This window comes from Schistosoma haematobium, chromosome 3 (genome assembly GCF_000699445.3).
Source record: "Schistosoma haematobium chromosome 3, whole genome shotgun sequence".
In the NCBI taxonomy this organism is placed as follows: Eukaryota; Metazoa; Platyhelminthes; class Trematoda; order Strigeidida; family Schistosomatidae; genus Schistosoma; species Schistosoma haematobium.
The window spans coordinates 22,488,269-22,560,357 of NC_067198.1; the positions used below are offsets into that span (position 1 = coordinate 22,488,269).

Genomic DNA, 72,089 nt, shown 5'->3' on the forward strand with positions numbered 1-72,089 from the left:
TAGCCTTTCCGTCTACTAACCTCCGTTTTCACGCGTCAACGAGTACATTATGATGTTTTATCAGGTTTATACCAATTATTGGCATAGAAACATCTGTGACAACAAAGATCCAGTGGATGCGCTTATATAAACCCACGTTAAGATAAACGTATCACTTACCATATGTGGTGATCGGTTTTCCGTTTGCCGCCTGTAAGTTAAAAACCGGTTTGTGCTGTCGGTCGTTAGAATTCACAGGAAGAACACTAAGTGCTGTGCCACTTTTGACGAGGCAGCGAACTTTTGTAATCATATCAGTGGTATATAACAGACAGCTATGTTCGCCGGTTACTGTTGCCGTTGACGCGTGCCGGTTTGGAAGTTTCCCGAATTGTTTTTCGCGTCGGTAGATTTTGAGTTGGGCAAATTGCAGGGTTTTCTGCAATTTCGAGACTTTATATGTTGATTATGATACCAGCACCAAAGAGGGTTATCTATCTCTCGTAATCTAGAGACAGATCGTTTACGTGAAGTACTACGGGGGTTGGGAATCTACGGCCGTGACGAACACTAAGGTAACATGTCTGACTATGGCAGAGTTCTGTAACGTCATTTTGTGTCGTTTGAAGATTTTTTTGACTGAATAGGCATCGACGTCATAAGTTTTGGTGATCTCTAGAATTCGGTTGGCAGGTACGACTAGTTCGCCTACAATGTTGTTCTGAAACAAGACAAGCACTGTTTGGGAAGCTTAGACAAGAAAAGTTATCTAAACACGCCATTGTCGAAAGTTCCTTGACCAACGACCTCTGTTACCTGTAATAACATGTTCGTTGCTTAGCTATATTCTAGATCGATGTCACTGAAGAGTTGATCTAAACTCTGTTGACAAGTTCGATCCACGCATTTAAGAATAGACCTTTTTGGAATTTCATAAGGTTCCGAGACATCACTAGTAAACATACTAGGTGTGACATACCTGTTGAAACCTCACGGTAGTGCCTTCACTACTTTAAGGTACCGTGCACGTGGAGCCGTCACGCCGTGCTTGCGGTAACCAGCCTCCGCGTGGCAAAACCGGGCTTTGATGTTATCGGGCCAAAATGGCATTAGTTGAAATGAGAGTGGCGGAAGAGTCTGACCTTAAGTAACCTATGAGTCTTTAGTCATGACGAATACAAAATATAGGACTGGACGACGGGCAGAAAAATATACGAAAAAACGAAAAGATATCACAAATAAAAATTAAACAAAGAAATGATATATAAAGTTCCAGAAAGAAACAGACTCACTTTACAAATAGGTGTACCAGATCACATCGGGCTCGCCACTGAAGATACTACAATCATTTGGAGTTTGACAACACGTCAACCAGTAACAAATTCTATAATCGAAATGTGCTAACCCAGTGCAATCAGATACCAGAAGCGAAGAGATTCAACGATACATTTGATAGGTCATGGCCTGCTACCCACCTTGTGCTGGCATGATCACTTCATTGACCAATCAGTTATTTTATTGTAAAAAGGTTTGATACATAGAGTAACCACTTTCGATAGCTCATATGGATGTAAATCAATACTTTTAATCCTATATGACACATTTATACAACAATCTTCACCATTGTTTTACTTCGCTATTTAGTCACGCTTCGCGCTCCTTCTAGATCACACGACTTATTGACATCTTGGAGATGTCTCGGTATTTGTTGTCAAGACAAATGTTTAATAAGGTATCTCGGTCCCGGTTTCTTAAAGTCCCTGTTTAGTTTTTAAATTTGAAGCCATTGTGCTCTTTCTACTCATCTAGTCCTAAGGGACATGTTGTTGGCATAGATCTTGGAACAACAAACTCATGTGTTGCAGTTATGGAGGGAAAGCAGCCTAAAGTTTTGGAAAATTCAGAAGGCTGTCGCACTACTCCGTCAGTAGTGGCATTTACAAGTGACGGAGAGAGACTTGTGGGTGCGCCTGCCAAAAGACAAGCTGTTACTAACTCAGCAAACACGTTTTCTGCAACCAAACGTCTTATAGGAAGGCGCTATGACGACCCAGAAGTACAAAAGGACATGAAGAACTCTGCGTTCAAAATCATAAAGGCTTCCAATGGAGATGCCTGGCTTGAAGCTCATGGAAAAGCCTATTCACCCAGCCAGATAGGTGCATTTGTGTTAATCAAAATGAAAGAAACTGCAGGTTCGTTTCTTAGTGCATATCATCAAGCAGCTTTTCAGAAAGTTATCTGGGGTCGAAAGTGAAAAATGTAGTGATCACTGTCCCTGCTTATTTTAACGATTCACAACGACAGGTATATGTCTTTTTTTCCATCTAAAAGTATATCTAGGCAACAAAGGATGCTGGGAAAATCGCGGGCATGGAAGTCTTGCGTGTCATAAACGAACCTACTGCTGCGGCTTTGGCTTATGGTCTGGATCGAACAGATGACAAAACGTAATTCCACTACTATACTTATGTTTTGTTTAGGATAGCGGTTTATGATCTTGGGGGTGGTACATTCGATATATCAGTATTAGAAATTCAAAAGGGGGTGTTCGAAGTGAAATCCACCAATGGCGACACATTTTTAGGAGGTGAAGATTTTGACAATGAATTGCTACGCTTTCTGATTAAGGAATTTCAACGAGAGGTAATAGTCGTTTTCTTAAACTAGTTTTTTTAGCATGGTATCGACGTCACTAAAGATCCAATGGCGCTCCAGCGTGTGAAAGAAGCTGCAGAAAAAGCTAAAATTGAATTGTCATCTTCCTTGCAAACCGATATTAACCTACCTTATTTAACTATGGACAAAGCAGGCCCCAAACATATGCATTTCAAATTAACTAGAGCAAAATTAGAACATCTGGTGGAGCCTCTAATCAAGCGTACAATCGAACCATGTAACAAAGCCTTAAAGGATGCCGAAGTAAAAGCTTCAGATATCAGTGAAATTATACTAGTCGGTGGTATGACCCGAATGCCCAAGGTGAGATGTATACATTACAAAAACTAAGTTATCATTAGGTTCAAGAGACAGTTGAGAAGATATTTGGAAAGACACCTAGTAAAAGTGTTAATCCAGACGAGGCTGTAGCTATGGGTGCAGCAATCCAAGGGGGAGTTCTTGCTGGTGATGTCACAGACGTGCTACTGCTCGACGTTACTCCTTTGTCACTTGGAATAGAAACTCTAGGCGGTGTTATGACTAAGCTTATAAATCGAAATACAACTATTCCCACAAAAAAATCTCAAGTGTTTTCTACGGCTGCCGATGGCCAGACACAGGTTGAAATCAAAGTATATCAGGGTGAGCGTGAAATGGCAAATGACAATAAATTACTGGGGCAGTTCTCCCTGGTGAGTTCTTAATAACTTGCTGTTATTGTACTTTTTTATATATAATCACGTTTTTCGTATGATATTACTTCGTTTATTGTTTCTAATAGGTGGGAATACCTCCTGCCCCACGTGGTGTTCCTCAGATTGAGGTCACATTTGATATCGATGCCAACGGAATTGTCAATGTAGCTGCACGTGACAAAGGCACTGGTAAAGAACAACAGATTGTCATACGTTCCGGTGGAGGTTTAAGCAAGGATGAGATTGAGAATATGGTGCGCAATGCTGAACAATATGCAGAAGTTGACAAAAAGCGTAGAGACCTGGTGGAATCAGTAAACCAAGCAGAAGGTATTGTTCATGATACAGAATCAAAAATCAATGAATACAAAGATCAGTTGCCTTCAGATGAGGTACGTTAATTCACCACCTTCAATTGTAACCTATAACCATAAATTCGCGTACACTAAAATACGTGTTTCCCAGATTCCACGTAGGATGAAATAAAGTTGTTTAGGTGGACATATGTCATGTAGTCAGAAGTATCTATTTATTTTCAAAACAACTCATGCCTCTCTAGATTGCGAATAGCTGTAGATGATCATCACTACTTCCTCACTTTTCTTAGAACAGCAGACAAAAAGGCTAAAAATGTAAAATTCATGCTAAGTCTTTGTTTTGGCTTTGGCATCTCATCTGATCCTTATTGTGTTGTCATTCTTATGAATTTAGTTACACGTTACAATAAATGAAGTAGTCCAAAACGACGTCACTTTGGACCGATGCGTATATGTGCTTGGTCCTACGTTGTAGCTAACTGATCAAAAACGACACTAAATTCTGTACAATCTAACCATCCAAGTCGAAGAATTCAATGTGGTGAAGTACTTTGAAATGAAATTTTTTAACCTGTTCAGCTGATATTTATCCGAGGCTTAAAGTGTCCACTGTCCTGACTATCAATAACTCGCTCATCTATGTTATAAACATTCAGTATAAACGAAGTAGATGTAATACCAATACTCATGTCAGGTTAGGATGAAGGCAGTAACAGTTAATAAAAGTTATTTTTCTGTGTAAAAGCGTGAACTTATTTTTTCGAGTTTCACCTACCAACTTAGCTCATTTACATATTATTTATTTGAACACATAAATGTCGGTGCAAAAGTGTACCGAATACATATGCACCACACAAGCCACTTGAATTGTATGTGGGCTGTAATACTACTCAGCTGCCCAGACCGGAGCAGGTGGTTTTCTTAAGGGGTCACACCTGGAGCCTTTGACCTAAAGGTCTGATCCACAAGACAGTGGAGCAACGTTGAGAGATGCTGTCCCGTGGTAGCCAGTCACCAGCAATAGATTCATACACCATTTGTTCCTTCAGGATACTGGAGCCCATGTGCACCATTGGTTTGAAATCAGGGTTTTCCAACTTCCCTAGGTGAACTCTCTGTGTCCACTAACCCAGTTAAGGCGCCGGACATCCGCTTTTCGTCCTCTGAATTTCGTAAACAACACCCCCGCTACGAGAAGGCAGTGAGTAGGACTTCCTTGAGAGAGGTTGTATACGCGTGGTCATGTGAGAGTATTTCGAGAGGGAGAGCTGACTCTCCCCATCTTCGGCCGAACCAGGGCATTTGGGGCTACCCAAACAGTTTCAAGTCACACATGTGAGTCAAAACAGAGCATGACACAGTTGCCTGTCAGCCTAAATTAATGAAGCATATAAAATGATTTATACCAGGGTTTAATCAATTACTCAGTATTATTTCCGTCACCTTATTTTTCCTTTTGCTTTGATACTGTAGTTTGGCAACTAGGTATAGTACACAGCCGTTGTCATGTTTTTACAGCGTACAAAAGTAGTCTTGAATCCAGCTCTTGGGAATACTTCTGTGATCTTTGTTTAAATATGGAATATAAAATAGATAGATTTCATGAGTAGAAGGTAGTATATAGTCGGTTGACTTTGATATTTAAACATAAAAGTTTGTTCAGACCTGACATGTAGTTAAATCTCCAAGTCCACTGAATTAGTGTTTATGTCTAGAGAGAATATCCTGTATTACAGGTCGTTTTTATATACAGCAGCAGTAGTCATGTTTTGCCAATTTGGTGTGTCTAAGTAATGCATTTTTTTGAACTTCAGAGGGAGAAACTGAGTGTACTTATCGAAAAGTTGAAAAGTCGGTTGAGTAACAAAGATAATGAAACTGCTGAAAGCATTAGAGAAGCTACTAATGAACTTCAGCAAGCATCGCTGAAGTTGTTCGAAGTTGCCTATAGAAAGGTTAGTTTGTTATAAGTTAATAATTTGATTATGTAAAATAGATGGCAGGTGAGCAGGGAACAAAGACTGACTCTCAAAATGAGGAATCAGCCAAACAAGAAAAACAATAATCAACGGTTCGTTTTCAGGATTCCTTCGTCACAAATGTATTTGCTTCAACCTTTTAATTCTCAGAGTCGAGTGTGCTTTATCGAAAATCAATTAACATTTGTTCTGGTGACAATAACGGTTGTTTGATTGTATCTTTTTAATTATTAGCTCCTTTAGGACTCGTCACTTGCAGTATTAAAATTGTGTACATATTTTGAAATGTCATCAATAAAATTTATTTCGGTTCATCACCAATTATTCTGAATAATTTTAATGAGTACCTTCTGAATCTCCGTGTTGGAATTTTAAAATTGATCGAATAAACTAAAACATTTCCTAAGTTCGCGATTTAAATTGTCCAAATTGCGACCGGTTTAGCATTTCTACTGGAGTGTGAAGTTCCAAGCCTTTGTATATCTGTTGCTACTCGAAAAAACTGGTTTAGCGAGACTGCTATTTATCCCTTATCATTTTTGCTTCCGAAAAGTACATAGAGTCAGTCGGTTTGTTAAGGCGTTTTTGGATGTTGATTCATGCAAGTTCCAAATTCTCATGATGTATCGATTTCCTCTTTTAAGTGATATTTTGAAACAGGATACTATAAATTATTTTTCCAATTGTAGTGTCATTAGACTAAGGATGACGAAAATATTGATGTAACTACATAACCAATAAGTAATCTGTGTACTCGGATTCAGACTACATTCTTTGCTACCAACTTGCTGAGACCAAGTGGAGTGGTGGCATTCACTTTGGGATTTGCTGGTGGTATTCACATTACCGAAGTCTGGTACCTCTTAGGGCATGTAACGTTCACCAGCGGCCTCCAGACAACTCTGTACCAGTCTCCTCCCCCTTTATGAAGGGTGTTCATGATTTGCCTCGAATTCCCTGAACCATATTTTGTTTGTCCTCTCCCTAACTATTCTTTAACCTTCAGGGTGCAGTTTTCTTTGGTTGACGCTTTCGTAGTGGGGTTCGTTTTGGCGAAGTACTGTTGCTAACCCTGATCCCAACCCTCTCTGTGCATGGGATCGTCAGTAACCTTAGAGGAAGGAGGAGGAGGAAGGTTAGTGACCTTAAATGTCATGGCTCAAAATCGTTTGCGATGGTTCAGGTCCATCTACTCTTTGTGTTCTCCCAAATTCTAATCTGAGTTCTTGTCTCTTTTCTGTTTCCAAACTTATTTCACTGGATTATACTCCTTGAATAACATCTCCAAACCCTAATCTTTCCGATTACTGCTTATACTTTTACTACCTCTACCACTACTGAGTTTGAATTGACAACTGCATCTCTGTGCTAATGTGGTATGGCAACTCGAACTGATGTACGTACGTACGAAGTTCTACGTTGTTACTGACTGACTGGGAGGAAGTTCAGTATTTGTTACGTTATGTTGCGCAACAGTTTTCTCCGTCCTATTCTATGAGTGTGGACATTAGGGATAATGTGTATTCATGGGTTACTGTCATTCAATCACTGGTGTCTTTGGACAATCACCCGTGTATTTTGGGATCATCGAGTAAGGAGTTCTGAGGTGCTGTATACCCAACTTCGATTTGCGATGGCTGTCTGGTGTAGGAGTAGGCCAGGAGGAAGCTAGGAGCCCCAAAACCTATATATATCATTAGTCCGTGAAGTTATTTACAGTTGGTCTGAGTCATGTTGATAGATATCAAATATGTGGTTGAAGTCCGCGTGGTTATCGTAATTAATGGGTAGACTGATTGACAGCTCGAAATCGTACTCCGTGGCTCAGACGCACTGACCTTTTTGTCTTGCTTCAAAACATGCAGCATGAAATTTCACTTTCGAATTACTTCTGATAGTGTTGCTACTTCTACTACTGGTAAGTAGTTAGTAGTCTTGTGGTTTTGCCCTACATCCTGATTTTCACCGTTGGGTTATTTTCATACCAATCTTTTTGTTCCATAAACTCTATGGGCTACGATTATCGAAGGGTTTTGTTAGAAATTGGGAATGTTTGTCGGATCGAGCCTCGGTGTATCACTCAGTTCAATTGAATAAGGTGTATGTATACCTTATTGATAGAGACGAGTCGAATCTACCGTGCAAATTTATTCTGATTATGGTTATCTAAATAAACCAAATACTAGCAACTTTCTTGTATGTAGTAATTGGTAATCTCCTAATTATGTACAGATTACCAGCTTGTAGCGTGCCTAACAAATCTTTCTATCGATTTTATGTAGTAAAGGATCAGCTGGTCAGAATGCTAAAAACACAGGTACTAATTTCGACCGTCGTAGTTTCTGAGAAGTATAAAGGATTATCAATTATACAGACTATTTAAATGGACGAGGAGAAAACAATCACTTCATTTCTTGTCTATATTTCCTATCATTTATTTCTACTGAACATAATTCATTAAAATGATTACCGGATTTCATCATCTAGATAGTGATTGGTTAAAAAATTTCATTTCTGGATTTCGATTGTTGGGATTGATTACATACTTATTGGCCTAGCTACTTATTATTTCGTCCCGTTTAATGCCAGTTTACTCTGATTTTCAAAAGAAAACTAATTCCGTACTTGTTTATTCGTGATACCATTTCTAAGTCTGAGCGGCTTGTTTGTTTGCTCATAATATATTTTATTTTTCTGGACTCCGTAAATTTTTTGGCGATCTGAAGGTTCAAAACTGAATCAGGTTGTTTGACGCTCTGAATTTTTCGACTTTCATTCTGTCGAACATTCCAGTCGTCTGAATCTATAAATACATCGTTTTCTGTCTACATAGTCTTTAAAATAAGTAGTCTTCCTATGCTTACCAGGAAATCAGTGCTTTTTAACTAAATATAAATGATATCATTAATGTGAACCACTGGTCTAACTATTCATCACTTGAGATTGATTGATTGTACTTCGAATTCTTGTCTGTTTGCTAGTGGAAAAAAGTGAAAGGTAGTGATAATTAGATGCCTCGACATATCTCGGTAGCTAGGTGGGTAGGGAGTGATTCATTAGTGAATGGAAATTTTATGATTTTCATATAAATATGTTAGAAGAGGAAGATTGATGTGAGCCTCTTATCCAATGAATTTGTTCTAAGTCATCATCAAACGGAATAGTTGGATAGACCGGAGAATGAAATGTGTTAAAATCAGCCACCTAGAAAATTGTAAGTTACAGGTCTTCCAGTATTACGAAAATGGGTTATACGGTCAATCACGCTTAGTTAAATTTTATAGTGCAAGTCAAAAGAGACTTAAACTGAAAATAAATCACCGGCTCTTAATTCCATAGTGCTACAAATTTGTTTTAACTTGAATTATTCTTTTAAACAGTTTAAAGACGTTTGAAATTTGAAGATTGAATGATCACTTTCAGTAGACATTGTATGGTCTTCTGATTCATAATTTTTTGAGTTATATGGAGTTAAGTAACGTCCCGTTTCCTGTCATTGCAGTGTACGTCATCTGGTAGGTTCATGTAGGTCGGTAAATATAGATCCAGATGAAAAAAGTCGAATTTTTGTTGATACCCTTCTCTTAAAATGAACACTATTTTTTCATACGACAAACAGCTGGTACATCATGTGTTTCGTTGTGAATTTTTAAAGCTTATCATTTAGCCACGATTAAATTTGGTTTGTTTTAAGATTAGCTTCGGTTAGTTCGACTGTTTTTCATAGAATTCTTTCATAAAGGCCCGAGAATGTCCATTTTGTACTATAAAGTCTCTGTGTGGAATAAAATTCTTCTAGTCTGTCAAAGTAAATAATAAATCAAAATCTGATTATCAATTTAGTTGTTTCTGTCTTAAATACATACCAACAACTGACAGATGTATAAATCAGTTTCTGTAAACATTCTTCGTAAAATATGTAACTCAGTTCAGTAAGAATATAAATCTACCAATAAGGAAATCAAGTTATTAATCTCAGATGAAAATTTTCAATAAGTTAGATACATCACATTGTAAAGTTAAAGCTTAATTACCATTTGTTCAATTGTATCCATGCCTGCAATGACAGTGATAATAGATACGCTTCTTTATTCTTCGATTTATATTCTTAAAGCCCATTGATTGAATTTTGTTATTGTAGGATGGTCAGCTTTTAAAATAGATGAAATTTATTTGAGTTCGTTAATTTCTGAAAAGGTTAATTGAGTTTATTAATTAGTGTAAGTTTAAGAATAGAGAACAAATGATAAAGTAAATGTTATTTGAAGATCAAATTTTATTAGTTCTAGATGATTACTATATCTTGAAGGGAGCAAACACAAAGATTTAACCAGAATAACACGAATTCCATTTGTTAGGTTTTTATCAGTTACTTATAACTCATAATTGTTATACAATTTAACATACTTATACAAGCGAACTTGATTATAAGTGAGTTAGTATCGTTATGATGAAGCGGGTATCTCACTAAAGTTAATAAGACAGAAAAATTACTTAAGATAAGTACAATGTGAGAGAGAGAATTCTAGAAAATCAAAATTGTAACCAAAGATCACAGGCAAAAATTCTAGTTGATTATGCAATTTAGCAACGAAACACAGGTTAGTGGTAGAGGAGAATAACATGAATTGAGATCAGTCAGTTTGAAATAGAATTATAAGTTTGAAAGAATTGAAAATGATGTAGTCAAGGTACAAGAAAGTGTTATAAAAATGGTGAGGCAATAAAGTGAATGTAAAGAAAGATTTATCACCTGATTTTTTAAAAACAAAAATCAGGTTTCAGAAAATCTCAGAGGACTTTATTGGGAGCTTCACTCCATCATGATGATGCTCATTCACTTCTAATCAATTTCGCTTGTATATGTATGTTAACTTGTATGATAATTTTAGTGCTAAAATATTATAAGTTGTAAGCAGCTGATGAGGACCTAACGAAATAAAATGAATTCGTGTTATTCTGCTCAAATCTTTGTGTTTATTCTCTTCAAGATAATAAACGTTATTATGAGTACGAAATTATTGGATTTATGAATAGACCTGGGAAAGACAGTGAACTGAGCATCAATTCTGAATTGACATACGTTGACACATGTTTCTAGATTTTTCTTCTATGGAGTTCCGATATATAATCTAAATGACATTTAGTGGCCTGGGGTCTGACTCCAATTAGGTCATATGAGTGTTCGTTATTGAGTGATTGCTGTCGAAATATATATGTCGCCTATCTTCGTATATTTCATTGACTTAAATCGTGTTAGTCAATAACGGAATTTAATAGGTCAAATACGAGAATGAATTTCGAATGCATATATTTCATACAGTCTTTGATGTCATCTAGGCGTTGACCCTCAAGAAATGATTATTTTTTGAAAAAAAATCAGACAAGGGAATATAGTAGCTTGGAAACGATGATATGGTTGAAATCTTGACACAATCTCCGAGGCGTTTTTTATAGCTTAGTACATAAGTATGAAGAGGTTATCCTGTCGTCACTCTGGAAAGAATGGAAGCACTTTCATTCGTTGTCTTAAGACTGCTGCTATGTACAATATTATTTGGCCTGATTTAACAGCAATATTTGGACCAGGTAGATGAGACAATATGTAAAACAGTGTTTGGATAAACATTTACTGTCATAAGATAACTCACATAAATTTTTACAAATAGTAGTCGGTATCGAGGACGATGATACATTGATAAATTTCCACACTCTTTGTGAATCTAACTACCGAAAAGCGTATAGCTCTTGAATTCATCTGAAGTATGTTAACAATTACACAGTGACTACAATTGTTAATTGCATCACACATGTTTCTAGTTCAGATAATTCCTTTTATAAAAATAAGGCTAGTAACCAAAAACCTACCGAATCGCATCAAATTGGTTTCTATTCATAAGTGTGAAAATGTTACTTACGCCTGTTACTTCTCGTGAAGGAGCATAGGCCGCTCATCAGCATTCGCCATCCAACCCTGTCCTGGGCAGTCCTTTCCAGTTGTTATTCATCCTTTCCATATCTGCTCTTAGTTCCCGACGTAATGTGTTCTTTGGCCTTCCTCTTTCCCGCCTTCCTTCAGGATTCCAAGTTTAGGGCTTGTCTCGTGATGCAGCTTGACGATTTGCATAGTGTATGTCCTATCCATTTCCATCGTCTTTTCCTAATCTCCTATTCAGTTGGAATCTGGTTTGTTCTCTCCCACAAAAGGCTGTTGCTGATGGTATCCGGCCAATGGATGTTGAGTATCTTACGTAGACAACTATTTATAAATAATTGCACCTTCTTGATGATGGTTGTTGTAGTTCTCCAAGTTTCAGCACCATACAGTAGAACTGCCTTGACATTCGTATTGAAGATTCTCACTTTGATATTGGTTGAAAGTTGTTTTGAGTTCCATATGTTCTTCAATTGTAGGAATGCTGTCCTTGCTTTGCCAATCCTTGCCTTTACGTCTGCATCTGATCCTCCTTGTTCATCGATGATGCTTCCCAGATATGTGAAGGATTCTACATCTTCCAGAGTCCCTCCATCAAGTGTGATTGGATTGCTGTTCTCCGCTTTGAATTTGCGGACCTTGGATTTGCCCTTGTGTATGCTGAGGCCTACTGATGCAGAGACTGCTGCTACATTGGCTGTCTTTATCTGAATCTGTTCACGTGTACGTGATAGGAGGGCTAGGTCATCTGCGAAGTCCAGATCGTCTAATTGGTTCTGAGCTGTCCATTGTATTCCGTGTTTTCCTTCAGATGTCGAGGTCTTCATAATCCAGTCGACCACCAGAAGAAAGAGGAAGGGAGAGAGTAGACAGCCTTGTCTGACTCCGGTCCATACTTGGAATGCGTCTGTCAGTTGTCCTCCATGCACTACTTTGCACTGTAGTCCGTCGTATGAGTTCCGGATAATATTGACAATCTTCTCAGGAACTCCGTAGTGTCGAAGAAGTTTCCATAATGTCCTCATATCTACACTGTCAAATGCCTTTTCATAATCAATGAAGTTGATGTACAGTGACGAGTTCCACTCAATTGATTGTTCGAGGATGATCCGTAGTGTCGTAATTTGGTCTGTGCACGATCGATCCTTACGGAATCTAGGTTGTTGATCTCGAAGTTGGGCGTCTACTGCATCTTTCATCCGGTTCAGCAAAACTCTCTTAAAGACTTTCCCTGGTATTGACAGTAGTGTAATGCCTCTGTAGTTTTCACATTTGCTCAGATCTCTTTTCTTTGGAATCTTGATGAGGTGTCCTTCTTTCCAGTCCATCGGCACTTGTTCCTCCTCACAAATCTTTTTGAATAGAAGGTGAAGCATGTTTGTAGTTAATTCGATGTCTGACTTCAGTGCTTCAGCTGGTATATTGTCGGGTCCTGCTGCTTTCCCGCTCTTGATTTGTTTGATGGTCATTCTGATTTCTTCCGTCGTTGGTGGATTGACATATATAGGAAGATCTATGAGTGCTGCTTCGATGTCCGGTGGATTCATTGGAGCCGGCCTATTCAGGAGTTCCTCGAAGTATTCTACCCATCTGTTCCGCTGTTCTTGAATTTCAGTGATTAGTCTGTCTTCTTTGTCTTTGACCTGTCTCTCTGGTTTACTGTATTTCCCTGCTAGTTTCTTCGTTGTATCGTAAAGCTGTTTCATATTTCCTTCTCTAGCAGCTTTTTCCGCCGTCGTTGCTAGTTCTTCCATGTACTTCTTCTTGTCGGCTCTAATGCTCCTCTTCACTTGCTTGTTTGCTTCTATGTATTCGGCTTGTGCTTGGACTTTCTCTGCTCGTGTTCGGCTGTTGTAACTTGCTGCCTTCTTGTTCTTCCTTTCTTTGATCTTGTCCAGAGTTTCTATAGAAATCCACTCCTTATGATTGTTCTTCTTTAGACCCAGAACCTCTTGACACGTTGAAGTTAATGCTTCTTTGATACTTTTCCAGTTGTCCTCCATAGTAGATCCTGTAAGGCTTGGAACCTGTTGTTGAGAGCTATCTTGAATTCGTTGATTTTGTTAGTATCTCGAAGGAAGGCTGTATTGAACCTTTGTATTGCTGTTTGTCCAGTTGTCCAGTTCTTTTTTAGCTTCAGTTTTAAATTGGCTACAACTAGGTGGTGATCTGAAGCTATGTCAACACCTCTCCTGGTTCTCACATCTTCCATTGTCCTTCGGAATTTTTTGTTGATGCAAATATGATCTATTTGGTTCTCTGTGGTGTGGTCCGGTGAGATCCATGTAGCCTTGTGTATACGTTTGTGTGGAAATATTGTACCTCCTATGACCAATTTGTTGAATGCACATAGATTTGCAAATCTTTCTCCATTTTCGTTCCTCTCACTCAGTCCATGTCGTCTCATGATATCTTCATATCCGGTGTTGTCTATTCCGACTTTGGCATTTAGATTTCCCATTAGAATGGTGAGGTCCTTTCTTGGGCACTTCTCTATGATTGATTGCAGTCGTTCGTAGAATTGATCTTTGATGTCGTCGTTGCTATCATTGGTGGGTGCATAACATTGGATAATATTCATTAAAATCCCCTCCTTCTTTGTTTTGAATGATGCTTTGATGATTCTGGATCCGTGGGATTCCCATCCTACAAGTGCATTTCGTGCTACCTTGGACAGCATTATTGCAACTCCCTGAGTGTGTGGAGCATTTTCCTCTTCATGACCGAAGTATAGCAGCATCTCTCCCGTATTTAGCCTTTGTTGTCCAGCTTGGGTCCAATGAGTTTCGCTGATTCCCAGTACTGCCAAATTGTATCTTTTCATTTCCGTTGCTATTTGACTGGTGTTCCTGGTCTCCCACATTGTTCTAACGTTCCATGTACCTATAAAAATTGTTGCTCTGGTTGTTAGAACGGGCATCGGCCTCGTGGCTTCCGAAGGAACTCGGCTTTCACCATGAGGCGTCATAATTCTTCTAAATGAAGACCTTCTAACTTCCAGGGCAGAGTTAAAATGGTTTGAATTATTTTTTCTGGTAAGCGTTTTTTAGCGAGTTAGTTTTCTACGGGATGGGGACGCTAACCCCATGCCCAACCCTCCTCCTTTACACGAGCTTGGGACGGGCAGTAACTCTGGAATAGCTACAGGCGGAGTTATGAAAATGTTAGTGATATGCATTTCTATCGACAGATAGTAGGTTTGAAAAGGCTTTGAGATTAATTCTGTTTTGAAGGACTATCCTTTGTGTATTTACTAACAGTCAATCAAAAACCAGATACTGCGTTTTTCTGATTGTATTTATCATTGTTAACATTGAAATGACCCATAATTTATAATGACGAATTAAACTGTTAATCTTACGGGAATTGCTTTGGATATCGCACATATAGCCAAGTCACTGAAATGTAATTACAATTCACTTAAACTAGGATTCACACTTCATCATCATAATACGAAATGTGGTTTAGTCTAGCACAAAGATTCAGGAGTCTATGCTGTTTCATGACCAACGTTGTAAACACTTAGGTCATTCTGAAATGAACAGTCATGTTTGTTGATTTGTATATGATTTGGTCACTTGTAATAAAAAGACTTCAATATCTCTTCTATAATCTTGATCTAGATGTTAAAATGGCTGAAAATATTTCCAAAGTAAGCATCAAGGGGCAACGTTCTTGGTACTGACAGGATTTGTTGTTTCGAGGGCCAAATACTGCAAATAATAATTTACATTTCTGGTGAAGTCATACACTGACAAATTTTTCTATCCCATAAATTTGAAAAGATACGTAAACTACTTCTAGTTTATTAGTAGCTTGTGAATGCAAGCACAAGAGTTTGTGGCAAGCCCATTTGGCCACTGTATCATTTGTCTACTCATTGTAACTCAGACACTTAATTCATCATGTTAATTTCTGTGTGCATTTCAGACTGTTAATTCACTACGTTAATTTCGGTGTGTATGATCGAATGCATGTCTGTACATTAACCCTTAAGCTATCCTCCTATTGGTTGCAATGTGCAGATAATCGATAATTTATCCACACTCGATTAACTCTCAAAAATATATATGGATTTTTAACACACACACACACATTCACTCTGTTTCATCGTGTGCTTGCTCGCTGTACGCTTGCGGATTTTTATTAATCATTAAAAATAAATTATCTCTACAACTGGTGTTCAGGCTTTTGAATAATCTCGCGTAAAATCCATAATTCTACCAGGAGATTTAACCTACATTAAATACTCAGTTAACGGGATATTATTTATTGGAATCAGATATAGAGGACATTAGCCTCAACAAGTTAGATGACGGTTGAGAATTATTAGGTTTACCGTCATCATACAAGCGAGTTTTCATTCACAATCGACTTAAGAAATGAATATAAATTTGACGGTGATAGTTCAACCATTCAACACGAAAGTCATATATACGAAATAAGAAAAATATCAACCAATAATTCATCAGTTCCTTGAACCAAAACGATAAATAACAATAAAGTAAGAATTAATAGTTAATAAATAAAGAGAAGTGAATACAAAACAATCTGAAATAGCCACTGTGAATGAGCAAGAATGTCAGGAGTTATACATGAATGACAAGATTTTACATTTAAAATAATTTTAAATAAACCTAAAATAGCTGACAAAATGGTTACTAGAATGGACTTAAGAATTCATACAAAGAGCTGAGTGATTGATAAATACTCCATCAACTAACTCTAAGTATTTGTGCTGAGATAAAGTACAATTGATGCAGACGAAGCAACAAAATTAAAAAAATTAGGGGCCAGAAAGTAGCTTATTGATTTAATTATTTTAGTCTCTGTAGGAACTCCGTCCATTGAGTGCTATTTGAAGCCTTCGTAACTTTCTTGAATGAGAGTGTGGAAATCGCCAAAATAACATCCGTAGCACATGTCCTAGCCATCGAAGTCGATGTGTTAAGACACTGACTCTAACCATCGCGCTATCGATCTTTAGCGTGGTGTTAACAGAGACAATGGTTATCAACACAAAGAGTTGCCAAACACCCTCACTTCAGAGAGTCCGAGTTTCACAAACATACAACAGAGGTGCTCTCACCGACATGTTGTAAACTTGACTTTTTATAGCCAGATTAGCAACAAGACGGCTCTAAAGATGGTACAAACAGAAATCAACCATTCTGGCTCTCAATATATCCGAATTGATCTCATCACTCAAGCCACCACCAAGACCTGCACAGTCACCCAGAAACATGAATTATTCACTTTCAAGAGTGAGTGCCGGCACGGATTTATGCCGGTCTCATGAAAGTACTTTATACCTAGCAGGTTCAAAGTTTATGTCATACTTACGGACACTGGTTGCTGACTGACCACCCCACCACTTGATTCTGTATATGTTTAATTTTATCAAGCCTTCAAATCAATTTATTTAACCGTCGATACATTTCGGCTAGTAACAGTCTGTCTATACCATTGTATTTTTATTGTAATACTTCTATGATCATGTATATTTGATCACGTGCTACAGCATATCCTTTTACCAGCATAAATGTCAGTTGCTTAAATCGCTCGATGACTCATTCGCTTGCTGATATATATTTGATTTTTAAATTCATTTATTAATTCGTATTCGCACTAGAATTTGCACTTGTTTGCATCCATTCACATTCTCATTTCTGTTTGTGTCCGCTTCCTGTGTTGTACAATATCAAACTTTAGTTAACACTTCGTTGAGTTTTATCTAATGACGGTTCTTTTGACGAGAGATGGACGACGCATAGGCATTGTCTCAAAAAACCCTACTACAAAGCGTGGATCGCATAGATTCAGTACCATCACATAGTAAGACAATTTCACCCTCATACTCAATGTTAAAGTCTAGGATGATGTAAACCCTTTTTAAACATAATGACAACAGTCACTTCACTCGAGGGTATTGGGACACTAATTCACGAACTTTTTCATGCAACATAGTCAGTTTATCGACCAAAAAGTCACCATCATCCTTAAAAACGGCTGGAGGCAAGTCAACCGGGCCTGGTGATTTATGGTGCTTCAAATTTGGAGTTGCTTGCCGACCTGTGCCTCGTTAGGTGCATTAGTTGTTATCGTCTGTGGAGCACAGGAAGTTTTGATTGATGTCTCCGGGGAAGTAGATCAGCTGGACTGTTTCTCGAAAAACTCTTCCCATAGTCCAACACATCGGTGGATATTATTGACTGGCATCCCATCAACTTCAAGGGTTATTTCACTCACCGGACTTCTTGCGCCCGGTGTCTCAGACGATCTAAAAGAGCTTATGGCAGTTACCAGACACAGCTGTTGCTTCCAACTTGTTAGTATACTCCGATCACCAGGATTTTCGGTCCTCATGCAAACTTTGAACAATTTCATTGCTTCCATTGTTAAACTCTCGGTTAGCCGAACTTAACTGACATGACTTAAATAGTTGTAAGGATCCTATAGAAAACCGATTCTTTTAAGCCGAATGTTTCGTGAGGCTGAAGGAGACTTTACCGATCATTTTCATGACGTCATGCAAATGCAGCTGGTGCTTATCAATATTTTTCGGCGAGTTAATCGTTAGCCTTGGGCGTAGTTCGTTTTGATATTTGGTTGTGGCGGAATTTTTAGTCGACTTGGGTATGTCAGTCTGTCTAGGAGGATGATTTTGGTGGTCACTGAAACGTAAGATAAAATTGTTTCAAATGAGGGCGTGACCAGAGTCCAGATAATAATCCAAAAAGAGCGGCAGTCTTGTACGCAAGTAAGCTACCAGTAGCCAACCACGACAAGAGAGATCTGAGTCCAAACTTTATTTGGATAGTGGGGGGGGGTGCAAGATAGCGAATTGAAGACGAATTTTGAAATTTGGTGCTGTCTAGAAATAGCTTGAGGTGTGCAAATAGCTACAGGAGACGATTACTGTTACCTAGCCTGGAAGCAAGCAGTTCCCATTGGCCACCCAAGTGACTCCTTTTTGCCTATACCCTCCATCTACGTATTAAAACCCTCGGCTGGCACTACAATGTTTATTAAACTCGCTTTCTCGAGATCATTTAATTGATGACAGAACTCACCCTTCACTGCTTCCGGGCTGCAGCCTGTCAGAGTGTAGACGGAAATGACGAAAAGGCTACGAGTTTTTCTATTTATAGTGAAGCTTTCTTATCTAACAGCACGTAGTCGAATGTTAATCAAGGTCCAATCGACTGGTGTTGTCTCTTATCCAGAGCTTAGTGTGACAAATATGTCAGCAAAAACCAGACGAAGATGCCTCATGGTCTTCGGATAAACGCACACAAGACAAGCCTTTCAAAGCGATATATGGAGAGCAAATATGTAATGTGTTACTAGGGTCTTGAATAGGCCACTCGGCTAGATAATAGACATCGGTATCAAGAATTTCTAAATGCAAAGACAAACCTATTTGTTGTTAGATTTCCATCGGTGTGCATACGTTGAAGGAGGCCAGTTTCAACCCCATGTGTGGTTTCAAAAGGTTAATTCTGAATCCCTATTCGGTGGTATCATTAAAATTTTCGACAAATGAGTGACTTGATTTCCTTTAGACAGGACGATTTCGCACCATAGGTGAGCTGCTGGTTGAATTGAAAGATAAAAGCAAGCACAAGATGCAAGTAAAAAGGAATGGAAGGGTAAAGGACCATAAAATTAATTTGTACTTAATTGAGTAACGATAGTCATAATATGTCTAATTGGCGAGAACGAAAAAGCCATTTCTCCATAGATAATCATCCTCATAGTTGGATACTACCCGGGCACCCGGAACAAAACGGGTGGATTTTTAAGAAGGCCACTCCATGAGCCTTTGACCAAGAGGTCCAATCCACAAGTTAGTGGAGCAACGTTAGGAGATATGATCCTATGGTAGAAGATAACCGAATATAGATTTATACACCGTTTTATCTCAGAATCCTGGAATCCATGTGCGTCACTGGTTTAAAATAAGGGTTTTCCAACTCCTAGGTGGATTCTCTTCATCCACCAGTCATATTTAACTGATGGACGCTCACTTTTCTTCCTCTTACTTTCGTAAACAACAATTTAGCAGCGAAAAGAGTGAGTGGGACTTCCCTGGTAATGACTACATACTCATGGCCAACTGAGAGAATTTAGAGAAGGAGAGGGGACTTTCCTTACCCTCAACCATACCATAGCATTGTTATTCGTTAAGAATAACTCAGTCAATTGCCCCATACATATCTGAATATTGAATAAATGTATGAAACGAGTTTTGGAAGAATGAAATTTACCTCTTAAGTGATTATTTTAAATAGTTGCAGTATGAGATTCATCAACTCATATGGTGAGTGAATTCGTTTTTAGTATTTCATCATGCGTCTTCTAAATCTTAGGTATAAATGTCCCACTCAATTATAATTTACACTCATTAGTGTCTATAAAACTTCTTACTTAATAATATTTTATTATAAATTTTTTTTATCTCTTTGTCAAGGATAAAACAGTGACGCACACTTTTCTTTCATATCATATGGGATAATGAATAAAAATCTGTGTTCATATGAATCTGTGCAGTTAAGCAAAACATACTATTTGACAGGTGGGTAATCATTCAGTATGTTAATAAACAGAATAATGAAAAATATCTTGAAATTTAAAAAAAACCAAACAAATAAACAAAGATGGGTAGTGGAATCCAGAACGCGCGTTTCGTCCTATTTGGGACTCGTCAGCTGGATGTACCTGCATCGCAGAGTTGATGTTCACTCTGGGGCTGGAATCTAGTATCATTCGCTCCAAGAGCTATTTACCTATTGAGTCGTGATAGCCACTTGCTTGTTCAATGGGATGAAGTTTAAATTCACTTCGTGTCTTTTTTTAATCTTCCCATTGGTATTCAGGATTGCAATTGATCAGTCTCTTATTGGCATATGTGCATATTTTATTATAAAAACAAACAAACAAACGTTATTTCACTAACATATTAGTTCAGTTGAGTATTAACCAGGAAACACTATGACCTAAATCTTAACACCTATTGTATTTCGGTAGATCATGAAATTGTGTTTTTTGTCACTTATTGTACATTTTGCATTTTGCTTGATTATTACTTTACCTAAACATTGGCTTTACATTTATAAACACCTTCGGATATTTAGTCTATCAAAGTGAACGCAATAAATAAGAAATTTACTATCTGGATTACTAATGAATTTATTAAAAATGGTGGACAGTGTCAATAATACAAGAGGCCAGTAGAGTTTCAAGATAAATAAAAAAATAACAAGAACACATAGAACTGCGGGAATTATTATCTGCTGATTCTCCTTGGATGATTTTTCATATACCCACAAGTGGATCACCACCTTCTAAACTGCTAACAATGCAACAGCAAATTTTCGACAAAATAAACTGTCTTTCACACCATTGTACTTCTACTCATGTTAATTTGGTCAGCCTTTGATCTCCTTTCGATTCTTATATCGATTAGGGTGATTTTCGTCGAGTCAACTTTCAATGCATTTTCGCTGTATTAGATTATTCAGATTGGATTCCATTCAATGATTTTCAATGTAATTTTAGCTGTAAATAGTTTTTGACTTTCGGTGCATTTTTGCGTGCACTAACTAACTAACACTAACTAACTAACTAACTAACTAACTAACTAACTAACTAACTAACTACTTACTTACTTACTTACTTACTTACTTACTTACTTACTTACTTACTTACTTACTTACTTACTTACTTACTTACTTACTTACTTACTTACTTACTTCTTACGGACTTACTTACATCTATTACTCCACGTAGAGGAGCATTAGCTTCCCATCAGCATTATTCAAGTAACTCTGTCCTGAGTTCCGCTTTCCAATTGTTTTTCAATTGCTATTCATTCCTTTGATATCTGGCTCCAATTCCCACAGCAATCTCTTTCTTGGTCTCCTTCGTTTCCTTCTCTTCTTCTTCTTCTTCTTCTTCTTCTTCTTCTTCAGAAGTTCATATGTTGGGGCTTGCCTTGTGATGCAGTTTGGTGATTTCTGCAATGTACATCCTACCAGTCTCTAGCGTCTTCTCCTAATTTCCCCTTCGAAAGTAAGTTGATTTGTTCTCTGTCATCGTAGGTTGTTACTGATTGTATCCGATCAATGGTTCGCGAGTATCTTGCGTAGACATCTCTTTACAAATAAATGTACCTTTATGATGATGGTTGCAGTAGTTCTCCAAGTTGCATTTGCGTACAATAGAACTGTCTTGACGTTTGTATTGAAGATTCTTTGATTCTGGCTGATAGTTGTTTTGAGTCCCGTATTTTCCTTAAACGTGAGAATGTTGTGTTTGCTTCATTAATGCGTGCCTTAACATCTGTATCAGATTGTCCCAGTTTATCGATGGTGCTGCCGAGGTAAGTGAAAGTTTCCACCTTTTCCAGAGCTTCTTTATCAAGTGTTATTTGGTTAGTGCCCGTTGTGTTGTATTTTAGGATCACGCTTTTTCTCAGATACACCATAACGTTGAGGAAGGTTCCTCAAGGTCCCCTTATCCACTTTGTCAAGTGCCTTCTCATAGTTGATGTGTAGTCATAAATTCCATCCAATTGGTTGTTCAACAATGGTCCGTAGTATTAATAAAAATAATATATTTGTAATATCCCAATGAGTAGATGAATTAAATTTTTGGGTTTTTTTAGGATTCGTGGCTCAGTATAAACCACTTCACTAGAGAATAAATAATTAACCAACAGTAGTGTTACAATTTGGTCTGTACACGCCCTATCCTTACGGGATCCAGCCTGTTTATCTCAGAGTTTGACGTCTACCAAATCTTTCATTCGGTCCAACAATACTCTGTTGGGAAATTTTCATGGTACCAATAGTAGTGCGATGCCCCTGTAGTTCTCATGCTAGTTGAGATCTCCTGTCTTTCGTATCTTGATGTGGCATTCTTCTTTCTGGTATGTAAGCACTTTTCGTGAATAGAATGTGGAGCATGTTTGCAGTTACTTCTATGTCTGACTTCAGTGCTTTGGTTGGTATGTTGTCTGGTCCAACTGCTGCTTTCCCACTGTTGATTTGTTTGATTACCATGCCGATTTATTCGATCGTTGGTGAGTTGACATCTATAGGAAGGTCTGTGTGTGCTTCTTCGATGTCTCGTGGGTTCAGTGAGTCTGATCTATCCAAGAGTTCTTCAGTGTTCCACCCACCTGTTCCTCTGTTTCTGAATGTCAGTGACTGAGTTGACTTATCTATTATTGACTGGTCTCTCTGGTTTACAATATTTCCCTGTCAGTTTCTTCTTTGTGTCATATAGTTGTTTTATATTTCCTTCTTTTGGATATTTTTCTGCTGTCTCCCACGTATTTCCACCTATGTGTCTATTACACCTCCTCATTCTCTTGTTTACTTCCGTGTATCTGACCTGTGCTTTAGGTTTCCCTGCTCTTGCTTGGCTGTTGTTAATTGGCGTCTTGTTTTTCATTTATTGAGTCCTACCCGGGGTATCAATAGAAATTCACTCGTTGTACTGGTGCTTCTTGCAATCCAGCGCCTTCTGGCACGTTGAAGCCATAGCTTGTTTATTACCTTTCCAGTTGTTCTCCATAGTGATTTCCTCTTCCTTCTGTAGATCTTGTAAGACTTGGAACCTGTTACTGAGAGCTGTCTTGAGTTTTCTGAGTTTGTCAGTATGTCGCAAAAGGCTGTACTAAACCTTCGTAAGGCTGTTTCTCCAATTGCTCAATGCTTCGTTAGCTTTAGTTTCATCTTGGCCAAAAACAGGTGGTGGTCCGAAGCTATATCAGTTCCTCTCTTTGTTCTAACATCCTCCATATATGTGCTGAGATTTTTTATCGATATAACTATGATCGATCTGGTTCTTTGTAGTGTGGTCCGTTGAGACTCATATAGCTTCACTTACGCGTTTTTGTGGGAATATAGTACCACCTATTGCCATTTTGTTAGAGACACATGAATGTGAAAATCTGGCTCCTTTCTCTCAGTCAGTCCATATCATCACATGATATCTTCATATCCGGTGTTGTTTATTCCAACTTTGGCGGTTAGGTCTCCCATCAGGGTGGTCAGGTCCTTTCCTGGACACTTCTCTACGATCGGCTGCAGCCTGCCATAAAACTGATCTTGACCGTCGTCATTGATATTATCGGTAGGCGCATAACAGTAGAAAACATTCATTGTGATTCCCTCCTTCTTCGTTCCGACGATTCTGGATCAATGAAATTCTCATCCTATGAGTGCTTTTGGTGCTTTTTCGAACAGCAGCAGTGAAACTCCTTGTGTGCGAGGTACTTTCTTCTCCGTGACCAGAGTACAACATCATAACTCCCAAATCTAGTCTTTTCTGTCTGACTTGGGATCAATGAGTTTCACTTATTTCAAGCACCACCGAGTTGTAACTCGTCATTTTCGCAGTAATTTTACTGATCTTGTCGGTCTCCCACATTGTCCAAACATCCCATGTATCTTTGTTGATTGTTACTACAGTTATTAGAAGGGACATCAGGTTCGTGGCTTCCTAGGAATCTCGTCCTTCACTATGAGGTGTCATAACTGTTCTAAATGAAGATCCTTCAACTTCCAGTACAGGGCCTGAATTGTTTGAGTGATTTTATCTAGTTGGCGTTTTGTTGGCAAAGTTGTTTTCAACGGGATGGGGTTTCTGACCTCATGTCCAGCTCTCCTAGTTTATTCTGGCTTGGGATCGGCAGTAACCCTATAGGGGTTATAGGCGGAGTTACTCAGTTTAAATAATTTTGTAATTAGTAATCATTGAATCAATAAATGATAGAATCATCGTAAATGTAAACCAATTTCTTTTGTGGTTTAGATGAACAAAGTTTTATACAAACTAGTTAGTGAGAGTGAGAACGAGTATAACTGTATTCTCGTCTAACTTACTGAAGTTGGAGTTACCAGATAAGTTACTAGTGCACAAACACATCAAACGAATAAATTGATCTTTATGTAAAAATTATTTTCATTAATAAAATTAAATTGATCTCCATCAAATTAACGACAGATTCATTACTCTGATAACCTACTACGAAGGAAATCGACTGAAACATACACTAAATGGAGAACACGGAATATTTAGAACTAACCAGTGTGGGAAAAAGTACCGTATATAAATTAACTGTGAGCCCATCGCAACTTTTTATTGAGGCAATTTATTTTTCATTACTTAAATTTATTTAGGACCATTACCTTTTGTTTGATACGTAGTAAATATAACAAACTATGTTTCTATCACTTGTTATCACTTTTTTATTTTCTCTTAAATATATTCCACAGATATCAGGGCATTCGCCTTCTCTCCTCGATATTAATGTCATTATTATCTTACGTAGAAGAATTAACTATAGTGTCATTCTGCACTCAACTACTTGTCTACATTGTGTTGTGCATCAATAATATTACTCAAATTCTAGTATGCAATTAGTTTTTCATGGTTGAATTAAATAATTGAATTTATGAATCGATTTAAGCTAAACCACCATGGAAAATCTGGAAGCAGTAAAAAGGCGTTTCGTCCTAGCATGGGACTCCTTAGTAGGGTGCACCCATAACACTCCAAGCGGGAATCGAACTCAAGAGCTTAGGTCTCACTCGGACCCTTAACCTCGAGACCACTGAGCCGCCATTCAATGCTGTTAACATTTGATTTTAACCAATCCAAGGAAGTGCGCGACCATCGTTCATCGTCTTCGGTGGGCAACTAGATTACACCCAGTGCGGTTGAACTCCACCTGTAACGGCTTCTCATGAGAACTCTGAGAATTGTTTCTTGTAGCCAGTCGCTAGTGAGCACATGATATTATCAGTATAGGGTTGTGAAAACTGTTGAATGCTTGTTGAGATAGGTTTTTACTGTTCTTTCATCAAAACCAATAGAGTTAGTAAAAACTGAATTAGTTAAGAAATGAATAGAGATTGGAATTCTTGTGTTCAATAGCTTAAAATAAATATGCATACTTTTTGTTCAATAAAAAATTTTATTAACCGATGTACAACACAAATGTTTAATTATTACACCCTCCATTACTAGCAGTTTATTTAATCAATATTGTGGGATGGAGTATGGGAGAAGAGTACCGGGTGTTCATAATTTTATTGTTACATCATGAACTATACTAACTTAGCAGTTAAAGAGTATCTTCAAATTGAATGATTCATCTCATTGATTGAACAATTTAAAAGACACATTCTCATGAATTTTTACTGTACTTCCCTATCACCCATTTTCATCTTCCTGTTCGATCTGAGATCTGAACTGTTTTTTTGTCTGGTCTTCAAGTGTTCTGTGTATGTCATACTTTTGTTATAGTGAAACTCTTCTCTCCTGAGAACTGTAACCGTTTCGACGCCACGTCCCTCTACATACCATTTACAAGCAATCTTGTAAGTGGCATTTACCACAATATGACTTCTCCGTCAGTTCATCTAAGAGAGATAACTGATGACCATTTTAAGAAATACTCTACAAGTTACCTCACTTTTGTCAAAATAACAATTTGGTAATTTTATTTAGTTTTTCTGTCAGTCAAGGCTATAATTCACTTGAAAAGTAATGTGTTTTTACATGTTACTTTGGCACACAAGAGAACATCACACAACTCATATTAACAATGTGTTTTCAGATAAGATTTAAATTAGTCATCGTTATTTTTATCTCTTCACACTATTAGTCTACTTGATTATATTGTTTTCATGAGTATTTAAAAGGTGAAATATGTTGAAAAACTAAAGACAACTTATACCAGAATAAATAAATTAGAAAAATCATGTAAAGAACTAATCATCAAAAAGTGCAAGTGAATAACACATAGTTTTGTCAACAATAGAAAACATTATTTTATATAAGTTGGTCGTGTTGACAGTTCAAGAATTACAGTCAAAATCAATATACATTCAAAAAGAACAAGGTGTATATGACGTTCAATAATAAGAAATAATCTCAAAAGAAATTAATGAATTAAAGTATGTACAGAGATGATTTAAAATATATGTGTTTGATTAGTCAATTTGGTCTACCGTAGATTAAAATACAGACTTATTCTTCTAAGAAGTATACTCGGTATGTGTTACTCGTTGTCAACAAAAGTGATAGTTTACATCAAACGTAAGAATATACTTTTACAAAAAATTAATCTACTTGAAAAAGGTATAGCTCAAGCGTCTTCTTTAAAAAAATTTTCTGGTATAACTGGAGGAGATTACTCGTCAATTTAAGAGAGCATAATCATGAGTCATTTATCAGAAAACTTACTTATTTACTTACACCTTTACCCCTGATGAATGGACATAGACCACCCCCAAGCATTCTCTATTCAACTCTTCCGAGCAATCCCTTCCTTTTCATGTTTGATTCCAATTTCCGACGCAACGTGCTCCTTGGTCTTCCTCTTTTCTGTTTCCCCTAAGGATTCCAGGTTAGCGCTTGTTTCGTGATGGAGTTTGAAATCCTCTTAATTTCCAGCATCTTTTTCTCATTTCCTCTTCATTTGGAATCTGATTTGTTCTCTCCCGCAGTAGGTTGTTGCTGACATTGAGTGTCTTACGTAGACAGTTCTTTATATATATTTGTACTTTTTGATGATAGTTGTGGTAGTTTATCAAGTATCAGTTCAGAAAACTAGTAAATACTTAATGATCAAACGAGAGTCACATAATAAATTAGTGAAGTCACACTTCTGCCCAGTGAATCATTGAGTAATAAACTAGATGTTTTCATATAAAGTGTCAAACAACACCAAACATTCTGTATAGTGATTGATTATTCAAGTTGAACGAAAATTCAATTATACACAAGTCAACTTTATATTCGCATAATTTTTCAAGGTTGATTAAACAATACTTTATACTCTTATTTTATTCACAAAATTCTAGGTACCTATGTACATCATAAATGTAAAATTGTTATGAAAGTAAAAAGTTAAAAAGTAAATTTTAAACACATGCAGTTACTATTCCTATTTTATATACTTTTTTGGCTAACTATGGTAACTAATAACTACTTTTTTAATATCTAGATGATTTGTTTTAATTTTAGTAATCATTGATTAATAATTTATGCTTTTTTTTGTTTTTGCAGTTGTTGTTTATTTGCTTTTAGATTTGGATGAGTGAATGATTGATTAACTAACTGACTGATTAACTGACCAATTAAAGTTTGGATCGATTTTGATTATTTACTTTAGGATAAAACGAACGATCACTTAGTTATTTGAATGAATTGAAATCTTTTCAAAAAAGAAATATCCAAACATAAATCGAAATTTAGATTGACTAATTAAAATGGTCTAGGAATATGCTATTTATGCATCGATGAGAATGTCTAGATATATTACTAATTAAATAGTAGTATAATTCATAGATGAAGTATTGATTCACGTGCCTGGTTTCATAGTTTTGTTATATTTGTTTGAGTTTTCTATCGTTATTTCAACAACAATGAATAGTTTGTTTATCATTTATCTAGTGATTTGTGTAATAACATAATTTTTCTGGTTAGCATTTTTTTTAGCGAGTTAGTTTTCTACGGAATGGGGTCGCTAACCCCATGCCCAACCCTCCTCCTTTACCCGGGCTTGGGACCGGCAGTAACTCTAGAAGAGCTACAGGTGGAGTTGTAATAACATAAAAAACAATAAGATTACATAACTTTTAGGAAATAATAAGAGTTAAATAAAATTCAACTACCAATTTTTTTACTGTGAAGGGAAATTTCATTCAGAGTGGTGAATATAAATGAAGCTATTGTAATTTGTCACCTGTTCACTATTCTAACATAAAATACAGATCAGTGAACATTCTATATAAAGCAGTAGGTTATTAGATGGTAATCAATATTTTATTGTCAAGGTTTTGGTGTTTACTTAATTCTATAGAGGAATTATGGATCAACAGAAACAAATAGAATTTCTACCGTAACTAGTTAAGACATTTTATAGTTCATTAAAGCAGCAATTACCTTTCTAATTAAACTCCAAGAATAATTATAATACTTCTGGAGCAACCAATATCGATATTTTGCTGCTATCATAAAAAAAAGTCAAATTAGCGTTTAATTTCCTTTACACATGTTCACAAAGTAAGGGTAAGACGAAACTATGTTTTCTTTTTGGATTTCGTAAATTAACTATCTGTAAACGTTTTATTGGAGGATATGATTTTATGAATAGTAGTATAAGTGATGTTAATAAACTGAAAATCACACGATTACTGATGGCTAAAATTCCTGTTCCATTTTATTCATAAACTAATTTTGCTGATAAGGGGAGGGGTCATCACATGGTGAAATGATGTAAGCTGACATCTTTCATACCGCAGGCAATGAGTACCATTAAAATGGAACTAATATGATTTAAATCAAGAAAAAAAGGCAAAGGCTACCAATGAGAATTCATTGAAGATCGAAACTAAATCAAAAAGATATCTCAATACACTGATGTTTAAATGTTTAACATTGATTAGTAGCGAGATTTCTAGGTTAAGTGAACTGGATAACACTTATTATTGAGTAGTCAACAGCTTGCTGTATGAAAACTCACAAAATCTTGAAATTAAAATTCTACAATCAGTATATTATAGTTGACTAACAGACTGTTACGTATGTTCCTTCTTAATAGCAATAAATAAGAAATGTTATGACAACATTTTTGTAGATGTTGAGTTTTCTTTGAATGTAGAATATTTCAACAATTCTAAACATTTGCAACAATTTGCCATTCATCTTAAAGTTATGCTTTCATATTCATTGTTAACAGCTGTTTATCTAAGTTCTCAAACAATCCACTCTGATTACTACGCATATAATCTTACATAGACTTAAAAGTTTGTTTAATATTAAAATAAACTTTGGTAGTTCAGTCTTAGTAACACCATATTGAATTTCAATTGATATAAATAACTGTAGGAATTATATCGATAAACAAAAAAGAAAAGAAGAAATATTCGATTTTCTGTATCATACTTATGAATCGATAAGTGGCTGAGTAACTCATGACATTAGGATTAATATTGATTATTTATATTGATTGTCATCAATATTTATTAAAAGTTAATTCATTTTAGTATGTTTTCTCATCCTAAACGGTTCATTGTTTATTTGGTTAATAATATAGCAGAGATTTAAGTTGATGTATAGATATCATGTATAAACACTATTTAGTAAATATGTGACATCTTGAATCGTTTAGTTAATAATTTGGCTCTACATATGATATGTCTATAGAAGGATAGAAAAGATGGCATCATAAATTGATTAGAGACTTATTATCAAATGAGGTTACGCAATAATCACGGGGTAAGGATGGAATATAAAGATGAATATAACTTACGTGTCAGATAATTGTTCAATTGACAGATATGAAGAAAAACGACAAACATAAAGGTTATAGTAATAAAAACTGAATAATAATAAATAAAACTTGTATAAGGGTAATAATGATAGCTGATTAGTTTAAAATTACAAAACAATGATTTAAAAAATCAACAATAATCAAATGAAATGAAAAAAGGAAAAAAAAATCAAAACATGCCACTAAAAGGAATTAGGGTCAAGGAAGGATGAGAGGTTGGACGAATCGTTTTTGCACACAAAGTTAAGGCTTGAGTTCGTGGATTGCCAGTACTTCAACGGTGTATAAAATATTGATTCGACTTTATTTCGATCCAATGTAAGATCAAATTCTCACCTCTGACCCGTAAATTATTTTTATCCTCATATTTCTTCCTTACCCATTGATTATTGAGTCTGGAATCAATTTGTGATGCAATCTTTTCTATCTTTCTATAGACATATTTTCTATATGACTATGAATACGGCTGTACAACTTGTGTAATTATTTCTTAGATAGTGAAGCTCAAACAAACTGATTGATCATTGATCAAGAAACTATGTGTGATCAGATTGTTCGAAATGTATTGCGCAAATATATCACATAATTCTGATAAACTACGTCTTCTCATTGCATTATCGAAATTTATCAAAGGGACTAATTGTTTTAAACTATGCTTCATGAATTTTATAAAACGCTGAAAATGAACTTTTATAAGATAGAAAAGTTTTATTTTTTTTTGTTATTCAAATGATAATCTTTCTTATTCATTAAATTACTAATAAAAACTGAATTGTTATTTGTAGTAAAATGAAGAACTGTTCAAGGTTAATATTTCTTCTAACAGAAAGAAAGATGATAATAGTGTATCATCTCATGCTTAACAGTTTCATATACTTCTATATTTAAATCCAGATGTAAAATTATGTTATCCCGAAGAGAAATTCATCAAAGGTTTAGTTGACTAAGTCTAAGATTATGTACTGTACTGTTTGGCAAAATCTAATATAATCTACAAGCATACAGATGAAGTAAAAAAACAACAACCTAGCAAAACATTATGGAAGTTCGTAATTCTCCAGTATTCTTCTTCGTGTAATACAGCTAAAAAGAAACAATTAACTATAAAGTAAAACAAAATTGACAACGCTATTTGAATATGAGTATTATGCAAATATTCTAAACATTCTTTCAAACCATTATTTTGACGTTATTCATAATAGTTTATATAAAAGATGTTAAAATACTTATTTACATTATTGAGTTATCTTTACAACTTAGCTATTTTCGTTTAGAGAATAATACTATACTTTCTTTATAAAGATCAACTTCGTTTATAAAATCTATTGCATATCACATACACTCGAGTCTGTATACATTTAAATTTGTTAGGATCTTTAATTAATTTGTTTAACAGTGTCATTCAAACAGTAACGATCTATCTATATTACTGTATTTTTTCTTAATATCCATATGAATATGTATGCTTGACATGTATTACAGTCTACATACATACTCCCCTTAACAGCTTAACTGTTAGTTGCTTAAATTGTTCAATGAATCATCTGTTTCCCTACATATGTGCTTCTTAAATCTTATTAATTTATTCACCCTTATTTGCTTGCTCGTATTCACTCATATTTGCTTTGTTTGCTTATGGCTCTGTGATCTGTGCTATACAATATCAAACTATAGTCAACAGTTTGTATTTTCTTTTGAAATTTATACACCATTGGGAGTTATGTAATAACAATTCTCTAGGTGATTGATATATGAAGCACTGGAAATTATTTTGACGATATTCCATTACATATTCACAAGATAGAAAGATAGTTGATGGCACAATAGTTTTTACATACCACACAGTGCTATTTAACTTAATTACAATAACAAATTGAGTTGATTAAATTTTTGATTTTGATGAATAAAACTTTATAATTAATTTGAGTTTAACAATTGAGACTGAATATGTTAAAATGAAATTCGTAACAGATGAAGTTAACATTAGAACTGTATAATAAGTGAACATAATTTAAATTATGAATGTGTAACTAAACTTTTATGAGTTAAATCAATTACCGAATTTGTTTACATCATTAACTATTCTTACAATATAAGTGTAAATTACTAATCTGTATGTTAGTGAGTGTTACAAAGATGTTAATATAAAACCGGACACTTCTTTAAAGTATATAAAATTAAGTGAGTCAGTCACTTACAACATAGAACCAAGCACATACATGCATCGGTCCAAGTTGCCATAACTCATTAGCACAGCAAAACGAACACCGGATTCATAGAAGCAGTTAACTCAATGGTGTAATAAATAAGGGAAAGATTTTATGTAAGGATATAGTACAGGAGGAAAGAATTAGTTCGTAGAAAGAAAGATATGACATAATTTTAATCTCATAGTTTAAGGGAAGACAGAGAGTGTATACACTGACGCCATTGTGATCGATTCTGAGCCATTTAACTCAGAGTCTTCAACCATTGGTTACGATAGTCACGCGGACCCAAACCAAGTAGTCTGCATCTACCAACATGGCTAAGACTAGAAGTTAGTGATTTCAAGAACTGATGATACGTTTTGGTTTGGCCACCCCTAATTTTCTTCCAACCATCTCCAATACCGGATAGCATTGCACGTCGTGGTAATCGGTATTCAGGCATACGTGACACGTGGCCCAACCATCTCAGTCGATGAAGATTCACAATATCAAAATACTTTGCCTTTATCTTCAGAGGTAAATCTTTGTTAAGATGGTCTTTGTTTTTTCTTTTTTGTCTTGAAAGTCCTTATACAGAGGCAGCAAACAATTTATTATCTGAAGTATATGATTTAGTCAGTTGTGTTTTACCCCATTTTCCATTTAGCTACTACGAAGATATGCATTATTATTCTAGGGATAGTTCAATCTCATGAAAAATAAATAACAACCAATGGCTAAAATGAATGAAGACTTTTGTTGTCATTAAAAATAAGCCAATTCACTTAGTCCACTTAAGTAGTAGTTCAATTTCATTTCGAGTATTGTAATTATAAACTACTTTTTGGCAACTGTTAACTTTCAAAATCTGATTAATTAATTAATTAATTAATTAATACATTTGCATGTTTATTTATTTGTATTACATTTGTGTACCTTCGATGAAGATCTAGTTTTATGTAGTTTTAATTTCATAGTATGTAATGCTGATTTAATGTGAAACTGTTTTTGTTGTAAACACAAATTTTATTCTGTTTATGATATTATGGTCGTTTGAATAATCCATTTACAATTTCTAAACAAATACAAACTCTTAAATTAGATCTAAAAATTGAAGGTAATCGTTTGATTGAAATAATCAATTCATTATATACATTAGTTGTTGTTTTATAGTCTTGTGCAAATATTCAAACTTTTTGATGTTAGAAGTACTTCAAAATTTATTTAAGATTTTACCATTATAAGTAAATAACCAATTACTATTAAATTCTTGACTATCAGATTGATAAAGAAATAGGGTGATGATCAAGTTATGAATAATACTAATTATTAGACGGACAATGTATATTGAAGTGATAGAAGTTGATATCCATCATAGAGCTGTTGAAAGCCATGGAGCTTCAGACAACTGCAGCTTGTAAAGTCGATCAATTTGGAAGTGAAATAGTAATTCACCGATCACCTTTAATAAAGACTATGGTGTTTGATGAACAGATTCAAATTGTAAATGTGAACCACTGTATTTTGAGATTTGAAAGTTGTTGGCCTAATCATGTGTGGATTAATGGGCACATACCATCAAGGAATACCAAACTAAAACAAAAAACTCGATTTATTATCTCTTAGTTTTCAGCAGTCTAGCTGACATCAGTTTGTAATTGAAAGGACATTAAAAGCAATGTATAATTAGTCTTATTGAGATATTGTTTTTCATTTTGTTAATGAATGAGTGCTATTGGAATTAGTTATAGTCAGTAAAGAGGATTGTCACAGACCACAATCTTTCAGACTGTTTGTTGGATAATAAAGAGTAAACTCAAGATTAAATATGGTTGGTAGTAAAATAATTGGAATATTTTAAAGGACATCACTACTCTTAACGTTTTAGACAAATTTACCTACAAGATCTACAGTAAAACCCGATTATTAGCATTCGACGAGAGAACATGTCGATTCTTGGATCAATACAAGGCATAAATGAAAAGATGAATGAATTGTCGATAAAAATAACTGAATATATGTTCATACAAAGAGCAATCTTTGAGCTAAGTGTAAACTGCTGAAGTGGCTTCTGTTTCTGTAGTTACAGGTTTTCCATGTAGTGACAAGATTGTTCTAGGAAGTTGAAATTTTGTCTCTTTCCAAGGTAGAGGACATGATACATTAACTACCATTTAAACCTCCCTCTTAATGCTTTCAGCAGTGATTTTTCACGATTTTTGAAACATGTCTTTATTACTTATGTCATGGGTTATTTTGAGAAGATAAATAAGGGCGGGCATTTTGTTGTAGACCCTAGGTTGGTTATTATATTTTAATAGTAAATAAATCATGTATAATGACAATTATTCCACGAAGTATTTGTTCACATGGCTGTAAGGTTTGTTAACTAAACAAAGTGCAGTCATCATCACGTCTAACTAACCAGGAACTAATCCGACAAGTTGGGTAAGTTTCCATCTGAACACGATTAATTTTCAGTTGGAGTTCACTTTATGAAAATTCCATATATATATATATATATATATATATATATATATATATATATATATATATAAGTACTAAGTACAAAACAGATCACAACCAGACTCCGCCGATTACTTAGTCAAGGTTATCGTTGTTTCTTATTGAAAATAAGGACTACAACCAGTAAAATTTTGTTGTTAATTATGTTTACCAGTCTTCTGATGATATTCCTTATTGATAGTTAACACCAATGTCAAAAGATCTTTCTTTCTGTTCACTTAGTTGATATTTTTAAAGGTTTATATAATTATTAAAAGGAAGACAGTTTACTGACATCTATACCTAAATACTCTCATACTGAATGTCGTCATAAAAATTAGCTTTAAAAATACATCTTAAACTATTTCAGAAAACAAGAGATTTGTTATAGGTTGCAAAATTTCACATCACGTTTCATAAAATCACCTAACATTAATAAATTACAGATTTTTAACGCTAAATTGTTGGAAGCAATCAACGAGTAGCTGTGAACCTAAGGTTTGTGCTAACTGCTTATCATCGTCAGTATATATCTGCGTTATTCATGTATTAAAAATATTACTGAAATGAGCCATTTAGAATATTTTTGGACTCCGATAGAACTAAGAGTGACCACTGAATGGTAACCAATGTCGGCTTTATCCTATCTCTTAGTGATAAAGAATAGACAAGTCTGACATTGATTACTATCTGTTGATCAAACAATGTAAAATTATAATTGATTGAGAGCTCTAGGCTACTTCTTCACTTGTTCAATATGTCTTTTGTTGTCTTCAATTTTCAGAATTTTGAGAGTATTGTGGTAGATAAATAAAGGCTGAATGTAGATTAGAAACCATTTCCGTTGTCTAAAAAATGAAGATTGAAGTAAGATGAAAACTAAAGATCGGTCAACAGGTTACAGAAAAAAGGATTCAAAACACGAGATATAAGCTTAGAATCAATAATTGAATCCACTGTTGAGATATGTTGATCAATTGTTCTCATGGTGATTTATCGATCTATTTTATTAACCAATCCTTAAACAGAGCATATGGGTGTAGGTTTATATGAATTAGTTTAATTTCGATAAACAATTTCAAGGTTAAATTCATTCTAATTTTCAATATATATGCACTGCAAGGTTACAATAACATTCCTTATGCAAAAAAATTATTACTATAATTAGATCCTAAAGGAAGAGAAATCGAATTTATTTTAAATGGCCGATCCGCGGTTCCAAACACCATACAACGAACCACCATATCCATATGGATTACCACCACCACCACACCTAAACGCACCACAAGGTCCATATCCAACTCAACCTCCACATTCTTATCCACCTAATATTGGTCCACAGTGGCAAGGTAAGATGAATTCATTTGAGATGTAATTATCATTAATAATGAAGGTTAAACTAATGAGTAAATTAATGCTATCTAAAAATTCGTAACTTGTTCAGTTCTAAATTTAGAGACAGGATTTGAATATTTTTACACGTGTGTTCGTTTCATCTTTACATTTTAATCGACAAGGCATCATATATAGTACTCTAATTATATTTTAGCTATACTACTCACTCTGAAGAAGGTTGTCCTATAACAGGAAATCTCATCCGCAGGTTCCCCAGCTTTCTGATGTCTAGTGGTTTGAAATTCCGAAGTCGATAATGACTTTCTACTACTTTTACAGAATATTTTTTAATCGTATTAAGGATGAATCTGGGATATTCGTGTGAATATTTAGACATTAAGATTCAAGAGAACTGTGATGTGTCATTTGATCTAATGGCATTTCAAACATGTATTACTATATGAATTTCTTTCTAATGATTGATTTGGTTCTAGAAGTCTTAGTTTTCTGGAGTTTTCTCTTGAAACCCATTGTTTTTCTCCTTTCATTGGGAACAATGAAATATAGCATTACAGTTATAGACATTATATTAATAATCCGTTAAAGAAATAACCGACTTTTCTGTAGATATATATCTTCTACTCATTCATATGATAAAATACCCTACTCAGTAATATCATACATCTTAAGCAAAGAAGCACAATATACTACAATAGATTATTTTTGAGTTCTTGAAATTTATCTTCAAAAAAATTTTTACTTCCAAAATGTTCCATTATTTTATTATCATGCAACACATAAGGAAAAATCCACTTGGTATTGTTTTATTTGACTCTTCCCATTGATGTTTAGGACTGCAATTGATCAATCTCTTATTGGTATATGTGCATACTGTGCGTATTGCATCGATATTGCTTTAATTTACAAGCAGCTGACGAGTCCGAAATAGGACAAAACGCGCATCCTGGATTCCACTGCTAGCCACTATCCATCTTTGTTCATAAGGAAAAATGTTTTTTTGTGTATTATATGAAAAACATGTTTTTCAGAGTAGATACTGTGTACCGATTTTCGTGTGTACAATTTGCATAGCTATTTGAATAGAAATACGATGGAAAGTAGATATGATACTGGCATTAATTGACGATGACAATGAATGAAACTATAAATATTATATGTAGTATAAAACTTACTTCTTCAATAACTTCTGACACTTCTGTTACGACTTAGTTTAGTGATTTTAGCGAAAAATCAAACTGATAAGTTGTTGGTAGTTGTAAATTGCCTGTCTCATTAAACTCATGGAGAATACAACCATAGTTTAGCTGTAGAGGATAGACGTATGTTTCTAGGACGGTAAGTCTAGTTAGCCGATAAAGTTATGAACCTGCATTCATTGTTGTAGTTAATGCATGTATTTCACACACATGGCTACAAATTTCTCTGATATTTACTGATACTATAAAATAAGAATAGGTTGGAAATATTTTAAGGGGTAATAATGTTAGAACAGGAAACCACTCATCAAAATTACTCCCTATAAATTTAACTAAGTGAATGAACTCGCTATTGGAGTTTTCGGGATGATAAAGGTAAGTAGTTAGGAAGGCTGGGTTATGTAGCTCGAGACTGGTTATCACAAATTCCTATATTTCTCTAGGCCTTAACGATTTGTTTAGTAGGTATCTAGTTGCACTGTCCGTTTTACTTGATCTTACGAATTAATTTTATATCTTATCCTTTTGATGGTATTTTGAAGCATTTGTGATACATAATATCACAGTTATCTTAAAACAAATATTTTGTGCGTGAGTATAAAAAATAGGAAACATACATGTTTCACTCAACAAGTGAAGATGTTATTTTTATGACAAATTTACCAAAGACGAATGTATAAAATATATGAAACCTGATAATCTTACAAGATCGTAAAACTTTTATTTAATCAGTATTGAAAAATAGCTTTGTTGGATGATAAGAGACAAGTTAGTTCATACTTTATACCTATTTCTACTCAACAGTAAGGTGTAACTCAAACTAAGAATAAATCTGTGCTTCACTCATTGCTGAAAACAAAACTGTATGACTGTTAAACGTAGAGCTTACTGATTTTCCTTGACATTTCTTATACGCCTGGCCGGTAGATGCTAAAAAACATGATATGTACGTCCAGAATAACTTTATTTTGATTATATTCTGTCACTCATTAATGAATTTATGAAAAGATTTCTAGAACCGATTAAATGAATTTAAAAGAAAGAGAATATTACAGTGATCGCTTGCAGGCTTGTTTTGAGCAAAAGCTAATATGACCGAATTGATGATGCCATTTGAATGTTACAGACTTGATGGATGGTTTACAGCATAAAATCATTAAATGATGATATGAAATTGCTTGTCCAGCTCAATAATCCAAAGTATAAGAAAGTGATTATCTCATGAATTAGTTTATTATCGAGTAATCATTTTTCTGAAACAGAAAGAAATGTAATCCTTCTTAATACTGATCATTATAACGTATTATAATCAAACCTATCACTAAAGATATTTATAGTGTATGGTTTTATTTAATGTTGTTTTGAAAAGGAGGAGATGGTTACCCATATGGAAATTATAATGAAAATCCACATTCTAATAGTAACAACATTGGTGGTGAAGGTGGACGCATGGAGAATCAATTCGCTGCATCAAGCTTCAGTGATAAAAAAATTCGTCATGCATTTATTCGTAAAGCAAGTTATAGTTTATCAATGGTATTTTTCACAAGACTCGTTTTAAACTGATACCGTGAGTGTTAGTAAAATTCTATAAAGAAAAAAATTAGATATCTGAAATCTTAAGTTATGAAAGTTGACTTTATTTCAAAATGTTTTAGCGGTAATTGCATGGAAAATGATTCATTCAACATGAATTAAAAGCTAAATGTATTTTTATAAACACAACATGAACATTGAAATATCAAAACTGTCAATTGGGTCAAAACCAATTGAAGAGAAGAATCCTTATCTATAACTATAGGACTAAGACATTAGCTTGACGAATAACTGATTTTTTCATTCAGATGAAAACTTTGAATAAATCGTTTGTTAACAATGTACCCATGTAAGTTATACACAAAAGGTTGGCGTGTTCCAGTAGATTTAGTTTCATCAGACTGTTTGAATGTTTCAATTAAGTATAATTTTGATAATTGGTTTGTGAATGCATCACGGGTCAAACTGTCAATATTCTAAGGGAAAAATAAGTTTACCAAATACTTAACTGTAATTTTTATTGAAAGCTGTCCGATTATGATAACATTGTCATTTCTGATCTAACTATCTGATGTTAAGATTACCGTGCACTTCCGAGTTTACATTTCGGTCTACTCCACTAAATTCGATAGTCTATTCAAATAAAATTTCATAGTCGATACCATTTAAAAGGAATAGTACTTCAAAATACGAAGCGCTAACCCCATATCCAACGCTCCCCCTTTATCCGGGCTTGGGACCGGTAGTAGCCCCCGGAGGGACTCCAGGCGGAGTTTCATTACAACTAAACTTTTCTCTAAATATTTTTGATTATAATTAAATTTACATAATTTTTCATTTAATTTCTCTTATCTAGGTATATTTTACTCTTAGTGTGCAATTATTATTCACATTTGGGATCGTATGTATTTTTTGTCTTATGTAAGTAATAATATTCAATGGAATTAATTTATTTCTGTTAGTAAACCTGTAACGATTTGGGTACGTCGTAATCCATGGTTCTACTATTTAGCCTAGTAAGTTTATACATAAATTTTAATTGTTAAGTTTCAAAAGTTAGTAGTTCTTGTGGTGGGCAGTTTTTATTCTTTTTTTACGAAAATGATAACAGTTGATAAAAATATGGTCAATTAGTAAATATTTGACTCAATTGTAAAATAATCGGGAAGTGTTATGTTTTGGTTGTCGTTGAATTACAACCTATGATATCAATAAAAGCAAACTTGAAAATATATATCTAATTGATGAGATGACAAAGCATTCAGCTCATATTAAAAAAAAACTTTCAAATCTCAGGAATACTATTAATTATAATGATATATATATGGATTGATTCAATAAGAGTATGTTCTTTACTATGAGGGGAAAACTGTGATGAGAATACTGTTAGTGACTTCCAGGTTTTAATTAGTTTTAATTAGAAAACTAAAACGTTTCGATATCATGATTTCATTACCATTTTGTTCTTTCGAGGTACTAATACTATTTTTTTGTTGCTTGTATGTAGTGCAATATTTTTCGTAACGTATTTGGTACTTGGCTGTATTGTAAGTGTACGAAGAAGATTCCCTGGAAATTATATATGCTTAACTGTATTTGTAAGTTAATCTGAAGCATTTTTGTTTAAATTTTATTAAACACCTAGAAAAATAAATGAATACAATATTGATGTTAAATATTTAACTAAGTTTAAACTATAGGACTATATTATGCTTTAGAGGTAGTCTGATGTTCAGTATGAATTTAATTAAAGGTTTATTATAAGTTAATATATGATTAACATTAATGCTTTTTAGATAGCCAGTGTGTTTTAATATGTTTCTCAGATATTTAGTTTTATGACCAAAGTTGATTAACTGGAGCTGTGAATGAACTGAGAATAGTGAATAATATTGTAGTATAATACTGTTGTACTACATTAAACAGTCTCAAATCTTTCTACATAAACATTTCAGTTATTGATTCTTATCATCTCTTCAATCTTGTCAATAGTGATTTGGGTTAGTGCTACTTTTGAGTCTTTTATTTAGTTATCAGCTGACAGAAACACAGAACAGACCACATGAAATGTATGTGTTTTTAAGAGGTACTTTAGAAAAAAGTTTAAGTATTCATGATCGGACTTCAATGTTATTGAAGTAAACAGATTTTTTTTTCATTCACTTCTCATCGGTTATGGATATTCTGAATGGTTTGTTAGTAAATGTAACTTAAAATTATTTCTCTACAGAAAATAAAATTAGAGTTTAAAGACTGGGAATTGTTCGAAGTTGTCAAACGGTAATTGATGACAGTTACTAGAATAATATCATATGGATAATAGACAAGCATTAATCACAGTAGTGGTGATGCATTGATATACATATGTATGAAAGATAAATTGTAATGTCTGGCTCTTCATCTACTTATTATCAGTGGAACTGTTTTAACCAAATCAAGTAAGATTTAATTGAAGATAGCTGTTGACACGGTTTAGGAAATATCATTGTAAATTGATCAATAACTCTTATATGATTTGATTAATAACGATTATAAAGTTTCAGAAAATTCAATTTATATAATAAAACCTGAAGTTCTAAGAAAGTGCACAGAAAGGTCTTCGTTCTTATTGCTTCAATACATGTTAGCTAACAAACAGAAAATTTTAATTTCCACTATATCAAATGTCTTAGTGTTTCTTACATAAAACTCATCCATAAACTGTTCACTTACCTGGATCTACTTGGTTATTTTATGTCAATCATCTCAAGTAACTGGTGTAATCATAAAATACTTGTATGCTTTTATATACGAAGTCAAAATTCTTCTATACTATCGTCTTTAGATATCTGATTTACATCTAAGAAATATTTCACTGATGTGGTTTGAGAGATTTGGGGCTTCAAATAAGATTTTGTACACTTACTTCAGATCATTGAGTTTTTGGTTTAATACTTAGAAGAGTAAGCGTATTTGTATCAAACGAATTCATAGAAAAATAGTTTATAACAACTGTTTGATTTTTTACTCACATAGAACATATTTTGAAGCTTCCACTCACTCGGTTAGTATTTTTTAAAGTCTTATTAGGAAGCATTTTATCACTGTAAGTGATATCGGAGTGATTACTTGAAATATTCAATCGATAATTATAACTTTGTTATTAATTTCCGTAATGAGAATAGACGAAATAGTATGGAGAACTGCGAGGCTGTTAAATATTTGTGGTTGAAGCGTCAACCACAAGGAGATTAATATCGCCAAACATGTATTGTTCCGAAGCCATTAAACATTTGAAATTGGTAAAATTTAGAAATATGAACTGCTAGATTCTAACTTAGGACAAGTGCTAGCTTCAAAACCTGAAGAGTATGGATTCTATTCCTGTAGGGGTGAAAATTGAGGACAGCCTGGTTCTATATGAGTACGAAACAGGTGTTCAGTGCTCCCCAGTTTTCGATGATACCCTAATTCATCTCAGCTAGTGACAGAAATCACATATAAAAGATTTTTATACCTAGAAATAATCATACAATCTGGACATTGAGGCGAATCTAAACTTGTATTAAGAATATCATTGTTTTTGTTAATTACACCGACCATCGTTTCCTCAGCCCAACGTCGCTATTTTATAAAGACTAGAACAGGACAAACTAAAGGGATCTATCAATTTATTTAAACACCTCAAACCAGCAAAATCGAAAATAACATAAACAAAGGACTACCAAATTGAATACTCGTTTTTTTGCATGCTTTTGTCACAATGGTTATAATAGACAAATATTACTCCAATTTGAAATAGCATTACATGGTCCAAATTTACGATTGGCCAGTCAAGCAATCTATAACACATTTTAAATAACCAAGATGTTTTGGATACAAGACTAGAGTGGAAAGTTGTAATAATCCATAAAATTAATTAATTCCTATTTCTTACATCAGGCTGTGTTTATCAAATAGTGTTGTTAGATTTAGGTATTAAAGTTAGTCGATGTAATAAGACATCATTTCTTCAAAGAGTTTTGTTGTTAGTTAACTAGATCAAGAGTCAAGATACTTTAATATACAGTAGTATTGATTACAGACATTTGGATTACTGACTTCTGTAAAATCAAAGTACAGGTTTTTGATAAAAGTTCCTTTTTCTGATAGTTTCATTTTTTTAGGAAATGCACGGTTGTATTAACACTAAATACCAACAGCACTTTTCCATATGGTGTATTGAAACATTCAGTAAATTGATATTGTGATAATACCAAGTAATTCTATCGATTTCTGCGAAGTTCGATAATCAAAATTTTTCACACTTACATTTCACTGCTTTGATTCAGGAAAAAATGAGAACTGAAAAACAGATTTTCTAATCCAATAAGTGATCTATAGTCAGTCTTTTATCTAGAATTATGTTCGAAATTAATACTTTTAAATGAAGTTATTTCACTTGATAAACTTCTGACTATCATCGTGAAGTAATACATTCAGAACATGTTTTAAGTGATAGATGATAAAAGATCATTAGGAAGACATAACAGCCAGTTTAAAAGACTTTGAAAACCCATATCTGTCTTGGGCATTACATCTAAAATAAGAATAATCAACTTACGATAATGCAAGGTTTTTTCATGAAGCCTAAATCATACTGATCAAAAGGATATTGTTTATTGAAATAGTTATAAGGTGTAACGGGTTTGTAGAGATTTTGAGATTTTGTACTTCAAATCGCAGAGCGTCCTTAATTAAACGATCACTGAAAAATAAAAAGCACTGGACAGATGTTTCGTCCTGGCATGGGATTCTTCAGCGTCGCGTATCCACAACTCCAAAACATTGAATGTTATGTAAATTGTAAAGCAATTATTTTGACATTGATTGATTTAGTTGATCTTAAATATTTTTATCAATCTGCTTGAACACTAAATTGAAAGTGAAGTTAATTAGTAGAAGTTTACTTACTAGTCTCCTACCAACAGTTATAACTCCAAAAATTTCATCTTAGAATGTTGTTAATGACTACTCTAACTTATTTATGATTTTCAAATATTCTATTTCTTTGCTTTGCTTATTTATTCTACGGCAAATAGACATTGGCATTATCTTATATGGCTGGTTCAATTGGTGCATTCTACGGAGCTGAAGCAGCTTTAATTTCTGTAGCACTGACATTTGCTCTATGCATCTGCATAACTCTGTTTGCAATGCAAACACGTTTTGATTTTACAATGTGCTCTGGTTTTTTATTTGTATTTAGCTGTGTTGTTATGCTTACTGGGATTGCAATCATGATTGTATACTTTGTTCTGGGACCAAATAAGGTAATTACATCTGGTTTTCTAAAACTTTGAATAGCTAAAGGTTAAACATTTTTAATTCAGTTTAAGTAGAATTAAAATGTACTGATGAGTTATTGATGTCATTTAAATCATTTTTAATTGGAAATGCCTACGAGTTCAGATTTAACACATTATGAAAATAATGCGATAGATATATCTGAAACACAGAAAACACTTGTCACTTTTCTAGTAATTATATTACTTCACACTTGAGTTCTGTAACTATAAAATCGGCTTACTAAGCAGTAGATTCATTGATCATTGATCTAACGTCAATACTATTCAAAATCGTTTGTTAACAGAAACTCACACAATATTCAGTCATATAGTAACATTATTACTGATTAACTATCGATTTATGCTTCAAATGATCAATTTGTGAATGAATAATGTACGGACTACTTATTTTCTTATTATTTTTTTTAATCCTAAGATTGGCACATATACATATCACATGAATTCATTATAATGCGATGAAAATAGATAGTTTGATTTAAACGATAAAACTTAACACGTCACTTGAATCTTCATTACTTAGTATATGTTAGGTGAATCAATTCTTGACATGAAATGCTGGATAAATTAAAACATGGTGTTAAACACGTGTACCCTTAGTGACTTACAAAATAAATCAATACTGTCAAGACAGTTAAGCCAATAACTTAAACTAACTCAAATTCGCAGAACAGTGAAATCTCTAAACTAGAAAATTAATTTAAATGTAAGTATCGCTAGTCATACAATAGTATTGGTATTATTAATGTTTGTTTAGGTAGGCTCATGCGATGTTGATCAGATTAGTTATTTTTTTCTATTATCTATGGATATAATAATGTTAGTTAGAAAGCAAGTTCATCCTTGTGAATTTAATGATTGTCTTATTTCTAATTTACGGCTCATTGACCAGAGAACATATATAGGTCAGTGATGTTTTATAATTGAGTGATGTTATCAATGAATAGATTTTACACAATTATGTATTTTTTTCTAGATTCTACAGGGCGTTTATAGTGGTATCCTAACCCTATTATTTGGTTTGGTAAGTTACTTTATTCATTAATAAATATATTATTTGATATCAGCTCATTATTATTAACTATTTTTTTCAGTTATCGATCGAAAAATTGTGCATTCTGTGAATTAATATTTTATGATGAGTGTATTTCTGAAAGGTTCCCGTAATCTAAGATTTCATCACTTTAACAATGATGACTAGATTGACTCCTCAGGTGTACACATCAACAACCCAATACACGATCGAATATGCAACACTCACGCTTCAAAATAAAAGCTTAAAACTCCGAATACTGAGCCGGAATCCATAGATTTCAATTCTAATTTCTGCCAGTTCGCAGTATGACTCAATCATTTCCTAATCCCGTCAATCGGTAAATGTCTTACATTACACATATTTGAACATCATTGGTTACAGCTAATTACTACAACTTCTACAATTATCGGTTCAAATCAGATACTAGTGAACATCTGATATATCATTTATGGATCACACTAAAACACACAAACCATTGGATCTCGACTCAATAGTCCATAGGTTAAGTGTTCACCGTGAAACTTGAGCGATTAGTGTTCAATCGTCAATGGGGTAGTAGATGTAAAATAAAACACGTGAATAAAACATGTGTAGTGCTTCCTGAATTTCGATGTTTGTCAACTAGGATAAGTGAATAATATAAACTATTAAAACTACTTGGATGATGTAAGTATTTAGTATCAAAAGTTTGCTTCTATTTGAATAATCTTAACTTTAGACATTCAGGTATAGTAACTTGAATTTATGAAAGTGTTTTAAATGCAGAAACTGATTTTTATACATTAGGGTGTGTTAATCTATGTTGTACTTATGAGATTAAGTTTCCAGATCAGCATCTATAATGTGACTTATAGTTTTATACCAAACCGTATAGTGTTCCATTTATTATAGGAAATGAATTTAAACCTGATGGAACATAGATTTTTATCTTCTAATAGCTCTGCTCAAGTTTGTAAACAATAAATGTTTACCGATTTTTAGATGTTTATTTGTTATAATTTGAAAAAGTCCCAAATGACGATAACATTCATTCGTCATATACTCTATGTTTTGATTCCCGAGATGATAGCAACCGATGGTTAGAGACCCTGAATGACAGCTCAAAATCGTTTGCAATGGCGCAGGTGCATACACTCTTTGTGTTCTCTCAAGTTCTAATCTCCGGAATTCTCCTTGTCTCTTTTTTCTCTTCCCATATTTATTTCACTGTATTATACTCTTTAAATAACATCTCCAAACACTAATCTTCCCGATTACTGCATATATTCTTACTACCTCTACCACTACGGGATTTGAATCGACAACTGCATCTCTGTGCTAATGTGGTATGGCAACTCGAACTGATGTACGTACGTACGAAGTTCTACGTTGTTACTGACTGACTACGTTTTGATTATCAATTCATGATAACTTAAAACCTAAAGTCAATTAAACATTGAAACTGTTTGTGTTCGAAATAACTAATCTCTTCTTTTTAGCAACACAATATAATAGTTAGGTGATCGATTTACAAAATCTAAATGAACTTGATGTTTTAAAACAGAAATTGTGAAAATTTGTATTTCATGATTAGACAATTTATCTAATGTGATAAGATACAATTTACAGAAGAAAGTTGTGGTTGTCGGTATTCGATATAATTCTTAAACTTCGTATACTACTCGCCTTGATAACTGTTACTAGATAACGTCCAGGGTGTATAAATCTCACCACACACAGATCACCAAAACCATAGGCATACGAAGCAAGAATGATATGCGAGTGCTGAAGAGCAAGCAAGCGAGAGAGTGAGTGAGTCAAATGAACAGGATTAAAATGTACATATAAATATATACATAGGAAAATGAATGCGTCATCGAATCATTTAAACAACTAACGCCAAAGCTAGCAGAATGTATATATGGGTAGGTGGTAAACAATGCTCGAGCATACATGTTCATGCAAACGAAACAATAATAAAGGTACAGTGGTACAGATAAGTTATTGTTGTACGAATGAATCTGTCTGTTAAATAAGTTAGTAAAAGGGCTTAGCCAAATTAAATGTACACAACCTCAATGTATATAAGCTGCTATAAAGTGGTAATTTTTAGACAGACGGGCTTTAAAAATAATTTGAAATTATTTCTTATATATGATCCATGTACAAACTCATTTTGTCCTATCAGATTATTACATTTATACATGTAAAGTTGTTTAAATATTTTAACTCAGATTGAGAAGGCATAAATTAACTTTACTTCGACTCAAATAATAAGACAAATATGTCAGTAAAAGTACTTTGATCAACTATCAAAGAAGAAAACAAATTGATGATATGCATTGATCAATACTGTTCCCAGATTGTGTTCTAAACAATTAGTGTAGTAATCAATATCTACTACTAATGAGATATCAACTTTGAACTTAAACCATCTGAAAGGAGATATCATGATTTCAATAGATTCTGCAACATTTGGCTGATATAACATTGAAAATTAATGAGTAGTTTATTCTTTATATTTTTATTAGGCATTCCAAGATTTATTTAACATTGTATCCTGTTTATTATTATTATTATTATTATTATTATTATTATTATTATTATTACTCTTCACAGTATTTGGCTTACGATACACAACTAATAATGGGTGGAAGAGAATTTGAACTTGAACCAGAAGAGTATATATTTGGTGCAATGCAACTTTATGTGGATGTTGTATTCATGTTTATGGCTATAGCTGGTATTGCACGTGCAGCTTCGTGAATCAATAACTAAACCGATGAATCAATACAAAAGCGTATATCTGATAACCTACACTTATTATTATTATTATTACCAAAGGATATAATTTTCCTTGTTTAAAATGACAGTGATTATTACGTATACAGAATAAATAAATATAATCAATAATTTGATAATAATCTAGACGAAAAACTAACAGATTATCATTATTTTGTGAATATGTACAAAATGTAATCTATTTTCTTATTTGTTTTAACGTGTCATTATTTGTACTTTAATGACTTGAACCATGTATGAATTTTGAAAAACAAATTTATTGACCGAAATCAACAATAAACTTTATGGAATATTCGTAACCTAAGTATTTCTTATTCAGTATAAATGCGTAAATCATCATTGAAATATCAATAATAAATAAAATTGGGTATTGAATTCCTTGATATAGTATTCTTTTCTTGTTTTATGTAACACGAAAACATGTCTATTAGTAGACTATTGATAACAGACTAGTTAAGATATTGTTTGGTATAAGGAATTGATTGAGTGTTATTTCTATTTGACGGTTGAAAATGCGTTAAGTATAGTTATAAACCAATTGGCAATGATAATTTAGTGAACAAGAACACTACTGGGGATAATGAAATGTATTCACATACAAAATCTGAGAACCTTACAGTAAATACTTCATTTGCGAAATGTCATTCATTTGTCTCAGGCTTGACTGTTTCTTCGTTTCCATATCAATCACTCTCTGTTCTCGTTCTCTTCTCCTCGAACTTCTTTACCTTTTGCCGCCAGGCATCCCACTTTCTATTAGTGACACTATTCATATCTGTCGACATCAGTAGCACACACCACTAGTTTTAAAAAGACGGAATAATTCGAATAGATTCATTTGGTCTGAAATGCTCTATAGTTTAGGATGTTTATTTGAGTGTTACATGTTTTCAATGAGGCAGTTACAAGTTTCGTGGACCGTGTCTGAACTTTCTTTGGTGTTTATTTTTGAACAAGATTATTTGTTATCTTAAGTATAATTATATATATATATATATATAGTTTACGTGTATGAACCTGGACAAAATGTTGATCCTGATTCCAGTTTCTATAGAATACTGGTAGAATGCAACAAACAACTGTTTAGGAAGAATATAAACCAGTTGCTATCAAATCATTTCAACCTAGAAAAATCTCCACTTCAAATTAATCAACACAGGTAGGATTAAATATTTGGAGATTATTATACCGGCTTTATATATTAGTCACATAACTGATTATCTTCAAAGGGTTTATATAGAATCGAATGTCTGTAAATATGATTAACTTAAGAAGGTTGTTTCATAAATTCAAATCACTATACCTGAATGTAGGTCTAAAGTTAAGATTACTCGAATAGAAGCAAACTTCTACACATGTTTTATTCTAGTACTGAACTCCTCACAAGTTCACATCTACGACACCATTGACGATTGAACACTAGTCGCTCAAGTTTCACGGTGAACACTTAACCTATGGACTATTGAGTCGAGATCCAATGGTTTGTGTGTTTTAGTGTGATCCATAAATGATATATCAGATGTTCACTAGTATCTGATTTGAACTGATAATTGCAGAAGTTCTAGTAATTAACTATAACCAATGATGTTTAAATATGTGTAATGTAAGACATTTACCGATTGACGGGATTTGGAAATGGTTGGAGCATACGGTGAGACTGTAATTTATGAACGATCTTTGAGCGACGCTAAGGTGTCCACTTACTAACTAGGACTAAATGAAATTTATAAACCAGTTTGATGAATTAGAACTATAACTTACAGTTGACGGTTAGGGTTAGGAATTAGATTTACGGTTTTCATAACGAACTGACATAAGCTAAAATGCCGAAACGCTATTTGGCTAAATGGATGAATGAATTTCGTATCAAAATACAAAATCTGTCATTTTATATCTGATTGGTTCGCCCATAAATTACACTTTTGCCGGACCATACTGAGAATTGATCGAAATTAGAATTAAAATCTATTGAATTCCGGTCCAGCGTTCTGAAGCTTTCATGTTGAAACCTGAGGGTTGTGTATTCGACCGTGTATTGGGTTTTCGATATGCACATCTGGGGGAGAGGGGTCCTATGTTAGAACGAACCAACTGTGTAGTGCTTCTTAATGTTCAGAGGTTGCTTCTATAATTATTGTCGGTAAGTACTCTTTACTCATAATTTTGATATTCATGAATTCTTTGAGATGCGTAAGTTAAGTTTGTAGCTTTTATTATCTTTATTGACATCATCAGCAGCAAAGGTTTTGAAAAAGATGAGTTCATAGTCTTTCAGAAGCTCTGATAGTGTTCACATAACTGCTAAGCTATGAGCTATTTAAAATTACAGTCAATTTATTAAGGCTACAATAGTAGGACACTTGTTCATATTATAAATAAATTATTATTTCTTATCACGTCTCCGTAAACATAAACGTATATAATCATCACTCTACATATAATATATTTATCTAGGGAGATTTCTTAATCTTATTTCTTTTTCACGTACTGTTCTAGATAGTATACATGCCCTTTTTCTTAGATAAATCACCTGGATGATGGAACATGTCTGTATTTATCTACAGGTTGATTCCAGACTTAAAAGATCACTTTGTAAATTGGTAATAAATTATCCTACCAAGTTTATTTTGACCATTTCAAAACATTTTTTTCTTTATTTCAGACTCGTTTATATTAAGTAGGTATGTTTTTAGAAATTTTCAATACAATGTATATGCGATTGCGAAAAACATTCATTTCTCTTTTAAACCAGATATAACTATATACACTGTTATAGGAGTTAGTATACACTGTAACATTATGTTAAAGTATTTTCACATCAATACAACATTCAATATTAGAACATCAACAAATTGTCCCTTAGTCTAAATATTGATAAGCTTTGAATATAAAATTCATGTCAATCAATTGATGTTTCTAGTACATGTGAATAGTTTTTTTCATCGTATGTTGTTCATAAAAGAGTTACTTGTCTTTCGAGACTTATTAACAGTAAACACTTTCAGTGTTTCACTTAATCATACAATCAAGATGTAAATAGATCTTGTAAAGATTTCACTACATAGAACTATTGTCAGTACATTTATCAACAGCGTTTATATATTCATATATTAAACATGTGACCAAACAATTCACACATAGTTATTTGTATTACTCCTATCAATATTCATTCGAATGAAAAATCAAATTGATCATAAAATCTGATATATTGATATATTTAACCATTGTATTACATTTTCGATCAAACAGATGAAGAATAGATAAAACAAAAGAAAATGATCAGGATAATAATGGTTTATCATTTAAAACTAAGAAGAAAAAATAGAAGTGGAAAAGAAGTCAACATTAGAAAGTATAGAATAATAAATTATATATTTCTTACAGAAATATAGAATATATAGTACGGTGAGACTATAATTTATGGATGACTTTTGGGCGACACTAAAGTGACGTTGAAACAGTCCACTTACTTTCTAGGGTTAAAATGGGTTTGTAAATTAGTATGAGGAATTAGAATTAGAATTTAGAGTTAAGAATCAAAGTAAGTATTTTCATCACAAACTGACATTAGCTCTAGTAACGAAATGCTACTTATCTATATGACCGAATAAATTTCGCGCCAAAATCCAAGAAGTACAGTCCTTAATTTGATTGGTTCATCCATAATTATAGTCTTGCCATTCATCCAGGAAGACGTTTGCTTTCTTTTTATCCATAGTATTAAATAGTTATTAGGGAAAAACCTAATTCTTTTCACTTTCACATGAAGGCGAAGTCTAAAAGGTGGAATATAGTATGAAAGAATCTATTTTGACAATATTCAAAATGAGGCGATAATCCACCGATGGTATTAAAAAACTGTTGCGCCCTATCACGAATAAAATGAATTCAAAATCATGAAATCCTGAAAACAAGTCGTATGTCTGAAGACAGTTTAATCATCTTAAGACCTAAATACCCTTGTGCAATCCCTGATGGGGTCATGGATGAGTGTTGATGTTAGTGGTTCTCCAACTGACATCAGTCACCGATAAAAACCTTTTTGTAATTTAACTAATTTCTACAACTCACTGAGTTAAATCGTAACTTTAATGTTAACTATTTACTAAAATATACCCAACTTAGTGTCACTAGCAACTTAATAAAAACAAAAAACCTTCGTTTATTCTACTTTTCGTTTATCATTTTATATTTAGGCGATGTGAATTCTAGTCATATGACTATCATATGATATTGTTGTATTCATTTTTATTAGCATAATATTTATGTACTGGCTACTTCAATTCACATTTGGTGCCTATTATTAAACTAGTGAAATTAACTGTTTACAAATAGAACTAAGATCCATCTTGTCTGTTTTTCTCGACATTTTAATGTAGATGTTAAAAGAACGATGAAAGAGACGGCTAAGGTCAAAGAATAGGACATACGCCTGCATTGAAGTTATTGATAAGTATATTATTTAGAGAAGTACCGTGCACTGATAACCAAGGCGTGGAATTGATTATCAGAGTAGAAAAAACTCAATAGACAACCTAGGTAAAGTTGTTCACCAGTTTTCTTTGTATATGCATTTGAATGTCGTAAAGGAAATATTCTCAACCTAGTATATTTAATTAATGTCTTAGTTTCTCAGTCTGTTAGCTATGAAATAAACTGTCAGAATGGTTGTAAGATTGTAGCTGTAATCACAATACTCTTATCAGATTTTGGGTTTTTTTAGTCAAGAACTGTAATATTATCTGATGCACTGATGGAAAAATATATTGATACACCAGTTGACATACGTTTCAAGCGTGTTGGTGTTCACAACGATGGATTAATGACATAAACTGCAGAGAACTTGTACTGGCTAATGCGAACCATGGAGCTCTTTCCACGTGGATGATACATGAGGATTTATTGTACATCAAAAATAAATCAAAACTATCTAAATACACTGATTTATATATGTTTTGTCACACAAGTTGATAGTCAGTTTAACATAATCTAAACTGAGTATTATTTGACATGATAAATTACCAATAACTTAGTAAGTGAACTTAGGCTTACGATATCATAAACGGTTATAATGAACAAATATGATTTATTGACTGAGTTATGTAATTACTCCTCCATAAAATGGGATCACATATCATATGAAATGAGAGAAAATCAATTTTCTATACCACACTCCAATTAAATAAAACCATATTTATTATATTATTTAACTACAATGTACATAGAATAAATACTTTCCATGAAATCTGAAAATGTGGTTATTTACTATGATATTTCACAGTTTGAAATCATGAGTCAATTGAAGCTAGACCATTATGGAAAACCTGGAAGCATTGGACGGCTATTTCGTCCTAGTATGGGACTCCTCATCAGTGCACATCCACGATCCCGCACCCCGCGGGATTCCGACCCAGGACCCACTGGTTTCGAGCGCGAGCACTTAACCACTAGACCACTGAGCCGGCACCCAACGGTGTTAATGTCTAACTTCAACCAATCCACGAAGTTGCGCCACCGTACACCATTGTCTTTAGCGAGCTGATAACTGACAACAGACCTGGTTGAACTCCACTGGTAACGGCTTCTCACTAGAACTCCAGGAGTATCTCCTGAAGTCAGTCACTAGTGAGCGCGCGAAACTAGTAGGTCCTGGTTAACTTTACACAAATAATACTCACTTTCTAGTTTTACATATGTAACACTGGAGCACAATCCTACGCTTTTTATAGTAGGTAAGTTACTTTATTTAGTAGTAGTAAAACTATTATTGATGACTATATATAGATTCATATTACTATTATTAATCACAATAATAATGGTATTAATAACTATGTGTACAGAGTTAATAAACTTCCAATTGAATTAAATAAATTTCATAAATTAGACTACAACGAGAAGTGGAAATAGTGAGTGTTTTACAAAAAAAAATTAAGTCAAATATTACAAATTAACAGGGACGAACTGTTTGAACATTTAAGGATACTGATATTTTACTATAAATGTTGTCTAGATTGGTGGTGCTTGGATTAGAGTTAACAATATCACAGATTTCATCTTCGATCAGGAGATAGAGTTAAACATAGTAGAATAAATTCTTATACAAATACTGACCAGTTTTGAAATGCTTCTGTTTAAACTATTACAAGAACTGTTGAAAAATGAGAATATACGTTGGAATTAGAAGAGCATAACGGTAAACTATGTTGGTAAGAAATAGAGGACTTGGTGAAAATTAGAATAGGTCTTTTGTATAAGGAATAATCTTTTCATGAATACCCATTTTTATAGAATTCAAAAACTTATTATATATTAATAACTATGTACATTAATAGATAAATAAAAAGGTAAGTTCAAATACATCATTATTTGGACAGTGTCAGTCTCCGGTTGTTGATTTAATAAATCAAAACGAAAGCCTTTATATACATTTAGTCTCTATGTGATAAAGTTGAATAAGGTCAACGATAACGAGATTTATGAAACCAAAATGAATTCATTTTCATTTCAGAGTTTTCATTAACTGACTACGATATAAAAAGATAAAATGATTAGTGTAGCTATAAACAAAGATTTTAAATTGAGATAAATGTTTAAATTGAATCATAAATTATAAAATGGGTAAGAAGACACAAAATATGATATGTAAGCACCTATTATTCATATTATGGTTGTGTAATTTCTTGTTTTAATTGTGATAAACTTTTATTTAACAGTATAAATAAATTATATCAACGTTTCAATGTTTTTTCAGTTGGTTAGTAAAAAGGCTTGATAGCAGGGATAGAGCCTATCTTTGGGTTAAGTGTACGACTTGAGTCAGGATCAAGTTTAGATAATTCCAGGGCACTCTTTGACTATTCATTCAAAAAGAATTAAGATAAAATTTTCAGTAAAAGTGAAATCAGCTAAAGAACTTGATAAGTTTTGTCGATTGAACGCTATATCCGATTCCCAAGTTATCCTGGTAACCCGCAAACTAGAACTACACAGCGACTTAAACGCCAGAGAGAAGACGCAAAGTATGAGAGAAAATACTTTACTCCAAGGTTCGTTTTTTGTACAGAAAAACATGGGTATTTATATATGTTAACGTTTGTTAAATCAACATCATATTTCGGCCAATCCGTTAGCGACATATTATGCTACTGACCAATAGTAGCACGCCACGTTGGAATTCTAGAATGCTCCATCGTGTTGTGATTGGCTAGGACTCTTCGGCTCCTTTTGGGCCTCCTGGAGGCTCCGTTGAAGTTCTCTGAAAGCCGACTTAACAGAACTATTGGAGAAAAGAAGGAATAAAACAAACGTTTCATAATGGTTTGATATTACTGACGGATAAATATTAACAACTGTATGCCAACTCAAACTCACGAGCTTCATATTTTATCAAGCATTCGATTTCAATAAGTTATTAAGTCGAAATTAGATGTTTTGCCTTTTCAACGTCCGTCAATTTATGATGCAATAAGTTCCAACTGAAAACCACGACTTGTGAAGTCAATCGTCTTGGGAATAAGATAATAATCATTATTAATACTGGAAGACAGTTGTACTGTATTACAAACTGGCAGCATTTTAAAATAAAATAAAAGCTTGGCGGTGACGTGTTATCTGTAAAACATTAAGGTCCGCTCATGACAAAAGTTACTTTCAAGACGTACAGTTTTCTGTAAAACATTTCCGTAGTCTTGTTTTACTTTCGATACCTTGATTGATAATGTTTTACAGAGTGGACGATTTCTCAATGATCTGAGAGTCATTATGCTTGACAAAACATAATTCAGAAGCCAAAACTCTTAGTTACTTCATCATGTGACTCAATAGTAAAAAATATAGTTCTTTATTATTTAGGTTTGTCGAGTTTTCTATCGACGAAAATTTTATTGAATATCTAAGTCATCAAAGTCATTTTATGGTACTATCAGTAATATGATGTAATTTATAAGCACACAAATAAAATAAATAAAAAGCAAATATCTCTTGATATCAAGCAATTCTTATGTGTGAATTTGTTCAAAAACCGGTGTAACATCGGTTGCTTTTTGGAAAGTAAAGTATTTAGATCATAGCTTAACCATATAAAATTATCGATCTGTCAATCAGTGAAATGAAAGATTGGAGCTGGTTGTCCTAATTGTTCAAAACCATTTAAAATAAAACAGTATTAATTAATTATTATACTTAAATTTCATGTGTTGATCACGTAAATAATTTATGTGCAATACTTACGTATGTGATACTAGTTTTAATTACATCCAAACCATTTAGTCGAAATCTCGCAAACAGAATGTTTTTTACTGGCCACTTCGTCCATGTATGGGACTTCACATCAGTGCGCATCCATGACCCCGTACGCAAGACTCGAACCCGGGACCTTCGGTCCCGCCCGCGAACGCTTAACCTCTAAATCACTAAGCTGACCAACATCAAACGGTATTATTGCCTAACTTCAACCAATCTGCGATATTGCGCAACCGTCCACTATTGCCTTCAGTCAGAAACTGCCTCACAACAGACACGGCTGAAGTTCATTGGTCAAGAGATCGTCGATGCGTGATGTTGAGGGGTCCCGTATTAGAACGAAATGGCCGTTCGGTGCTTTCAGGTTTAAGTGGTGGTTTAGCTTAAATCGACTCATGAATTCAATTATTAAAGTCACTCCAATCTCCACAGACCACCATATTGATAATATATATATATATACTTGGCACTAGTCAGCAAGTTGTACCTGCAGTCTTGAGAGAACTGGTGCTCCCTGACGGATTCGATCCCGTGTCACCCAGCTTCACAGTCAGAGACGGTACCACTGGGCTATCCGGGCCGCGACCGATCTCCTCCCAGTGCACGCAATGTCGAGTCACCTAGACTGGTAGCCACATTGGAACTTGGTCGATAGCATTCGACCTGCACTAAGAAGGACTTGACAAACACGACATTAATCACCACCCAGTGATCAATCAATTGTGATTACTTCAATGGATCTATATAACAGTTAACAAACATTCATATCACATATGATAATTATGTAATCATGTGCAATTTTGGAATTATTGGCTGTTGTGACTTAACTATTTATAATTAATTTTAAGATGTATGAATCAATGAAACGATACATTGGGGTAATAAAAAAAATCTCATTAGTGACATCTACTTTGGATGGAGATGATAATAATTATCTTATTCCATAATTAGAATACATGATATAGGGTTGTTACATATAGTCTCAGTACGGGATTAAGATACAAGACAACATGCATTATATATTACTGTCTTTCTAAAAGTGTCAGAATATACGTTTCACTCTTCATGGAATTACTTAGCTCAATGAACATGTATGTAACTATGTACGGATATTCTTATTGTAATGGTAACTGGATACAATCAAATTTAAATGAATATATTCCTTAGGAATAAACCCTGAGAGTCATAACTTCTATGTTCTCACAACAAAGGAGAATAATTCGCCTATAAATATAATTATATACATTTTCAATTAACTAGAAGTTCAAACCAGCGTTAATTGTTCTCATCTCATGCTTTCTTTGTTTATTTAGAAACAATCATCCGAATGAGTATAACATTATCTGCTAGTAAATATGAAATCTAGATACCTAAAAATATGATAATACCTTACAATTTATTGATCACCAACTAGTGACAAATGTCATGTTTGTTTTTTCTTTTAGTGCTGATCGGTTTTTACTTAACAATTTGCAATATGGCCACATATCTGAGTGAGTCAACATCACTTACATTATGTTGAAATGTCAGGTGGTTTGAGGTTGTTATTAGGATACCATAGAAACTAGTTTTGTATTGGTTAGAACTTGTTAGCAAGGTGCGCCCTTAATCTTTGGGGGGAGGACCAATATTTTCCGTAGGATTTGAACCAGTCACCTAGCTTCATAATCTGAGAAGTTTCGATTGAGTGGGTTTGAATCACACTGGGACCATCAGTTCCCATAATAATATAGGTATACCTTGATTATGAGTACTACATAGTATGAAACTAAGGTTCAAGGTTTCCAGTCAACTACCTTCAACCACCTGATAACATTACAAAACTTTATACCATACAGAGGTATATAAAATGTGATCAATATTACAGTTAATTGAACAAGAATTCCTAATAACGTAAGGTTATGAACGGGGAATTAAGAAGCCCAGACAATTACGAAAGCTATTTTCTTGGGACGTCATTGCATTTCATTCAAAACCTGTAAAACACTTATATTTATTTTTGTCCCTATCTTATTCTACATAACACGAGCTTTCGTTCTATGTATCATTCACTAGCATACCCTTTTTTGTTCCAAAAATATTGTAATTTAAACATTATATTTTGCACTATATTTTCTACCCTAATTCCCTGTTTCGGGGCATAACTGTATTTTTCCAAATTATCGTACGTCGTGGTCAAGATATGCACTTATTTATTCATGTACATTTTTGTAGTAATCCGAATTCAGAGAATCCAGAGTTCAGTGTTCCAACTGTCTTGTCTTCTTTCACTTGCGTGCCTGCCAACCAATCAGGATTTAGAATAGTTCTCTCTACCCCGATCGAACTCACGCGTATTAGACTCAAGGTTAAGCCACTCAGCCTAGCGCGTCAAGGTCATAGTTTAGTCTAGACAGATCAAGGTGAAGTCATAACAAGTATCACGGGGTAAAAGCAATTCAGGGTCATAACAACTGGCGACGGAGAATTTTGTTTTTTCTTTCCTATATTGATTGATCTAGTACAAAATGCCTGTTTCATTGGATGACCTTAAAACTATTCTTCAAATGCAGCAAGCACAAAATGATGCAAATCAGACGAAGCTTTTGGATGCGTTGGCACGAATGTTCTCATTACAGTCGTCCTCAGCTTGTCAATCAGATAAGCATGAAAGCATCATAAATTCTATTTCTGAATTCCAGTATGATCCCGAAGCTAATGTCATTTTCAGTTCGTGGTTTCACCGTTGTGAAGATATTTTCCGCGTTGAATGCTCGCATCTTGATGACGCAGCGAAAGTCCGCTTACTTTTAAGAAGACTGGGAACACAGGAATATAATAAATATGTGAATTTTATCTTACCGCAAAATTCAAGAGAGGTATCATTCAAAGACACAGTTCAGATTCTATCTGATATTTTCGATGAACAGTCCTCATTATTTAATACTCGCTATAAATGCTTCCAAATAACGAAATCTCCAGAGGACGATTATCTCACGTATGCCGGGAAGGTAAATCGACAGTGCGAACGCTTCAAAATAAACGAAATCACAGCGGACCAATTTAAATGCTTGATTTTCATATGTGGTCTAAAGAATGAAGAAGATGCAGATGTCCGTACCAGAATGTTGGCACGCATTGAACAAGAACCAAATATGACATTACAAATGGTCACAACCGAATGTCAGCGGTTACTTAATCTCAAGCATGACACTGCGATGGTGCAACAGAAGGTTAAACCTTCCGGTTCTGATTCAATTAATGCGCTCCGATCCGTAAAATCATCGAAACAAAACTGTACAAGCATGAAACAACCTGCCAACCCCCATCACCATGCTGGTTCTGCGGAGCATGGCATTTTGCAAAATTCTGTCCGTTTAAGAATCATAAATGCCGCAAATGTCATCGCATTGGCCACAAAGGAGGTCATTGTTCGTTAAATAAACGCAAGACTAAACATCGTAGTGAAAATTCAAAGCAACGATCAAACAGTCAAATTAAAACCACGTTTGCAACCTTTAAAGTTGGATTTAAAAGTAGGCGGAAATTTGTAAATTTATTAGTAAATGAAAAACTTATACGACTTCAGTTGGACACTGCTTCTGATGTCACGTTGATTTCAAAGAACACATGGCACAAGTTAGGATGCCCATCCATCCGACCGACGGAACATGTCGCCCGAAATGCGTCAGGAGACATAGTAAAGTTGACAGGAGAGGTTCTATGCAATGTTCAACTTATGGGAAGTAAATTTACAGATGTTTGTTATCTAACAAATCGACACGATTTAGATCTATTGGGATTAGATTGGATTGCACATGTTGATACTTTGAATAAATTATTAGATGAGGTATGTTCTCATGTTTCCTATGAGTCTATCCAAATCCCTAATGATATTTCTAAATCAAATGCCTCCGACGAATCATCCTCTCTGGATATTAACGAATTAAATGCTTCTGATGAAACATGTTCTTATGATCTTTCTGGATCAAACAATTCAAATGTTATGTGTTCTCACCATGTCAAATCAAATACCGCCGATTCATTACCTTCTCATAAAATTTCCAAATCGAATACTTCAGACAAAGTATGCGATGGTGAAACTTCGAAATCTCATGTACTTCTTTCTAATGTTATGTCTACATCAAAGTCTTCTGCTTCCTCTCAATTGTCGTCCGTATCTTACATAAATCATCTTCGACAAAAACATGCATGTGTATTTCAAAACAAACTGGGCTGTTGTAAATTCACCAAAGTATCCTTATCACTAAAGGAAAATGCAAAGCCCATTTTCAGACCGAAACGACCAGTGCCTTATGCTGCTCTGTCAGTCGTTGACCAAGAATTGGACAGGTTAGAAGCACTAGGTGTCATTGAGCCAGTAAATTATTCATCGTGGGCTGCCCCCATAGTGGTCGTGAGAAAAGCAAATGGAACTGTTCGCATATGTGCTGACTTTTCCACTGGTCTGAATAATGCTCTAGAAGATCACACGTATCCACTTCCCATACAGGAAGATTTATTCATCAAACTAAATGGAGGAAAGTATTTTGCTAAAATTGACCTGGCTGACGCATATCTCCAGATAGAAGTTGATCCAGCCTCCCAGCCATTACTGACGATTAACACCCACAGAGGTCTTTACCAATATAAGCGTTTACCTTTTGGTGTGAAACCAGCACCAGCTATCTTTCAACAAATAATGGACACTATGTTGGCTAATTTGCCAGGAGTCGCTGTCTATTTGGATGATGTAATCGTTACAGGTTCCAGTAAGTCCGAGTTATTCAATCGACTCGATACTGTTTTAACCAAAATATCTGAGTGTGGATTCTATCTAAAAGAAGAGAAGTGTACATTTTTCATGAACTCGGTGAAATATCTTGGTTTTGTTTTCGACAAGAATGGACGACGCCCGGATCCGGAAAATGTACGAGCTATCCAAAATATGCCTCCCCCATCGAATGTAGCAACTCTGCGTTCCTTCCTTGGTCTTATCAGTTATTACAGTAATTTCTTGCCACAATTGCATCGCCTCCGGTCACCCATGAACCAATTATTATCCAGTAATGTAAAATGGAATTGGTCCACTAAGTGTCAAAAATGTTTTGACGAAGTGAAGTCATTATTAACGTCGGATCTACTTCTTACATATTTTGATCCCTCGCTGGAAATCGTTGTTGCTGCAGATGCTTCTGACTATGGTATCGGTGCCGTCATATCCCATAAGTTTCCAGATGGAAAAGAAAAGGCTATCGCACATGCTTCCAGAACGTTGACTTCAGCAGAACGCAAGTACAGCCAAATTGAGAAAGAAGGATTGGCATTAATTTTTGCAGTAAAAAGTTTCACAAGATGCTGCATGGCAGAAAATTTACCTTAATCACTGATCATAAACCCTTATTATCAATTTTCGGATCTAAGAAAGGTATACCAGTTTATACCGCAAACCTCCTCCAACGATGGGCTACAATGCTATTGGGTTATGATTTCGTTATCAAATACAAATCTACCTCTGATTTTGGCCATGCTGATGCATTATCGCGCTTAATAAGCAATCATAAGCTTGAAGACGAAGATACTGTTATCGCTTCTATATCAGTGGAAGAAGATGTAAGCAGAATGTTGTTTAATTCAACACAAATTCTTCCAGTGACAGCTGCTCGAATCGCTGAACACACTCGCCGCGATCCTATCTTAAGACGATTATCTACATTTATCCAGCGTGGTTGGCCCCCACGTATAACATCTCATGAACTGAAACAGTATTATCAACGACGCCAATCTTTATCCATCGTAAATGACTGTATTATGGTTGCTGATCGCGTAGTGGTTCCGTATAACTTACGCTCACTCGTCCTGAAACAACTGCATACAGCCCATCCAGGTACTGGAAGAATGAAGGCTATTGCTCGGAGTTATGTATATTGGCCTAATATTGATGAACACATCGAAGATTTCGTGCGTGCGTGAAGAAAATGTGCTGAGGTTTCTAAGTGTCCACGAAAAGCTGAACTACATTCCTGGCCATCTCCAGAAGAACCTTGGTCGCGTATACATGTTGATTTTGCTGGCCCATTCCAGGGTACGTACTTCCTCGTTTGTGTTGATGCTTATTCAAAATGGCCGGAGATTTTTCCTATAAATCAAATCACTTCACAACAGACTATCATGAAGCTACGGCAGTTATTCTCCCGTTTTGGAGTTCCAGATGTTCTCGTGACAGATAACGGCACTCAGTTTATTTCTTCCATCTTCTCAGATTTCTGCAAGAGGTTTGGAGTCCAACATGTCCGTTCACCTCCGTACCATCCACAATCGAATGGTCAGGCCGAAAGGTTTGTAGATACCTTCAAAAGAGCGCTACTGAAGGCAAAAGGGGAGGGAAAGATAGAGGAGATTCTTGATGACTTTCTCTTGGTCTATAGAACAACTCCAAACCCATCAACACCAAATCAAATGTCCCCAGCAGAAATTATGTTTGGTAGAAAAGTAAGAACTGCCCTCGATGCCATGAAACCACAGCAAATAGACATCGGAAAAAGAAACAGAAAGATGGAAAACCAATTTGATTGCCATCATGGGGCAAAACGCAGAATTTTCCAAAGAAATCAAAAAGTATACGTCCGCGATTTCCGATATTCACCTCCATAATGGACCAGTGGACGCATACTTAAGAGACAAGGGAACGTAATGTATGTGGTGGAAGTTGAAGGACAGAAGTGGACACGCCATGTCAACCACATACTGGAAAATGCTGGCACTTCACAGAAAACCGAGAAATTAGACTCAATGTGGAGAATCATTCTGGACAGTTTCGACATAAAATGCTCAGCAACTCAGAAGACTGCGCAACATGAACAAGGTCCTATTAGGAAAGCATCACGGAAACGCAGAAGACCAGATATTCTACAGGTAGACCCAAAGAGGAGAACATACGTTTCCGAAGGAAGATATCAATGATGATATCTCAGCACTTACCTGTATATAGTAACTAACCATATTTTTTTTCTTTTTTTTAAGGGGGAAGGTGTTATAAACGGGGAATTAAGAAGCCCAGACAATTACGAAAGCTATTTTCTTGGGACGTCATTGCATTTCATTCAAAACCTGTAAAACACCTATATTTATTTTTGTCCCTATCTTATTCTACATAACACGAGCTTTCGTTCTATGTATCATTCACTAGCATACCCTTTTTTGTTCCAAAAATATTGTAATTTAAACATTATATTTTGCACTATATTTTCTACCCTAATTCCCTGTTTCGGGGCATAACTGTATTTTTCCAAATTATCGTACGTCGTGGTCAAGATATGCACTTATTTATTCATGTACATTTTTGTAGTAATCCGAATTCAGAGAATCCAGAGTTCAGTGTTCCAACTGTCTTGTCTTCTTTCACTTGCGTGCCTGCCAACCAATCAGGATTTAGAATAGTTCTCTCTACCCCGATCGAACTCACGCGTATTAGACTCAAGGTTAAGCCACTCAGCCTAGCGCGTCAAGGTCATAGTTTAGTCTAGACAGATCAAGGTGAAGTCATAACAAGTATCACGGGGTAAAAGCAATTCAGGGTCATAACAACTGGCGACGGAGAATTTTGTTTTTTCTTTCCTATATTGATTGATCCAGTACAAAATGCCTGTTTCATTGGATGACCTTAAAACTATTCTTCAAATGCAGCAAGCACAAAATGATGCAAATCAGACGAAGCTTTTGGATGCGTTGGCACGAATGTTCTCATTACAGTCGTCCTCAGCTTGTCAATCAGATAAGCATGAAAGCATCATAAATTCTATTTCTGAATTCCAGTATGATCCCGAAGCTAATGTCATTTTCAGTTCGTGGTTTCACCGTTGTGAAGATATTTTCCGCGTTGAATGCTCGCATCTTGATGACGCAGCGAAAGTCCGCTTACTTTTAAGAAGACTGGGAACACAGGAATATAATAAATATGTGAATTTTATCTTACCGCAAAATTCAAGAGAGGTATCATTCAAAGACACAGTTCAGATTCTATCTGATATTTTCGATGAACAGTCCTCATTATTTAATACTCGCTATAAATGCTTCCAAATAACGAAATCTCCAGAGGACGATTATCTCACGTATGCCGGGAAGGTAAATCGACAGTGCGAACGCTTCAAAATAAACGAAATCACAGCGGACCAATTTAAATGCTTGATTTTCATATGTGGTCTAAAGAATGAAGAAGATGCAGATGTCCGTACCAGAATGTTGGCACGCATTGAACAAGAACCAAATATGACATTACAAATGGTCACAACCGAATGTCAGCGGTTACTTAATCTCAAGCATGACACTGCGATGGTGCAACAGAAGGTTAAACCTTCCGGTTCTGATTCAATTAATGCGCTCCGATCCGTAAAATCATCGAAACAAAACTGTACAAGCATGAAACAACCTGCCAACCCCCATCACCATGCTGGTTCTGCGGAGCATGGCATTTTGCAAAATTCTGTCCGTTTAAGAATCATAAATGCCGCAAATGTCATCGCATTGGCCACAAAGGAGGTCATTGTTCGTTAAATAAACGCAAGACTAAACATCGTAGTGAAAATTCAAAGCAACGATCAAACAGTCAAATTAAAACCACGTTTGCAACCTTTAAAGTTGGATTTAAAAGTAGGCGGAAATTTGTAAATTTATTAGTAAATGAAAAACTTATACGACTTCAGTTGGACACTGCTTCTGATGTCACGTTGATTTCAAAGAACACATGGCACAAGTTAGGATGCCCATCCATCCGACCGACGGAACATGTCGCCCGAAATGCGTCAGGAGACATAGTAAAGTTGACAGGAGAGGTTCTATGCAATGTTCAACTTATGGGAAGTAAATTTACAGATGTTTGTTATCTAACAAATCGACACGATTTAGATCTATTGGGATTAGATTGGATTGCACATGTTGATACTTTGAATAAATTATTAGATGAGGTATGTTCTCATGTTTCCTATGAGTCTATCCAAATCCCTAATGATATTTCTAAATCAAATGCCTCCGACGAATCATCCTCTCTGGATATTAACGAATTAAATGCTTCTGATGAAACATGTTCTTATGATCTTTCTGGATCAAACAATTCAAATGTTATGTGTTCTCACCATGTCAAATCAAATACCGCCGATTCATTACCTTCTCATAAAATTTCCAAATCGAATACTTCAGACAAAGTATGCGATGGTGAAACTTCGAAATCTCATGTACTTCTTTCTAATGTTATGTCTACATCAAAGTCTTCTGCTTCCTCTCAATTGTCGTCCGTATCTTACATAAATCATCTTCGACAAAAACATGCATGTGTATTTCAAAACAAACTGGGCTGTTGTAAATTCACCAAAGTATCCTTATCACTAAAGGAAAATGCAAAGCCCATTTTCAGACCGAAACGACCAGTGCCTTATGCTGCTCTGTCAGTCGTTGACCAAGAATTGGACAGGTTAGAAGCACTAGGTGTCATTGAGCCAGTAAATTATTCATCGTGGGCTGCCCCCATAGTGGTCGTGAGAAAAGCAAATGGAACTGTTCGCATATGTGCTGACTTTTCCACTGGTCTGAATAATGCTCTAGAAGATCACACGTATCCACTTCCCATACAGGAAGATTTATTCATCAAACTAAATGGAGGAAAGTATTTTGCTAAAATTGACCTGGCTGACGCATATCTCCAGATAGAAGTTGATCCAGCCTCCCAGCCATTACTGACGATTAACACCCACAGAGGTCTTTACCAATATAAGCGTTTACCTTTTGGTGTGAAACCAGCACCAGCTATCTTTCAACAAATAATGGACACTATGTTGGCTAATTTGCCAGGAGTCGCTGTCTATTTGGATGATGTAATCGTTACAGGTTCCAGTAAGTCCGAGTTATTCAATCGACTCGATACTGTTTTAACCAAAATATCTGAGTGTGGATTCTATCTAAAAGAAGAGAAGTGTACATTTTTCATGAACTCGGTGAAATATCTTGGTTTTGTTTTCGACAAGAATGGACGACGCCCGGATCCGGAAAATGTACGAGCTATCCAAAATATGCCTCCCCCATCGAATGTAGCAACTCTGCGTTCCTTCCTTGGTCTTATCAGTTATTACAGTAATTTCTTGCCACAATTGCATCGCCTCCGGTCACCCATGAACCAATTATTATCCAGTAATGTAAAATGGAATTGGTCCACTAAGTGTCAAAAATGTTTTGACGAAGTGAAGTCATTATTAACGTCGGATCTACTTCTTACATATTTTGATCCCTCGCTGGAAATCGTTGTTGCTGCAGATGCTTCTGACTATGGTATCGGTGCCGTCATATCCCATAAGTTTCCAGATGGAAAAGAAAAGGCTATCGCACATGCTTCCAGAACGTTGACTTCAGCAGAACGCAAGTACAGCCAAATTGAGAAAGAAGGATTGGCATTAATTTTTGCAGTAAAAAAGTTTCACAAGATGCTGCATGGCAGAAAATTTACCTTAATCACTGATCATAAACCCTTATTATCAATTTTCGGATCTAAGAAAGGTATACCAGTTTATACCGCAAACCTCCTCCAACGATGGGCTACAATGCTATTGGGTTATGATTTCGTTATCAAATACAAATCTACCTCTGATTTTGGCCATGCTGATGCATTATCGCGCTTAATAAGCAATCATAAGCTTGAAGACGAAGATACTGTTATCGCTTCTATATCAGTGGAAGAAGATGTAAGCAGAATGTTGTTTAATTCAACACAAATTCTTCCAGTGACAGCTGCTCGAATCGCTGAACACACTCGCCGCGATCCTATCTTAAGACGATTATCTACATTTATCCAGCGTGGTTGGCCCCCACGTATAACATCTCATGAACTGAAACAGTATTATCAACGACGCCAATCTTTATCCATCGTAAATGACTGTATTATGGTTGCTGATCGCGTAGTGGTTCCGTATAACTTACGCTCACTCGTCCTGAAACAACTGCATACAGCCCATCCAGGTACTGGAAGAATGAAGGCTATTGCTCGGAGTTATGTATATTGGCCTAATATTGATGAACACATCGAAGATTTCGTGCGTGCGTGAAGAAAATGTGCTGAGGTTTCTAAGTGTCCACGAAAAGCTGAACTACATTCCTGGCCATCTCCAGAAGAACCTTGGTCGCGTATACATGTTGATTTTGCTGGCCCATTCCAGGGTACGTACTTCCTCGTTTGTGTTGATGCTTATTCAAAATGGCCGGAGATTTTTCCTATAAATCAAATCACTTCACAACAGACTATCATGAAGCTACGGCAGTTATTCTCCCGTTTTGGAGTTCCAGATGTTCTCGTGACAGATAACGGCACTCAGTTTATTTCTTCCATCTTCTCAGATTTCTGCAAGAGGTTTGGAGTCCAACATGTCCGTTCACCTCCGTACCATCCACAATCGAATGGTCAGGCCGAAAGGTTTGTAGATACCTTCAAAAGAGCGCTACTGAAGGCAAAAGGGGAGGGAAAGATAGAGGAGATTCTTGATGACTTTCTCTTGGTCTATAGAACAACTCCAAACCCATCAACACCAAATCAAATGTCCCCAGCAGAAATTATGTTTGGTAGAAAAGTAAGAACTGCCCTCGATGCCATGAAACCACAGCAAATAGACATCGGAAAAAGAAACAGAAAGATGGAAAACCAATTTGATCGCCATCATGGGGCAAAACGCAGAATTTTCCAAAGAAATCAAAAAGTATACGTCCGCGATTTCCGATATTCACCTCCATAATGGACCAGTGGACGCATACTTAAGAGACAAGGGAACGTAATGTATGTGGTGGAAGTTGAAGGACAGAAGTGGACACGCCATGTCAACCACATACTGGAAAATGCTGGCACTTCACAGAAAACCGAGAAATTAGACTCAATGTGGAGAATCATTCTGGACAGTTTCGACATAAAATGCTCAGCAACTCAGAAGACTGCGCAACATGAACAAGGTCCTATTAGGAAAGCATCACGGAAACGCAGAAGACCAGATATTCTACAGGTAGACCCAAAGAGGAGAACATACGTTTCCGAAGGAAGATATCAATGATGATATCTCAGCACTTACCTGTATATAGTAACTAACCATATTTTTTTTCTTTTTTTTTAAAGGGGGAAGGTGTTATAAACGGGGAATTAAGAAGCCCAGACAATTACGAAAGCTATTTTCTTGGGACGTCATTGCATTTCATTCAAAACCTGTAAAACACTTATATTTATTTTTGTCCCTATCTTATTCTACATAACACGAGCTTTCGTTCTATGTATCATTCACTAGCATACCCTTTTTTGTTCCAAAAATATTGTAATTTAAACATTATATTTTGCACTATATTTTCTACCCTAATTCCCTGTTTCGGGGCATAACTGTATTTTTCCAAATTATCGTACGTCGTGGTCAAGATATGCACTTATTTATTCATGTACATTTTTGTAGTAATCCGAATTCAGAGAATCCAGAGTTCAGTGTTCCAACTGTCTTGTCTTCTTTCACTTGCATGCCTGCCAACCAATCAGGATTTAGAATAGTTCTCTCTACCCCGATCGAACTCACGCGTATTAGACTCAAGGTTAAGCCACTCAGCCTAGCGCGTCAAGGTCATAGTTTAGTCTAGACAGATCAAGGTGAAGTCATAACAAGTATCACGGGGTAAAAGCAATTCAGGGTCATAACAACTGGCGACGGAGAATTTTGTTTTTTCTTTCCTATATTGATTGATCCAGTACAAAATGCCTGTTTCATTGGATGACCTTAAAACTATTCTTCAAATGCAGCAAGCACAAAATGATGCAAATCAGATGAAGCTTTTGGATGCGTTGGCACGAATGTTCTCATTACAGTCGTCCTCAGCTTGTCAATCAGATAAGCATGAAAGCATCATAAATTCTATTTCTGAATTCCAGTATGATCCCGAAGCTAATGTCATTTTCAGTTCGTGGTTTCACCGTTGTGAAGATATTTTCCGCGTTGAATGCTCGCATCTTGATGACGCAGCGAAAGTCCGCTTACTTTTAAGAAGACTGGGAACACAGGAATATAATAAATATGTGAATTTTATCTTACCGCAAAATTCAAGAGAGGTATCATTCAAAGACACAGTTCAGATTCTATCTGATATTTTCGATGAACAGTCCTCATTATTTAATACTCGCTATAAATGCTTCCAAATAACGAAATCTCCAGAGGACGATTATCTCACGTATGCCGGGAAGGTAAATCGACAGTGCGAACGCTTCAAAATAAACGAAATCACAGCGGACCAATTTAAATGCTTGATTTTCATATGTGGTCTAAAGAATGAAGAAGATGCAGATGTCCGTACCAGAATGTTGGCACGCATTGAACAAGAACCAAATATGACATTACAAATGGTCACAACCGAATGTCAGCGGTTACTTAATCTCAAGCATGACACTGCGATGGTGCAACAGAAGGTTAAACCTTCCGGTTCTGATTCAATTAATGCGCTCCGATCCGTAAAATCATCGAAACAAAACTGTACAAGCATGAAACAACCTGCCAACCCCCATCACCATGCTGGTTCTGCGGAGCATGGCATTTTGCAAAATTCTGTCCGTTTAAGAATCATAAATGCCGCAAATGTCATCGCATTGGCCACAAAGGAGGTCATTGTTCGTTAAATAAACGCAAGACTAAACATCGTAGTGAAAATTCAAAGCAACGATCAAACAGTCAAATTAAAACCACGTTTGCAACCTTTAAAGTTGGATTTAAAAGTAGGCGGAAATTTGTAAATTTATTAGTAAATGAAAAACTTATACGACTTCAGTTGGACACTGCTTCTGATGTCACGTTGATTTCAAAGAACACATGGCACAAGTTAGGATGCCCATCCATCCGACCGACGGAACATGTCGCCCGAAATGCGTCAGGAGACATAGTAAAGTTGACAGGAGAGGTTCTATGCAATGTTCAACTTATGGGAAGTAAATTTACAGATGTTTGTTATCTAACAAATCGACACGATTTAGATCTATTGGGATTAGATTGGATTGCACATGTTGATACTTTGAATAAATTATTAGATGAGGTATGTTCTCATGTTTCCTATGAGTCTATCCAAATCCCTAATGATATTTCTAAATCAAATGCCTCCGACGAATCATCCTCTCTGGATATTAACGAATTAAATGCTTCTGATGAAACATGTTCTTATGATCTTTCTGGATCAAACAATTCAAATGTTATGTGTTCTCACCATGTCAAATCAAATACCGCCGATTCATTACCTTCTCATAAAATTTCCAAATCGAATACTTCAGACAAAGTATGCGATGGTGAAACTTCGAAATCTCATGTACTTCTTTCTAATGTTATGTCTACATCAAAGTCTTCTGCTTCCTCTCAATTGTCGTCCGTATCTTACATAAATCATCTTCGACAAAAACATGCATGTGTATTTCAAAACAAACTGGGCTGTTGTAAATTCACCAAAGTATCCTTATCACTAAAGGAAAATGCAAAGCCCATTTTCAGACCGAAACGACCAGTGCCTTATGCTGCTCTGTCAGTCGTTGACCAAGAATTGGACAGGTTAGAAGCACTAGGTGTCATTGAGCCAGTAAATTATTCATCGTGGGCTGCCCCCATAGTGGTCGTGAGAAAAGCAAATGGAACTGTTCGCATATGTGCTGACTTTTCCACTGGTCTGAATAATGCTCTAGAAGATCACACGTATCCACTTCCCATACAGGAAGATTTATTCATCAAACTAAATGGAGGAAAGTATTTTGCTAAAATTGACCTGGCTGACGCATATCTCCAGATAGAAGTTGATCCAGCCTCCCAGCCATTACTGACGATTAACACCCACAGAGGTCTTTACCAATATAAGCGTTTACCTTTTGGTGTGAAACCAGCACCAGCTATCTTTCAACAAATAATGGACACTATGTTGGCTAATTTGCCAGGAGTCGCTGTCTATTTGGATGATGTAATCGTTACAGGTTCCAGTAAGTCCGAGTTATTCAATCGACTCGATACTGTTTTAACCAAAATATCTGAGTGTGGATTCTATCTAAAAGAAGAGAAGTGTACATTTTTCATGAACTCGGTGAAATATCTTGGTTTTGTTTTCGACAAGAATGGACGACGCCCGGATCCGGAAAATGTACGAGCTATCCAAAATATGCCTCCCCCATCGAATGTAGCAACTCTGCGTTCCTTCCTTGGTCTTATCAGTTATTACAGTAATTTCTTGCCACAATTGCATCGCCTCCGGTCACCCATGAACCAATTATTATCCAGTAATGTAAAATGGAATTGGTCCACTAAGTGTCAAAAATGTTTTGACGAAGTGAAGTCATTATTAACGTCGGATCTACTTCTTACATATTTTGATCCCTCGCTGGAAATCGTTGTTGCTGCAGATGCTTCTGACTATGGTATCGGTGCCGTCATATCCCATAAGTTTCCAGATGGAAAAGAAAAGGCTATCGCACATGCTTCCAGAACGTTGACTTCAGCAGAACGCAAGTACAGCCAAATTGAGAAAGAAGGATTGGCATTAATTTTTGCAGTAAAAAAGTTTCACAAGATGCTGCATGGCAGAAAATTTACCTTAATCACTGATCATAAACCCTTATTATCAATTTTCGGATCTAAGAAAGGTATACCAGTTTATACCGCAAACCTCCTCCAACGATGGGCTACAATGCTATTGGGTTATGATTTCGTTATCAAATACAAATCTACCTCTGATTTTGGCCATGCTGATGCATTATCGCGCTTAATAAGCAATCATAAGCTTGAAGACGAAGATACTGTTATCGCTTCTATATCAGTGGAAGAAGATGTAAGCAGAATGTTGTTTAATTCAACACAAATTCTTCCAGTGACAGCTGCTCGAATCGCTGAACACACTCGCCGCGATCCTATCTTAAGACGATTATCTACATTTATCCAGCGTGGTTGGCCCCCACGTATAACATCTCATGAACTGAAACAGTATTATCAACGACGCCAATCTTTATC

At 35.0% G+C, this 72,089-nt stretch overlaps 2 protein-coding genes across 6 annotated transcripts; both read left to right on the top strand.

Annotated features, from left to right (window-relative positions):
• Positions 1-1,609: 1,609 nt before the first annotated feature.
• On the top strand, positions 1,610-5,948 carry HSPA9_1 (Stress-70 protein, mitochondrial; the record flags this gene model as incomplete). 4 transcript variants are annotated; one of them, XM_035730641.2, is made up of 10 exons in its annotated part: positions 1,673-1,711; positions 1,748-2,174; positions 2,213-2,286; positions 2,323-2,429; positions 2,463-2,625; positions 2,659-2,961; positions 3,000-3,332; positions 3,422-3,727; positions 5,467-5,607; positions 5,649-5,948. In XM_035730641.2, 10 exons carry the CDS (start codon positions 1,673-1,675, stop codon positions 5,715-5,717), a joined length of 1,962 nt encoding a protein of 653 aa, XP_035586819.1. In that variant the 3' UTR covers positions 5,718-5,948. The 4 variants fall into 4 exon arrangements, with proteins under 4 accessions (XP_051069256.1, XP_051069258.1, XP_051069257.1 ...); XM_051213291.1 differs by having other exon boundaries at positions 1,610-1,711; positions 3,000-3,727; XM_051213293.1 differs by having other exon boundaries at positions 1,622-1,711; positions 2,323-2,625.
• Positions 5,949-35,752: 29,804 nt separating this feature from the next.
• Positions 35,753-48,230, top strand: TMBIM1_1 (Protein lifeguard 3; the record flags this gene model as incomplete). 2 transcript variants are annotated; one of them, XM_035730642.2, is made up of 8 exons in its annotated part: positions 35,820-35,967; positions 38,540-38,706; positions 39,563-39,627; positions 39,669-39,722; positions 40,214-40,304; positions 43,767-43,997; positions 45,007-45,054; positions 47,665-48,230. In XM_035730642.2, 8 exons carry the CDS (start codon positions 35,820-35,822, stop codon positions 47,809-47,811), a joined length of 951 nt encoding a protein of 316 aa, XP_035586820.1. In that variant the 3' UTR covers positions 47,812-48,230. The 2 variants fall into 2 exon arrangements, with proteins under 2 accessions (XP_051069259.1, XP_035586820.1); XM_051213295.1 differs by having other exon boundaries at positions 35,753-35,967; positions 38,540-38,685; positions 39,563-39,722.
• Positions 48,231-72,089: the final 23,859 nt, after the last annotated feature.